This window comes from Strix aluco, chromosome 6 (assembly GCF_031877795.1).
Source record: "Strix aluco isolate bStrAlu1 chromosome 6, bStrAlu1.hap1, whole genome shotgun sequence".
In the NCBI taxonomy this organism is placed as follows: domain Eukaryota; kingdom Metazoa; phylum Chordata; class Aves; order Strigiformes; family Strigidae; genus Strix; species Strix aluco.
This window is the reverse complement of record NC_133936.1, coordinates 45,268,627-45,338,070: the sequence shown is the minus strand read 5'-3', so window position 1 is coordinate 45,338,070 and position 69,444 is coordinate 45,268,627. Positions and strand designations below refer to the sequence as shown.

At 51.8% G+C, this 69,444-nt stretch overlaps 2 long non-coding RNA genes across 2 annotated transcripts; both read right to left on the bottom strand.

The window, feature by feature from the left end:
- Window positions 1–16,811: 16,811 nt before the first annotated feature.
- LOC141925009 (uncharacterized) lies at window positions 16,812–32,178 on the bottom strand. The gene is made up of 6 exons (XR_012623726.1): window positions 32,073–32,178; window positions 29,727–29,852; window positions 27,086–27,211; window positions 24,298–24,423; window positions 18,423–18,548; window positions 16,812–16,936 (listed from the first exon to the last, which is right to left on the bottom strand). It is a non-coding gene; the product is annotated as an uncharacterized LOC141925009 (long non-coding RNA).
- A 19,408-nt stretch (window positions 32,179–51,586) lies between these two features.
- Window positions 51,587–62,098, bottom strand: LOC141925010 (uncharacterized). The gene is made up of 3 exons (XR_012623727.1): window positions 62,013–62,098; window positions 54,080–54,205; window positions 51,587–51,712 (listed from the first exon to the last, which is right to left on the bottom strand). It is a non-coding gene; the product is annotated as an uncharacterized LOC141925010 (long non-coding RNA).
- Window positions 62,099–69,444: the final 7,346 nt, after the last annotated feature.

The window sequence follows — 69,444 nt, the reverse complement described above, 5'->3', positions numbered from 1 at the left end:
GGTTGCAACCCCAGACTCCTCCAAGGAAGATACCCAGGATTTTTTTTCTCCTGTAAAGCAAGAGGTTTGCTCCAGAACCCACCCAAGACTCCTCTCAGGCATGTCCTGCAGTGCTTTGACCCCAGCTTTAAGGCAGGCCTAATCCTGGGTTGCAACCCCAGACTCCTCCAAGGAAGATACCCAGGATTTTTTTTCTCCTGTAAAGCAAGAGTTTTGCTCCAGAACCCACCCAAGACTCCTCTCAGGCATGTCCTGCAGTGCTTTGACCCCAGCTTTAAGGCACGCCTAATCCTGGGTTGCAACCCCAGACTCCTCCAAGGAAGATACCCAGGATTTTTTTTCTCCTGTAAAGCAAGAGGTTTGCTCCAGAACCCACCCAAGACTCCTCTCAGGCATGTCCTGCAGTGCTTTGACCCCAGCTTTAAGGCAGGCCTAATCCTGGGTTGCAACCCCAGACTCCTCCAAGGAAGATACCCAGGATTTTTTTTCTCCTGTAAAGCAAGAGGTTTGCTCCAGAACCCACCCAAGACTCCTCTCAGGCATGTCCTGCAGTGCTTTGACGCCAGCTTTAAGGCAGGCCTAATCCTGGGTTGCAACCCCAGACTCCTCCAAGGAAGATACCCAGGATTTTTTTTCTCCTGTAAAGCAAGAGGTTTGCTCCAGAACCCACCCAAGACTCCTCTCAGGCATGTCCTGCAGTGCTTTGACCCCAGCTTTAAGGCACGCCTAATCCTGGGTTGCAACCCCAGACTCCTCCAAGGAAGATACCCAGGATTTTTTTTCTCCTGTAAAGCAAGAGTTTTGCTCCAGAACCCACCCAAGACTCCTCTCAGGCATGTCCTGCAGTGCTTTGACCCCAGCTTTAAGGCACGCCTAATCCTGGGTTGCAACCCCAGACTCCTCCAAGGAAGATACCCAGGATTTTTTTTCTCCTGTAAAGCAAGAGGTTTGCTCCAGAACCCACCCAAGACTCCTCTCAGGCATGTCCTGCAGTGCTTTGACCCCAGCTTTAAGGCAGGCCTAATCCTGGGTTGCAACCGCAGACTCCTCCAAGGAAGATACCCAGGATTTTTTTTCTCCTGTAAAGCAAGAGGTTTGCTCCAGAACCCACCCAAGACTCTCTCAGGCATGTCCTGCAGTGCTTTGACCCCAGCTTTAAGGCAGGCCTAATCCTGGGTTGCAACCCCAGACTCCTCCAAGGAAGATACCCAGGATTTTTTTTCTCCTGTAAAGCAAGAGGTTTGCTCCAGAACCCACCCAAGACTCCTCTCAGGCATGTCCTGCAGTGCTTTGACCCCAGCTTTAAGGCAGGCCTAATCCTGGGTTGCAACCCCAGACTCCTCCAAGGAAGATGCCCAGGATTTTTTTTCTCCTGTAAAGCAAGAGTTTTGCTCCAGAACCCAGCCAAGACTCCTCTCAGGCATGTCCTGCAGTGCTTTGACCCCAGCTTTAAGGCAGGCCTAATCCTGGGTTGCAACCCCAGACTCCTCCAAGGAAGATACCCAGGATTTTTTTTCTCCTGTAAAGCAAGAGGTTTGCTCCAGAACCCACCCAAGACTCCTCTCAGGCATGTCCTGCAGTGCTTTGACCCCAGCTTTAAGGCAGGCCTAATCCTGGGTTGCAACCCCAGACTCCTCCAAGGAAGATACCCAGGATTTTTTTTCTCCTGTAAAGCAAGACTTTTGCTCCAGAACCCACCCAAGACTCCTCTCAGGCATGTCCTGCAGTGCTTTGACCCCAGCTTTAAGGCAGGCCTAATCCTGGGTTGCAACCCCAGACTCCTCCAAGGAAGATACCCAGGATTTTTTTTCTCCTGCAAAGCAAGAGTTTTGCTCCAGAACCCACCCAAGACTCCTCTCAGGCATGTCCTGCAGTGCTTTGACCCCAGCTTCAAGGCAGGCCTAATCCTGGGTTGCAACCCCAGACTCCTCCAAGGAAGATACCCAGGATTTTTTTTCTCCTGTAAAGCAAGAGGTTTGCTCCAGAACCCACCCAAGACTCCTCTCAGGCATGTCCTGCAGTGCTTTGACCCCAGCTTTAAGGCAGGCCTAATCCTGGGTTGCAACCCCAGACTCCTCCAAGGAAGATACCCAGGATTTTTTTTCTCCTGTAAAGCAAGAGGTTTGCTCCAGAACCCACCCAAGACTCCTCTCAGGCATGTCCTGCAGTGCTTTGACGCCAGCTTTAAGGCAGGCCTAATCCTGGGTTGCAACCCCAGACTCCTCCAAGGAAGATACCCAGGATTTTTTTTCTCCTGTAAAGCAAGAGTTTTGCTCCAGAACCCACCCAAGACTCCTCTCAGGCATGTCCTGCAGTGCTTTGACCCCAGCTTCAAGGCAGGCCTAATCCTGGGTTGCAACCCCAGACTCCTCCAAGGAAGATACCCAGGATTTTTTTTCTCCTGTAAAGCAAGAGGTTTGCTCCAGAACCCACCCAAGACTCCTCTCAGGCATGTCCTGCAGTGCTTTGACCCCAGCTTTAAGGCAGGCCTAATCCTGGGTTGCAACCCCAGACTCCTCCAAGGAAGATACCCAGGATTTTTTTTCTCCTGTAAAGCAAGAGGTTTGCTCCAGAACCCACCCAAGACTCCTCTCAGGCATGTCCTGCAGTGCTTTGACGCCAGCTTTAAGGCAGGCCTAATCCTGGGTTGCAACCCAGACTCCTCCAAGGAAGATACCCAGGATTTTTTTTCTCCTGTAAAGCAAGAGGTTTGCTCCAGAACCCACCCAAGACTCCTCTCAGGCATGTCCTGCAGTGCTTTGACCCAGCTTTAAGGCACGCCTAATCCTGGGTTGCAACCCCAGACTCCTCCAAGGAAGATACCCAGGATTTTTTTTCTCCTGTAAAGCAAGAGTTTTGCTCCAGAACCCACCCAAGACTCCTCTCAGGCATGTCCTGCAGTGCTTTGACCCCAGCTTTAAGGCACGCCTAATCCTGGGTTGCAACCCCAGACTCCTCCAAGGAAGATACCCAGGATTTTTTTTCTCCTGTAAAGCAAGAGGTTTGCTCCAGAACCCACCCAAGACTCCTCTCAGGCATGTCCTGCAGTGCTTTGACCCCAGCTTTAAGGCAGGCCTAATCCTGGGTTGCAACCCCAGACTCCTCCAAGGAAGATACCCAGGATTTTTTTTCTCCTGTAAAGCAAGAGGTTTGCTCCAGAACCCACCCAAGACTTCTCTCAGGCATGTCCTGCAGTGCTTTGACCCCAGCTTTAAGGCAGGCCTAATCCTGGGTTGCAACCCCAGACTCCTCCAAGGAAGATACCCAGGATTTTTTTTCTCCTGTAAAGCAAGAGGTTTGCTCCAGAACCCACCCAAGACTCCTCTCAGGCATGTCCTGCAGTGCTTTGACCCCAGCTTTAAGGCAGGCCTAATCCTGGGTTGCAACCCCAGACTCCTCCAAGGAAGATGCCCAGGATTTTTTTTCTCCTGTAAAGCAAGAGTTTTGCTCCAGAACCCACCCAAGACTCCTCTCAGGCATGTCCTGCAGTGCTTTGACCCCAGCTTTAAGGCAGGCCTAATCCTGGGTTGCAACCCCAGACTCCTCTAAGGAAGATACCCAGGATTTTTTTTCTCCTGTAAAGCAAGAGGTTTGCTCCAGAACCCACCCAAGACTCCTCTCAGGCATGTCCTGCAGTGCTTTGACCCCAGCTTTAAGGCAGGCCTAATCCTGGGTTGCAACCCCAGACTCCTCCAAGGAAGATACCCAGGATTTTTTTTCTCCTGTAAAGCAAGACTTTTGCTCCAGAACCCACCCAAGACTCCTCTCAGGCATGTCCTGCAGTGCTTTGACCCCAGCTTTAAGGCAGGCCTAATCCTGGGTTGCAACCCCAGACTCCTCCAAGGAAGATACCCAGGATTTTTTTTCTCCTGCAAAGCAAGAGTTTTGCTCCAGAACCCACCCAAGACTCCTCTCAGGCATGTCCTGCAGTGCTTTGACCCCAGCTTCAAGGCAGGCCTAATCCTGGGTTGCAACCCCAGACTCCTCCAAGGAAGATACCCAGGATTTTTTTTCTCCTGTAAAGCAAGAGGTTTGCTCCAGAACCCACCCAAGACTCCTCTCAGGCATGTCCTGCAGTGCTTTGACCCCAGCTTTAAGGCAGGCCTAATCCTGGGTTGCAACCCCAGACTCCTCCAAGGAAGATACCCAGGATTTTTTTTCTCCTGTAAAGCAAGAGGTTTGCTCCAGAACCCACCCAAGACTCCTCTCAGGCATGTCCTGCAGTGCTTTGACGCCAGCTTTAAGGCAGGCCTAATCCTGGGTTGCAACCCCAGACTCCTCCAAGGAAGATACCCAGGATTTTTTTTCTCCTGTAAAGCAAGAGGTTTGCTCCAGAACCCACCCAAGACTCCTCTCAGGCATGTCCTGCAGTGCTTTGACCCCAGCTTTAAGGCACGCCTAATCCTGGGTTGCAACCCCAGACTCCTCCAAGGAAGATACCCAGGATTTTTTTTCTCCTGTAAAGCAAGAGTTTTGCTCCAGAACCCACCCAAGACTCCTCTCAGGCATGTCCTGCAGTGCTTTGACCCAGCTTTAAGGCACGCCTAATCCTGGGTTGCAACCCCAGACTCCTCCAAGGAAGATACCCAGGATTTTTTTTCTCCTGTAAAGCAAGAGGTTTGCTCCAGAACCCACCCAAGACTCCTCTCAGGCATGTCCTGCAGTGCTTTGACCCCAGCTTTAAGGCAGGCCTAATCCTGGGTTGCAACCCCAGACTCCTCCAAGGAAGATACCCAGGATTTTTTTTCTCCTGTAAAGCAAGAGGTTTGCTCCAGAACCCACCCAAGACTCCTCTCAGGCATGTCCTGCAGTGCTTTGACGCCAGCTTTAAGGCAGGCCTAATCCTGGGTTGCAACCCCAGACTCCTCCAAGGAAGATACCCAGGATTTTTTTTCTCCTGTAAAGCAAGAGGTTTGCTCCAGAACCCACCCAAGACTCCTCTCAGGCATGTCCTGCAGTGCTTTGACCCCAGCTTTAAGGCACGCCTAATCCTGGGTTGCAACCCCAGACTCCTCCAAGGAAGATACCCAGGATTTTTTTTCTCCTGTAAAGCAAGAGTTTTGCTCCAGAACCCACCCAAGACTCCTCTCAGGCATGTCCTGCAGTGCTTTGACCCCAGCTTTAAGGCAGGCCTAATCCTGGGTTGCAACCCCAGACTCCTCCAAGGAAGATACCCAGGATTTTTTTTCTCCTGTAAAGCAAGAGGTTTGCTCCAGAACCCACCCAAGACTCCTCTCAGGCATGTCCTGCAGTGCTTTGACCCCAGCTTTAAGGCAGGCCTAATCCTGGGTTGCAACCCCAGACTCCTCCAAGGAAGATACCCAGGATTTTTTTTCTCCTGTAAAGCAAGAGTTTTGCTCCAGAACCCACCCAAGACTCCTCTCAGGCATGTCCTGCAGTGCTTTGACCCCAGCTTCAAGGCAGGCCTAATCCTGGGTTGCAACCCCAGACTCCTCCAAGGAAGATACCCAGGATTTTTTTTCTCCTGTAAAGCAAGAGTTTTGCTCCAGAACCCACCCAAGACTTCTCTCAGGCATGTCCTGCAGTGCTTTGACCCCAGCTTTAAGGCAGGCCTAATCCTGGGTTGCAACCCCAGACTCCTCTAAGGAAGATACCCAGGATTTTTTTTCTCCTGTAAAGCAAGAGGTTTGCTCCAGAACCCACCCAAGACTCCTCTCAGGCATGTCCTGCAGTGCTTTGACCCCAGCTTTAAGGCAGGCCTAATCCTGGGTTGCAACCCCAGACTCCTCCAAGGAAGATACCCAGGATTTTTTTTCTCCTGTAAAGCAAGACTTTTGCTCCAGAACCCACCCAAGACTCCTCTCAGGCATGTCCTGCAGTGCTTTGACCCCAGCTTTAAGGCAGGCCTAATCCTGGGTTGCAACCCCAGACTCCTCCAAGGAAGATACCCAGGATTTTTTTTCTCCTGCAAAGCAAGAGTTTTGCTCCAGAACCCACCCAAGACTCCTCTCAGGCATGTCCTGCAGTGCTTTGACCCCAGCTTCAAGGCAGGCCTAATCCTGGGTTGCAACCCCAGACTCCTCCAAGGAAGATACCCAGGATTTTTTTTCTCCTGTAAAGCAAGAGTTTTGCTCCAGAACCCACCCAAGACTCCTCTCAGGCATGTCCTGCAGTGCTTTGACCCCAGCTTTAAGGCACGCCTAATCCTGGGTTGCAACCCAGACTCCTCCAAGGAAGATACCCAGGATTTTTTTTCTCCTGTAAAGCAAGAGGTTTGCTCCAGAACCCACCCAAGACTCCTCTCAGGCATGTCCTGCAGTGCTTTGACCCCAGCTTTAAGGCACGCCTAATCCTGGGTTGCAACCCCAGACTCCTCCAAGGAAGATACCCAGGATTTTTTTTCTCCTGTAAAGCAAGAGTTTTGCTCCAGAACCCACCCAAGACTCCTCTCAGGCATGTCCTGCAGTGCTTTGACCCCAGCTTTAAGGCACGCCTAATCCTGGGTTGCAACCCCAGACTCCTCCAAGGAAGATACCCAGGATTTTTTTTCTCCTGTAAAGCAAGAGGTTTGCTCCAGAACCCACCCAAGACTCCTCTCAGGCATGTCCTGCAGTGCTTTGACCCCAGCTTTAAGGCAGGCCTAATCCTGGGTTGCAACCCCAGACTCCTCCAAGGAAGATACCCAGGATTTTTTTTCTCCTGTAAAGCAAGAGGTTTGCTCCAGAACCCACCCAAGACTCCTCTCAGGCATGTCCTGCAGTGCTTTGACCCCAGCTTTAAGGCAGGCCTAATCCTGGGTTGCAACCCCAGACTCCTCCAAGGAAGATACCCAAAGGATTTTTTCCCTCAAAGGACGCTCTCTTCTCTGGCATCTGCCCAAGATTCCTCACAGACATGTCCCACACTGTCTTGAGCCCTGCTTCAGGGACCTGAGATCCCAGGTAAAACTCTTAGACTCCTCCAAGGAAGACACATGGAATATTTTTTAGTATTGGGGAAAGCTCTTACCTCCAACATCCACACCACACTCCTCCCAGGCAGCTCCCAGTATCTTCGACTCTGCTTTAGGGACCTGAGGTCTCGGGTAGCAGCACTAGACTCCTCCAAGGAAGCTTCCTGGGTTGTCTTTTCTCCTGAAAAGGAAAAGTTTTGCTCCAGGACTCACCCAAGACTCCTCTCAGGCATGTCCTGGAGTACTTTGACCCCAGCTTTAAGGCAGGGCTAATCCTGGGTTGCAACCCCAGACTCCTCCAAGGAAGATACCCAGGATTTTTTTTCTCCTGTAAAGCAAGAGTTTTGCTCCAGAACCCACCCAAGACTCCTCTCAGGCATGACCTGCAGTGCTTTGACCCCAGCTTTAAGGCAGGCCTAATCCTGGGTTGCAACCCCAGACTCCTCCAAGGAAGATACCCAGGATTTTTTTTCTCCTGTAAAGCAAGAGGTTTGCTCCAGAACCCACCCAAGACTCCTCTCAGGCATGTCCTGCAGTGCTTTGACCCCAGCTTTAAGGCACGCCTAATCCTGGGTTGCAACCCCAGACTCCTCCAAGGAAGATACCCAGGATTTTTTTTCTCCTGTAAAGCAAGAGGTTTGCTCCAGAACCCACCCAAGACTCCTCTCAGGCATGTCCTGCAGTGCTTTGACCCCAGCTTTAAGGCAGGCCTAATCCTGGGTTGCAACCCCAGACTCCTCCAAGGAAGATGCCCAGGATTTTTTTTCTCCTGTAAAGCAAGAGTTTTGCTCCAGAACCCACCCAAGACTCCTCTCAGGCATGTCCTGCAGTGCTTTGACCCCAGCTTTAAGGCAGGCCTAATCCTGGGTTGCAACCCCAGACTCCTCCAAGGAAGATACCCAGGATTTTTTTTCTCCTGTAAAGCAAGAGGTTTGCTCCAGAACCCACCCAAGACTCCTCTCAGGCATGTCCTGCAGTGCTTTGACCCCAGCTTTAAGGCAGGCCTAATCCTGGGTTGCAACCCCAGACTCCTCCAAGGAAGATACCCAGGATTTTTTTTCTCCTGTAAAGCAAGAGGTTTGCTCCAGAACCCACCCAAGACTCCTCTCAGGCATGTCCTGCAGTGCTTTGACCCCAGCTTCAAGGCAGGCCTAATCCTGGGTTGCAACCCCAGACTCCTCCAAGGAAGATACCCAGGATTTTTTTTCTCCTGTAAAGCAAGAGGTTTGCTCCAGAACCCACCCAAGACTCCTCTCAGGCATGTCCTGCAGTGCTTTGACCCCAGCTTTAAGGCAGGCCTAATCCTGGGTTGCAACCCCAGACTCCTCCAAGGAAGATACCCAGGATTTTTTTTCTCCTGTAAAGCAAGAGGTTTGCTCCAGAACCCACCCAAGACTCCTCTCAGGCATGTCCTGCAGTGCTTTGACCCCAGCTTTAAGGCAGGCCTAATCCTGGGTTGCAACCCCAGACTCCTCCAAGGAAGATACCCAGGATTTTTTTTCTCCTGTAAAGCAAGAGTTTTGCTCCAGAACCCACCCAAGACTCCTCTCAGGCATGTCCCGCAGTGCTTTGACCCCAGCTTCAAGGCAGGCCTAATCCTGGGTTGCAACCCCAGACTCCTCCAAGGAAGATACCCAGGATTTTTTTTCCTGTAAAGCAAGAGTTTTGCTCCAGAACCCACCCAAGACTCCTCTCAGGCATGTCCTGCAGTGCTTTGACCCCAGCTTTAAGGCACGCCTAATCCTGGGTTGCAACCCCAGACTCCTCCAAGGAAGATACCCAGGATTTTTTTTCTCCTGTAAAGCAAGAGTTTTGCTCCAGAACCCACCCAAGACTCCTCTCAGGCATGTCCTGCAGTGCTTTGACCCCAGCTTTAAGGCAGGCCTAATCCTGGGTTGCAACCCCAGACTCCTCCAAGGAAGATACCCAGGATTTTTTTTCTCCTGTAAAGCAAGAGGTTTGCTCCAGAACCCACCCAAGACTCCTCTCAGGCATGTCCTGCAGTGCTTTGACCCCAGCTTCAAGGCAGGCCTAATCCTGGGTTGCAACCCCAGACTCCTCCAAGGAAGATACCCAGGATTTTTTTTCTCCTGTAAAGCAAGAGTTTTGCTCCAGAACCCACCCAAGACTTCTCACAGGCATGTCCTGCAGTGCTTTGACCCCAGCTTTAAGGCAGGCCTAATCCTGGGTTGCAACCCCAGACTCCTCCAAGGAAGATACCCAGGATTTTTTTTCTCCTGTAAAGCAAGAGTTTTGCTCCAGAACCCACCCAAGACTCCTCTCAGGCATGTCCTGCAGTGCTTTGACCCCAGCTTTAAGGCAGGCCTAATCCTGGGTTGCAACCCCAGACTCCTCCAAGGAAGATACCCAGGATTTTTTTTCTCCTGTAAAGCAAGAGTTTTGCTCCAGAACCCACCCAAGACTCCTCTCAGGCATGTCCTGCAGTGCTTTGACCCCAGCTTCAAGGCAGGCCTAATCCTGGGTTGCAACCCCAGACTCCTCCAAGGAAGATACCCAGGATTTTTTTTCTCCTGTAAAGCAAGAGTTTTGCTCCAGAACCCACCCAAGACTTCTCTCAGGCATGTCCTGCAGTGCTTTGACCCCAGCTTTAAGGCAGGCCTAATCCTGGGTTGCAACCCCAGACTCCTCCAAGGAAGATACCCAGGATTTTTTTTCTCCTGTAAAGCAAGAGGTTTGCTCCAGAACCCACCCAAGACTCCTCTCAGGCATGTCCTGCAGTGCTTTGACCCCAGCTTTAAGGCAGGCCTAATCCTGGGTTGCAACCCCAGACTCCTCCAAGGAAGATACCCAGGATTTTTTTTCTCCTGTAAAGCAAGAGTTTTGCTCCAGAACCCACCCAAGACTCCTCTCAGGCATGTCCTGCAGTGCTTTGACCCCAGCTTCAAGGCAGGCCTAATCCTGGGTTGCAACCCCAGACTCCTCCAAGGAAGATACCCAGGATTTTTTTTCTCCTGTAAAGCAAGAGTTTTGCTCCAGAACCCACCCAAGACTCCTCTCAGGCATGTCCTGCAGTGCTTTGACCCCAGCTTTAAGGCAGGCCTAATCCTGGGTTGCAACCCCAGACTCCTCCAAGGAAGATGCCCAGGATTTTTTTTCTCCTGTAAAGCAAGAGTTTTGCTCCAGAACCCACCCAAGACTCCTCTCAGGCATGTCCTGCAGTGCTTTGACCCCAGCTTTAAGGCAGGCCTAATCCTGGGTTGCAACCCCAGACTCCTCCAAGGAAGATACCCAGGATTTTTTTTCTCCTGTAAAGCAAGAGGTTTGCTCCAGAACCCACCCAAGACTCCTCTCAGGCATGTCCTGCAGTGCTTTGACCCCAGCTTTAAGGCAGGCCTAATCCTGGGTTGCAACCCCAGACTCCTCCAAGGAAGATACCCAGGATTTTTTTTCTCCTGTAAAGCAAGAGTTTTGCTCCAGAACCCACCCAAGACTCCTCTCAGGCATGTCCTGCAGTGCTTTGACCCCAGCTTTAAGGCACGCCTAATCCTGGGTTGCAACCCCAGACTCCTCCAAGGAAGATACCCAGGATTTTTTTTCTCCTGTAAAGCAAGAGGTTTGCTCCAGAACCCACCCAAGACTCCTCTCAGGCATGTCCTGCAGTGCTTTGACCCCAGCTTTAAGGCAGGCCTAATCCTGGGTTGCAACCCCAGACTCCTCCAAGGAAGATACCCAGGATTTTTTTTCTCCTGTAAAGCAAGAGTTTTGCTCCAGAACCCACCCAAGACTTCTCTCAGGCATGTCCTGCAGTGCTTTGACCCCAGCTTTAAGGCAGGCCTAATCCTGGGTTGCAACCCCAGACTCCTCCAAGGAAGATACCCAGGATTTTTTTTCTCCTGTAAAGCAAGAGTTTTGCTCCAGAACCCACCCAAGACTCCTCTCAGGCATGTCCTGCAGTGCTTTGACCCCAGCTTTAAGGCAGGCCTAATCCTGGGTTGCAACCCCAGACTCCTCCAAGGAAGATACCCAGGATTTTTTTTCTCCTGTAAAGCAAGAGTTTTGCTCCAGAACCCACCCAAGACTCCTCTCAGGCATGTCCTGCAGTGCTTTGACCCCAGCTTTAAGGCAGGCCTAATCCTGGGTTGCAACCCCAGACTCCTCCAAGGAAGATACCCAGGATTTTTTTTCTCCTGTAAAGCAAGAGGTTTGCTCCAGAACCCACCCAAGACTCCTCTCAGGCATGTCCTGCAGTGCTTTGACCCCAGCTTTAAGGCAGGCCTAATCCTGGGTTGCAACCCCAGACTCCTCCAAGGAAGATACCCAGGATTTTTTTTCTCCTGTAAAGCAAGACTTTTGCTCCAGAACCCACCCAAGACTCCTCTCAGGCATGACCTGCAGTGCTTTGACCCCAGCTTTAAGGCAGGCCTAATCCTGGGTTGCAACCCCAGACTCCTCCAAGGAAGATACCCAGGATTTTTTTTCTCCTGTAAAGCAAGAGTTTTGCTCCAGAACCCACCCAAGACTCCTCTCAGGCATGTCCTGCAGTGCTTTGACCCCAGCTTTAAGGCACGCCTAATCCTGGGTTGCAACCCCAGACTCCTCCAAGGAAGATACCCAGGATTTTTTTTCTCCTGTAAAGCAAGAGGTTTGCTCCAGAACCCACCCAAGACTCCTCTCAGGCATGTCCTGCAGTGCTTTGACCCCAGCTTTAAGGCAGGCCTAATCCTGGGTTGCAACCCCAGACTCCTCCAAGGAAGATACCCAGGATTTTTTTTCTCCTGTAAAGCAAGAGGTTTGCTCCAGAACCCACCCAAGACTCCTCTCAGGCATGTCCTGCAGTGCTTTGACCCCAGCTTTAAGGCAGGCCTAATCCTGGGTTGCAACCCCAGACTCCTCCAAGGAAGATACCCAGGATTTTTTTTCTCCTGTAAAGCAAGAGGTTTGCTCCAGAACCCACCCAAGACTCCTCTCAGGCATGTCCTGCAGTGCTTTGACCCCAGCTTTAAGGCACGCCTAATCCTGGGTTGCAACCCCAGACTCCTCCAAGGAAGATACCCAGGATTTTTTTTCTCCTGTAAAGCAAGAGTTTTGCTCCAGAACCCACCCAAGACTCCTCTCAGGCATGTCCTGCAGTGCTTTGACCCCAGCTTTAAGGCACGCCTAATCCTGGGTTGCAACCCCAGACTCCTCCAAGGAAGATACCCAGGATTTTTTTTCTCCTGTAAAGCAAGAGTTTTGCTCCAGAACCCACCCAAGACTCCTCTCAGGCATGTCCTGCAGTGCTTTGACCCCAGCTTTAAGGCAGGCCTAATCCTGGGTTGCAACCCCAGACTCCTCCAAGGAAGATACCCAGGATTTTTTTTCTCCTGTAAAGCAAGACTTTTGCTCCAGAACCCACCCAAGACTCCTCTCAGGCATGTCCTGCAGTGCTTTGACCCCAGCTTTAAGGCAGGCCTAATCCTGGGTTGCAACCCCAGACTCCTCCAAGGAAGATACCCAGGATTTTTTTTCTCCTGTAAAGCAAGAGTTTTGCTCCAGAACCCACCCAAGACTCCTCTCAGGCATGTCCTGCAGTGCTTTGACCCCAGCTTTAAGGCAGGCCTAATCCTGGGTTGCAACCCCAGACTCCTCCAAGGAAGATACCCAGGATTTTTTTTCTCCTGTAAAGCAAGAGTTTTGCTCCAGAACCCACCCAAGACTCCTCTCAGGCATGTCCTGCAGTGCTTTGACCCCAGCTTCAAGGCAGGCCTAATCCTGGGTTGCAACCCCAGACTCCTCCAAGGAAGATACCCAGGATTTTTTTTCTCCTGTAAAGCAAGAGTTTTGCTCCAGAACCCACCCAAGACTCCTCTCAGGCATGTCCTGCAGTGCTTTGACCCCAGCTTTAAGGCACGCCTAATCCTGGGTTGCAACCCCAGACTCCTCCAAGGAAGATACCCAGGATTTTTTTTCTCCTGTAAAGCAAGAGTTTTGCTCCAGAACCCACCCAAGACTCCTCTCAGGCATGTCCTGCAGTGCTTTGACCCCAGCTTTAAGGCAGGCCTAATCCTGGGTTGCAACCCCAGACTCCTCCAAGGAAGATACCCAGGATTTTTTTTCTCCTGTAAAGCAAGAGGTTTGCTCCAGAACCCACCCAAGACTCCTCTCAGGCATGTCCTGCAGTGCTTTGACCCCAGCTTCAAGGCAGGCCTAATCCTGGGTTGCAACCCCAGACTCCTCCAAGGAAGATACCCAGGATTTTTTTTCTCCTGTAAAGCAAGAGTTTTGCTCCAGAACCCACCCAAGACTTCTCACAGGCATGTCCTGCAGTGCTTTGACCCCAGCTTTAAGGCAGGCCTAATCCTGGGTTGCAACCCCAGACTCCTCCAAGGAAGATACCCAGGATTTTTTTTCTCCTGTAAAGCAAGAGGTTTGCTCCAGAACCCACCCAAGACTCCTCTCAGGCATGTCCTGCAGTGCTTTGACCCCAGCTTTAAGGCAGGCCTAATCCTGGGTTGCAACCCCAGACTCCTCAAAGGAAGATGCCCAGGATTTTTTTTCTCCTGTAAAGCAAGAGTTTTGCTCCAGAACCCACCCAAGACTCCTCTCAGGCATGTCCTGCAGTGCTTTGACCCCAGCTTTAAGGCACGCCTAATCCTGGGTTGCAACCCCAGACTCCTCCAAGGAAGATACCCAGGATTTTTTTTCTCCTGTAAAGCAAGAGGTTTGCTCCAGAACCCACCCAAGACTCCTCTCAGGCATGTCCTGCAGTGCTTTGACCCCAGCTTTAAGGCAGGCCTAATCCTGGGTTGCAACCCCAGACTCCTCCAAGGAAGATACCCAGGATTTTTTTTCTCCTGTAAAGCAAGAGGTTTGCTCCAGAACCCACCCAAGACTCCTCTCAGGCATGTCCTGCAGTGCTTTGACCCCAGCTTTAAGGCAGGCCTAATCCTGGGTTGCAACCCCAGACTCCTCCAAGGAAGATACCCAGGATTTTTTTTCTCCTGTAAAGCAAGAGGTTTGCTCCAGAACCCACCCAAGACTCCTCTCAGGCATGTCCTGCAGTGCTTTGACCCCAGCTTTAAGGCAGGCCTAATCCTGGGTTGCAACCCCAGACTCCTCCAAGGAAGATACCCAGGATTTTTTTTCTCCTGTAAAGCAAGAGGTTTGCTCCAGAACCCACCCAAGACTCCTCTCAGGCATGTCCTGCAGTGCTTTGACCCCAGCTTTAAGGCAGGCCTAATCCTGGGTTGCAACCCCAGACTCCTCCAAGGAAGATACCCAGGATTTTTTTTCTCCTGTAAAGCAAGAGTTTTGCTCCAGAACCCACCCAAGACTCCTCTCAGGCATGTCCTGCAGTGCTTTGACCCCAGCTTCAAGGCAGGCCTAATCCTGGGTTGCAACCCCAGACTCCTCCAAGGAAGATACCCAGGATTTTTTTTCTCCTGTAAAGCAAGAGTTTTGCTCCAGAACCCACCCAAGACTTCTCTCAGGCATGTCCTGCAGTGCTTTGACCCCAGCTTTAAGGCAGGCCTAATCCTGGGTTGCAACCCCAGACTCCTCCAAGGAAGATACCCAGGATTTTTTTTCTCCTGTAAAGCAAGAGGTTTGCTCCAGAACCCACCCAAGACTCCTCTCAGGCATGTCCTGCAGTGCTTTGACCCCAGCTTTAAGGCAGGCCTAATCCTGGGTTGCAACCCCAGACTCCTCCAAGGAAGATGCCCAGGATTTTTTTTCTCCTGTAAAGCAAGAGTTTTGCTCCAGAACCCACCCAAGACTCCTCTCAGGCATGTCCTGCAGTGCTTTGACCCCAGCTTTAAGGCAGGCCTAATCCTGGGTTGCAACCCCAGACTCCTCCAAGGAAGATACCCAGGATTTTTTTTCTCCTGTAAAGCAAGAGGTTTGCTCCAGAACCCACCCAAGACTCCTCTCAGGCATGTCCTGCAGTGCTTTGACCCCAGCTTTAAGGCAGGCCTAATCCTGGGTTGCAACCCCAGACTCCTCCAAGGAAGATACCCAGGATTTCTTTTCTCCTGTAAAGCAAGAGTTTTGCTCCAGAACCCACCCAAGACTCCTCTCAGGCATGACCTGCAGTGCTTTGACCCCAGCTTTAAGGCACGCCTAATCCTGGGTTGCAACCCCAGACTCCTCCAAGGAAGATACCCAGGATTTTTTTTCTCCTGTAAAGCAAGAGTTTTGCTCCAGAACCCACCCAAGACTCCTCTCAGGCATGTCCTGCAGTGCTTTGACCCCAGCTTTAAGGCACGCCTAATCCTGGGTTGCAACCCCAGACTCCTCCAAGGAAGATACCCAGGATTTTTTTTCTCCTGTAAAGCAAGAGGTTTGCTCCAGAACCCACCCAAGACTCCTCTCAGGCATGTCCTGCAGTGCTTTGACCCCAGCTTTAAGGCACGCCTAATCCTGGGTTGCAACCCCAGACTCCTCCAAGGAAGATACCCAGGATTTTTTTTCTCCTGTAAAGCAAGAGGTTTGCTCCAGAACCCACCCAAGACTCCTCTCAGGCATGTCCTGCAGTGCTTTGACCCCAGCTTTAAGGCAGGCCTAATCCTGGGTTGCAACCCCAGACTCCTCCAAGGAAGATACCCAGGATTTTTTTTCTCCTGTAAAGCAAGAGGTTTGCTCCAGAACCCACCCAAGACTCCTCTCAGGCATGTCCTGCAGTGCTTTGACCCCAGCTTTAAGGCAGGCCTAATCCTGGGTTGCAACCCCAGACTCCTCCAAGGAAGATACCCAGGATTTTTTTTCTCCTGTAAAGCAAGAGGTTTGCTCCAGAACCCACCCAAGACTCCTCTCAGGCATGTCCTGCAGTGCTTTGACCCCAGCTTTAAGGCAGGCCTAATCCTGGGTTGCAACCCCAGACTCCTCCAAGGAAGATGCCCAGGATTTTTTTTCTCCTGTAAAGCAAGAGGTTTGCTCCAGAACCCACCCAAGACTCCTCTCAGGCATGTCCTGCAGTGCTTTGACCCCAGCTTTAAGGCAGGCCTAATCCTGGGTTGCAACCCCAGACTCCTCCAAGGAAGATACCCAGGATTTTTTTTCTCCTGTAAAGCAAGAGGTTTGCTCCAGAACCCACCCAAGACTCCTCTCAGGCATGTCCTGCAGTGCTTTGACCCCAGCTTTAAGGCAGGCCTAATCCTGGGTTGCAACCCCAGACTCCTCCAAGGAAGATACCCAGGATTTTTTTTCTCCTGTAAAGCAAGAGGTTTGCTCCAGAACCCACCCAAGACACCTCTAAGGCATGTCCTGCAGTGCTTTGACCCCAGCTTTAAGGCAGGCCTAATCCTGGGTTGCAACCCCAGACTCCTCCAAGGAAGATACCCAGGATTTTTTTTCTCCTGTAAAGCAAGAGGTTTGCTCCAGAACCCACCCAAGACTCCTCTCAGGCATGTCCTGCAGTGCTTTGACGCCAGCTTTAAGGCAGGCCTAATCCTGGGTTGCAACCCCAGACTCCTCCAAGGAAGATACCCAGGATTTTTTTTCTCCTGTAAAGCAAGAGTTTTGCTCCAGAACCCACCCAAGACACCTCTCAGGCATCTCCTGCAGTGCTTTGACCCCAGCTTTAAGGCAGGCCTAATCCTGGGTTGCAATCCCAGACTCCTCCAAGGAAGATACCCAGGATTTTTTTTCTCCTGTAAAGCAAGATTTTTGCTCCAGAACCCACCCAAGACTCCTCTCAGGCATGTCCTGCAGTGCTTTGACCCCAGCTTTAAGGCAGGCCTAATCCTGGGTTGCAACCCCAGACTCCTCCAAGGAAGATACCCAAAAGGATTTTTTCCCTCAAAGGACCCTCTCTTCTCTGGCATCTGCCCAAGATTCCTCACAGACATGTCCCACACTGTCTTGAGCCCTGCTTCAGGGACCTGAGATCCCAGGTAAAACTCTTAGACTCCTCCAAGGAAGACACATGGAATATTTTTTAGTATTGGGGAAAGCTCTTACCTCCAAGATCCACACCACACTCCTCCCAGGCAGCTCCCAGTATCTTCCGACTCTGCTTTAGGGACCTGAGGTCTCAGGTAGCAGCACTAGACTCCCCCAAGGAAGCTTCCTGGGTTGTCTTTTCTCCTGAAAAGGAAAAGTTTTGCTCCAGGACTCACCCAAGACTCCTCTCAGGCATGTCCTGGAGTACTTTGACCCCAGCTTTAAGGCAGGCCTAATCCTGGGTTGCAACCCCAGACTCCTCCAAGGAAGATACCCAGGATTTTTTTTCTCCTGTAAAGCAAGAGTTTTGCTCCAGAACCCACCCAAGACTCCTCTCAGGCATGTCCTGCAGTGCTTTGACCCCAGCTTTAAGGCAGGCCTAATCCTGGGTTGCAACCCCAGACTCCTCCAAGGAAGATACCCAGGATTTTTTTTCTCCTGTAAAGCAAGAGGTTTGCTCCAGAACCCACCCAAGACTCCTCTCAGGCATGTCCTGCAGTGCTTTGACCCCAGCTTTAAGGCAGGCCTAATCCTGGGTTGCAACCCCAGACTCCTCCAAGGAAGATACCCAGGATTTTTTTTCTCCTGTAAAGCAAGAGTTTTGCTCCAGAACCCACCCAAGACTCCTCTCAGGCATGTCCTGCAGTGCTTTGACCCCAGCTTCAAGGCAGGCCTAATCCTGGGTTGCAACCCCAGACTCCTCCAAGGAAGATACCCAGGATTTTTTTTCTCCTGTAAAGCAAGAGGTTTGCTCCAGAACCCACCCAAGACTCCTCTCAGGCATGTCCTGCAGTGCTTTGACCCCAGCTTTAAGGCAGGCCTAATCCTGGGTTGCAACCCCAGACTCCTCCAAGGAAGATACCCAGGATTTTTTTTCTCCTGTAAAGCAAGAGGTTTGCTCCAGAACCCACCCAAGACTCCTCTCAGGCATGACCTGCAGTGCTTTGACGCCAGCTTTAAGGCAGGCCTAATCCTGGGTTGCAACCCCAGACTCCTCCAAGGAAGATACCCAGGATTTTTTTTCTCCTGTAAAGCAAGAGGTTTGCTCCAGAACCCACCCAAGACTCCTCTCAGGCATGTCCTGCAGTGCTTTGACGCCAGCTTTAAGGCAGGCCTAATCCTGGGTTGCAACCCCAGACTCCTCCAAGGAAGATACCCAGGATTTTTTTTCTCCTGTAAAGCAAGAGTTTTGCTCCAGAACCCACCCAAGACACCTCTCAGGCATCTCCTGCAGTGCTTTGACCCCAGCTTTAAGGCAGGCCTAATCCTGGGTTGCAACCCCAGACTCCTCCAAGGAAGATACCCAGGATTTTTTTTCTCCTGTAAAGCAAGATTTTTGCTCCAGAACCCACCCAAGACTCCTCTCAGGCATGTCCTGCAGTGCTTTGACCCCAGCTTTAAGGCAGGCCTAATCCTGGGTTGCAACCCCAGACTCCTCCAAGGAAGATACCCAAAAGGATTTTTTCCCTCAAAGGACCCTCTCTTCTCTGGCATCTGCCCAAGATTCCTCACAGACATGTCCCACACTGTCTTGAGCCCTGCTTCAGGGACCTGAGATCCCAGGTAAAACTCTTAGACTCCTCCAAGGAAGACACATGGAATATTTTTTAGTATTGGGGAAAGCTCTTACCTCCAAGATCCACACCACACTCCTCCCAGGCAGCTCCCAGTATCTTCCGACTCTGCTTTAGGGACCTGAGGTCTCAGGTAGCAGCACTAGACTCCCCCAAGGAAGCTTCCTGGGTTGTCTTTTCTCCTGAAAAGGAAAAGTTTTGCTCCAGGACTCACCCAAGACTCCTCTCAGGCATGTCCTGGAGTACTTTGACCCCAGCTTTAAGGCAGGCCTAATCCTGGGTTGCAACCCCAGACTCCTCCAAGGAAGATACCCAGGATTTTTTTTCTCCTGTAAAGCAAGAGGTTTGCTCCAGAACCCACCCAAGACTCCTCTCAGGCATGTCCTGCAGTGCTTTGACCCCAGCTTTAAGGCAGGCCTAATCCTGGGTTGCAACCCCAGACTCCTCCAAGGAAGATACCCAGGATTTTTTTTCTCCTGTAAAGCAAGAGGTTTGCTCCAGAACCCACCCAAGACTCCTCTCAGGCATGTCCTGCAGTGCTTTGACCCCAGCTTTAAGGCAGGCCTAATCCTGGGTTGCAACCCCAGACTCCTCCAAGGAAGATACCCAGGATTTTTTTTCTCCTGTAAAGCAAGACTTTTGCTCCAGAACCCACCCAAGACTCCTCTCAGGCATGTCCTGCAGTGCTTTGACCCCAGCTTCAAGGCAGGCCTAATCCTGGGTTGCAACCCCAGACTCCTCCAAGGAAGATACCCAGGATTTTTTTTCTCCTGTAAAGCAAGAGGTTTGCTCCAGAACCCACCCAAGACTCCTCTCAGGCATGTCCTGCAGTGCTTTGACCCCAGCTTTAAGGCACGCCTAATCCTGGGTTGCAACCCCAGACTCCTCCAAGGAAGATACCCAGGATTTTTTTTCTCCTGTAAAGCAAGAGGTTTGCTCCAGAACCCACCCAAGACTCCTCTCAGGCATGTCCTGCAGTGCTTTGACCCCAGCTTTAAGGCAGGCCTAATCCTGGGTTGCAACCCCAGACTCCTCCAAGGAAGATACCCAGGATTTTTTTTCTCCTGTAAAGCAAGAGGTTTGCTCCAGAACCCACCCAAGACTCCTCTCAGGCATGTCCTGCAGTGCTTTGACCCCAGCTTTAAGGCAGGCCTAATCCTGGGTTGCAACCCCAGACTCCTCCAAGGAAGATACCCAGGATTTTTTTTCTCCTGTAAAGCAAGAGGTTTGCTCCAGAACCCACCCAAGACTCCTCTCAGGCATGACCTGCAGTGCTTTGACGCCAGCTTTAAGGCAGGCCTAATCCTGGGTTGCAACCCCAGACTCCTCCAAGGAAGATACCCAGGATTTTTTTTCTCCTGTAAAGCAAGAGTTTTGCTCCAGAACCCACCCAAGACTCCTCTCAGGCATGTCCTGCAGTGCTTTGACCCCAGCTTTAAGGCACGCCTAATCCTGGGTTGCAACCCCAGACTCCTCCAAGGAAGATACCCAGGATTTTTTTTCTCCTGTAAAGCAAGAGGTTTGCTCCAGAACCCACCCAAGACTCCTCTCAGGCATGTCCTGCAGTGCTTTGACCCCAGCTTTAAGGCAGGCCTAATCCTGGGTTGCAACCCCAGACTCCTCCAAGGAAGATACCCAGGATTTTTTTTCTCCTGTAAAGCAAGAGGTTTGCTCCAGAACCCACCCAAGACTCCTCTCAGGCATGTCCTGCAGTGCTTTGACCCCAGCTTTAAGGCACGCCTAATCCTGGGTTGCAACCCCAGACTCCTCCAAGGAAGATACCCAGGATTTTTTTTCTCCTGTAAAGCAAGAGTTTTGCTCCAGAACCCACCCAAGACTCCTCTCAGGCATGTCCTGCAGTGCTTTGACCCCAGCTTTAAGGCACGCCTAATCCTGGGTTGCAACCCCAGACTCCTCCAAGGAAGATACCCAGGATTTTTTTTCTCCTGTAAAGCAAGAGTTTTGCTCCAGAACCCACCCAAGACTCCTCTCAGGCATGTCCTGCAGTGCTTTGTCCCCAGCTTTAAGGCACGCCTAATCCTGGGTTGCAACCCCAGACTCCTCCAAGGAAGATACCCAGGATTTTTTTTCTCCTGTAAAGCAAGAGTTTTGCTCCAGAACCCACCCAAGACTCCTCTCAGGCATGTCCTGCAGTGCTTTGACCCCAGCTTTAAGGCAGGCCTAATCCTGGGTTGCAACCCCAGACTCCTCCAAGGAAGATACCCAGGATTTTTTTTCTCCTGTAAAGCAAGAGTTTTGCTCCAGAACCCACCCAAGACTCCTCTCAGGCATGTCCTGCAGTGCTTTGACCCCAGCTTTAAGGCAGGCCTAATCCTGGGTTGCAACCCCAGACTCCTCCAAGGAAGATACCCAGGATTTTTTTTCTCCTGTAAAGCAAGAGTTTTGCTCCAGAACCCACCCAAGACTCCTCTCAGGCATGTCCTGCAGTGCTTTGACCCCAGCTTCAAGGCAGGCCTAATCCTGGGTTGCAACCCCAGACTCCTCCAAGGAAGATACCCAGGATTTTTTTTCTCCTGTAAAGCAAGAGTTTTGCTCCAGAACCCACCCAAGACTTCTCTCAGGCATGTCCTGCAGTGCTTTGACCCCAGCTTTAAGGCAGGCCTAATCCTGGGTTGCAACCCCAGACTCCTCCAAGGAAGATACCCAGGATTTTTTTTCTCCTGTAAAGCAAGAGGTTTGCTCCAGAACCCACCCAAGACTCCTCTCAGGCATGACCTGCAGTGCTTTGACGCCAGCTTTAAGGCAGGCCTAATCCTGGGTTGCAACCCCAGACTCCTCCAAGGAAGATACCCAGGATTTTTTTTCTCCTGTAAAGCAAGAGTTTTGCTCCAGAACCCACCCAAGACTCTTCTCAGGCATGTCCTGCAGTGCTTTGACCCCAGCTTTAAGGCAGGCCTAATCCTGGGTTGCAACCCCAGACTCCTCCAAGGAAGATACCCAGGATTTTTTTTCTCCTGTAAAGCAAGAGTTTTGCTCCAGAACCCACCCAAGACTCCTCTCAGGCATGTCCTGCAGTGCTTTGACCCCAGCTTCAAGGCAGGCCTAATCCTGGGTTGGAACCCCAGACTCCTCCAAGGAAGATACCCAGGATTCTTTTTCTCCTGTAAAGCAAGAGTTTTGCTCCAGAACCCACCCAAGACTCCTCTCAGGCATGTCCTGCAGTGCTTTGACCCCAGCTTTAAGGCAGGCCTAATCCTGGGTTGCAACCCCAGACTCCTCCAAGGAAGATACCCAGGATTTTTTTTCTCCTGTAAAGCAAGAGTTTTGCTCCAGAACCCACCCAAGACTCCTCTCAGGCATGTCCTGCAGTGCTTTGACCCCAGCTTTAAGGCAGGCCTAATCCTGGGTTGCAACCCCAGACTCCTCCAAGGAAGATACCCAGGATTTTTTTTCTCCTGTAAAGCAAGAGGTTTGCTCCAGAACCCACCCAAGACTCCTCTCAGGCATGTCCTGCAGTGCTTTGACGCCAGCTTTAAGGCAGGCCTAATCCTGGGTTGCAACCCCAGACTCCTCCAAGGAAGATACCCAGGATTTTTTTTCTCCTGTAAAGCAAGAGGTTTGCTCCAGAACCCACCCAAGACTCCTCTCAGGCATGTCCTGCAGTGCTTTGACGCCAGCTTTAAGGCACGCCTAATCCTGGGTTGCAACCCCAGACTCCTCCAAGGAAGATACCCAGGATTTTTTTTCTCCTGTAAAGCAAGAGGTTTGCTCCAGAACCCACCCAAGACTCCTCTCAGGCATGTCCTGCAGTGCTTTGACCCCAGCTTTAAGGCAGGCCTAATCCTGGGTTGCAACCCCAGACTCCTCCAAGGAAGATACCCAGGATTTTTTTTCTCCTGTAAAGCAAGAGTTTTGCTCCAGAACCCACCCAAGACTCCTCTCAGGCATGTCCTGCAGTGCTTTGACCCCAGCTTTAAGGCAGGCCTAATCCTGGGTTGCAACCCCAGACTCCTCCAAGGAAGATACCCAGGATTTTTTTTCTCCTGTAAAGCAAGAGTTTTGCTCCAGAACCCACCCAAGACTCCTCTCAGGCATGTCCTGCAGTGCTTTGTCCCCAGCTTTAAGGCACGCCTAATCCTGGGTTGCAACCCCAGACTCCTCCAAGGAAGATACCCAGGATTTTTTTTCTCCTGTAAAGCAAGAGTTTTGCTCCAGAACCCACCCAAGACTCCTCTCAGGCATGTCCTGCAGTGCTTTGACCCCAGCTTTAAGGCAGGCCTAATCCTGGGTTGCAACCCCAGACTCCTCCAAGGAAGATACCCAGGATTTTTTTTCTCCTGTAAAGCAAGAGTTTTGCTCCAGAACCCACCCAAGACTCCTCTCAGGCATGTCCTGCAGTGCTTTGACCCCAGCTTTAAGGCAGGCCTAATCCTGGGTTGCAACCCCAGACTCCTCCAAGGAAGATACCCAGGATTTTTTTTCTCCTGTAAAGCAAGAGTTTTGCTCCAGAACCCACCCAAGACTCCTCTCAGGCATGTCCTGCAGTGCTTTGACCCCAGCTTCAAGGCAGGCCTAATCCTGGGTTGCAACCCCAGACTCCTCCAAGGAAGATACCCAGGATTTTTTTTCTCCTGTAAAGCAAGAGTTTTGCTCCAGAACCCACCCAAGACTTCTCTCAGGCATGTCCTGCAGTGCTTTGACCCCAGCTTTAAGGCAGGCCTAATCCTGGGTTGCAACCCCAGACTCCTCCAAGGAAGATACCCAGGATTTTTTTTCTCCTGTAAAGCAAGAGGTTTGCTCCAGAACCCACCCAAGACTCCTCTCAGGCATGACCTGCAGTGCTTTGACGCCAGCTTTAAGGCAGGCCTAATCCTGGGTTGCAACCCCAGACTCCTCCAAGGAAGATACCCAGGATTTTTTTTCTCCTGTAAAGCAAGAGTTTTGCTCCAGAACCCACCCAAGACTCTTCTCAGGCATGTCCTGCAGTGCTTTGACCCCAGCTTTAAGGCAGGCCTAATCCTGGGTTGCAACCCCAGACTCCTCCAAGGAAGATACCCAGGATTTTTTTTCTCCTGTAAAGCAAGAGTTTTGCTCCAGAACCCACCCAAGACTCCTCTCAGGCATGTCCTGCAGTGCTTTGACCCCAGCTTCAAGGCAGGCCTAATCCTGGGTTGGAACCCCAGACTCCTCCAAGGAAGATACCCAGGATTCTTTTTCTCCTGTAAAGCAAGAGTTTTGCTCCAGAACCCACCCAAGACTCCTCTCAGGCATGTCCTGCAGTGCTTTGACCCCAGCTTTAAGGCAGGCCTAATCCTGGGTTGCAACCCCAGACTCCTCCAAGGAAGATACCCAGGATTTTTTTTCTCCTGTAAAGCAAGAGTTTTGCTCCAGAACCCACCCAAGACTCCTCTCAGGCATGTCCTGCAGTGCTTTGACCCCAGCTTTAAGGCAGGCCTAATCCTGGGTTGCAACCCCAGACTCCTCCAAGGAAGATACCCAGGATTTTTTTTCTCCTGTAAAGCAAGAGGTTTGCTCCAGAACCCACCCAAGACTCCTCTCAGGCATGTCCTGCAGTGCTTTGACGCCAGCTTTAAGGCAGGCCTAATCCTGGGTTGCAACCCCAGACTCCTCCAAGGAAGATACCCAGGATTTTTTTTCTCCTGTAAAGCAAGAGGTTTGCTCCAGAACCCACCCAAGACTCCTCTCAGGCATGTCCTGCAGTGCTTTGACCCCAGCTTTAAGGCAGGCCTAATCCTGGGTTGCAACCCCAGACTCCTCCAAGGAAGATACCCAAAAGGATTTTTTCCCTCAAAGGACGCTCTCTTCTCTGGCATCTGCCCAAGATTCCTCACAGACATGTCCCACACTGTCTTGAGCCCTGCTTCAGGGACCTGAGATCCCAGGTAAAACTCTTAGACTCCTCCAAGGAAGACACATGGAATATTTTTTAGTATTGGGGAAAGCTCTTACCTCCAAGATCCACACCACACTCCTCCCAGGCAGCTCCCAGTATCTTCCGACTCTGCTTTAGGGACCTGAGGTCTCAGGTAGCAGCACTAGACTCCCCCAAGGAAGCTTCCTGGGTTGTCTTTTCTCCTCAAAAGGAAAAGTTTTGCTCCAGGACTCACCCAAGACTCCTCTCAGGCATGTCCTGGAGTACTTTGACCCCAGCTTTAAGGCAGGCCTAATCCTGGGTTGCAACCCCAGACTCCTCCAAGGAAGATACCCAGGATTTTTTTTCTCCTGTAAAGCAAGAGTTTTGCTCCAGAACCCACCCAAGACTCCTCTCAGGCATGTCCTGCAGTGCTTTGACCCCAGCTTTAAGGCAGGCCTAATCCTGGGTTGCAACCCCAGACTCCTCCAAGGAAGATACCCAGGATTTTTTTTCTCCTGTAAAGCAAGAGGTTTGCTCCAGAACCCACCCAAGACTCCTCTCAGGCATGTCCTGCAGTGCTTTGACCCCAGCTTTAAGGCACGCCTAATCCTGGGTTGCAACCCCAGACTCCTCCAAGGAAGATACCCAGGATTTTTTTTCTCCTGTAAAGCAAGAGTTTTGCTCCAGAACCCACCCAAGACTCCTCTCAGGCATGTCCTGCAGTGCTTTGACCCCAGCTTTAAGGCACGCCTAATCCTGGGTTGCAACCCCAGACTCCTCCAAGGAAGATACCCAGGATTTTTTTTCTCCTGTAAAGCAAGAGTTTTGCTCCAGAACCCACCCAAGACTCCTCTCAGGCATGTCCTGCAGTGCTTTGACCCCAGCTTTAAGGCAGGCCTAATCCTGGGTTGCAACCCCAGACTCCTCCAAGGAAGATACCCAGGATTTTTTTTCTCCTGTAAAGCAAGAGTTTTGCTCCAGAACCCACCCAAGACTCCTCTCAGGCATGTCCTGCAGTGCTTTGACCCCAGCTTTAAGGCAGGCCTAATCCTGGGTTGCAACCCCAGACTCCTCCAAGGAAGATACCCAGGATTTTTTTTCTCCTGTAAAGCAAGAGTTTTGCTCCAGAACCCACCCAAGACTCCTCTCAGGCATGTCCTGCAGTGCTTTGACCCCAGCTTTAAGGCAGGCCTAATCCTGGGTTGCAACCCCAGACTCCTCCAAGGAAGATACCCAGGATTTTTTTTCTCCTGTAAAGCAAGAGTTTTGCTCCAGAACCCACCCAAGACTCCTCTCAGGCATGTCCTGCAGTGCTTTGACCCCAGCTTCAAGGCAGGCCTAATCCTGGGTTGCAACCCCAGACTCCTCCAAGGAAGATACCCAGGATTTTTTTTCTCCTGTAAAGCAAGAGTTTTGCTCCAGAACCCACCCAAGACTTCTCTCAGGCATGTCCTGCAGTGCTTTGACCCCAGCTTTAAGGCAGGCCTAATCCTGGGTTGCAACCCCAGACTCCTCCAAGGAAGATACCCAGGATTTTTTTTCTCCTGTAAAGCAAGAGGTTTGCTCCAGAACCCACCCAAGACTCCTCTCAGGCATGACCTGCAGTGCTTTGACGCCAGCTTTAAGGCAGGCCTAATCCTGGGTTGCAACCCCAGACTCCTCCAAGGAAGATACCCAGGATTTTTTTTCTCCTGTAAAGCAAGAGTTTTGCTCCAGAACCCACCCAAGACTCCTCTCAGGCATGTCCTGCAGTGCTTTGACCCCAGCTTTAAGGCAGGCCTAATCCTGGGTTGCAACCCCAGACTCCTCCAAGGAAGATACCCAGGATTTTTTTTCTCCTGTAAAGCAAGATTTTTGCTCCAGAACCCACCCAAGACTCCTCTCAGGCATGTCCTGCAGTGCTTTGACCCCAGCTTCAAGGCAGGCCTAATCCTGGGTTGGAACCCCAGACTCCTCCAAGGAAGATACCCAGGATTCTTTTTCTCCTGTAAAGCAAGAGTTTTGCTCCAGAACCCACCCAAGACTCCTCTCAGGCATGTCCTGCAGTGCTTTGACCCCAGCTTTAAGGCAGGCCTAATCCTGGGTTGCAACCCCAGACTCCTCCAAGGAAGATACCCAGGATTTTTTTTCTCCTGTAAAGCAAGAGTTTTGCTCCAGAACCCACCCAAGACTCCTCTCAGGCATGTCCTGCAGTGCTTTGACCCCAGCTTTAAGGCACGCCTAATCCTGGGTTGCAACCCCAGACTCCTCCAAGGAAGATACCCAGGATTTTTTTTCTCCTGTAAAGCAAGAGGTTTGCTCCAGAACCCACCCAAGACTCCTCTCAGGCATGTCCTGCAGTGCTTTGACGCCAGCTTTAAGGCAGGCCTAATCCTGGGTTGCAACCCCAGACTCCTCCAAGGAAGATACCCAGGATTTTTTTTCTCCTGTAAAGCAAGAGGTTTGCTCCAGAACCCACCCAAGACTCCTCTCAGGCATGTCCTGCAGTGCTTTGACCCCAGCTTTAAGGCACGCCTAATCCTGGGTTGCAACCCCAGACTCCTCCAAGGAAGATACCCAGGATTTTTTTTCTCCTGTAAAGCAAGAGGTTTGCTCCAGAACCCACCCAAGACTCCTCTCAGGCATGTCCTGCAGTGCTTTGACCCCAGCTTTAAGGCAGGCCTAATCCTGGGTTGCAACCCCAGACTCCTCCAAGGAAGATACCCAAAAGGATTTTTTCCCTCAAAGGACGCTCTCTTCTCTGGCATCTGCCCAAGATTCCTCACAGACATGTCCCACACTGTCTTGAGCCCTGCTTCAGGGACCTGAGATCCCAGGTAAAACTCTTAGACTCCTCCAAGGAAGACACATGGAATATTTTTTAGTATTGGGGAAAGCTCTTACCTCCAAGATCCACACCACACTCCTCCCAGGCAGCTCCCAGTATCTTCCGACTCTGCTTTAGGGACCTGAGGTCTCAGGTAGCAGCACTAGACTCCCCCAAGGAAGCTTCCTGGGTTGTCTTTTCTCCTCAAAAGGAAAAGTTTTGCTCCAGGACTCACCCAAGACTCCTCTCAGGCATGTCCTGGAGTACTTTGACCCCAGCTTTAAGGCAGGCCTAATCCTGGGTTGCAACCCCAGACTCCTCCAAGGAAGATACCCAGGATTTTTTTTCTCCTGTAAAGCAAGAGTTTTGCTCCAGAACCCACCCAAGACTCCTCTCAGGCATGTCCTGCAGTGCTTTGACCCCAGCTTTAAGGCAGGCCTAATCCTGGGTTGCAACCCCAGACTCCTCCAAGGAGGATACCCAGGATTTTTTTTCTCCTGTAAAGCAAGAGGTTTGCTCCAGAACCCACCCAAGACTCCTCTCAGGCATGTCCTGCAGTGCTTTGACCCCAGCTTTAAGGCAGGCCTAATCCTGGGTTGCAACCCCAGACTCCTCCAAGGAAGATACCCAGGATTTTTTTTCTCCTGTAAAGCAAGACTTTTGCTCCAGAACCCACCCAAGACTCCTCTCAGGCATGTCCTGCAGTGCTTTGACCCCAGCTTCAAGGCAGGCCTAATCCTGGGTTGCAACCCCAGACTCCTCCAAGGAAGATACCCAGGATTTTTTTTCTCCTGTAAAGCAAGAGGTTTGCTCCAGAACCCACCCAAGACTCCTCTCAGGCATGTCCTGCAGTGCTTTGACCCCAGCTTTAAGGCACGCCTAATCCTGGGTTGCAACCCCAGACTCCTCCAAGGAAGATACCCAGGATTTTTTTTCTCCTGTAAAGCAAGAGGTTTGCTCCAGAACCCACCCAAGACTCCTCTCAGGCATGTCCTGCAGTGCTTTGACCCCAGCTTTAAGGCAGGCCTAATCCTGGGTTGCAACCCCAGACTCCTCCAAGGAAGATACCCAGGATTTTTTTTCTCCTGTAAAGCAAGAGGTTTGCTCCAGAACCCACCCAAGACTCCTCTCAGGCATGTCCTGCAGTGCTTTGACCCCAGCTTTAAGGCAGGCCTAATCCTGGGTTGCAACCCCAGACTCCTCCAAGGAAGATACCCAGGATTTTTTTTCTCCTGTAAAGCAAGAGGTTTGCTCCAGAACCCACCCAAGACTCCTCTCAGGCATGACCTGCAGTGCTTTGACGCCAGCTTTAAGGCAGGCCTAATCCTGGGTTGCAACCCCAGACTCCTCCAAGGAAGATACCCAGGATTTTTTTTCTCCTGTAAAGCAAGAGTTTTGCTCCAGAACCCACCCAAGACTCCTCTCAGGCATGTCCTGCAGTGCTTTGACCCCAGCTTTAAGGCAGGCCTAATCCTGGGTTGCAACCCCAGACTCCTCCAAGGAAGATACCCAGGATTTTTTTTCTCCTGTAAAGCAAGAGTTTTGCTCCAGAACCCACCCAAGACTCCTCTCAGGCATGTCCTGCAGTGCTTTGACCCCAGCTTCAAGGCAGGCCTAATCCTGGGTTGGAACCCCAGACTCCTCCAAGGAAGATACCCAGGATTCTTTTTCTCCTGTAAAGCAAGAGTTTTGCTCCAGAACCCACCCAAGACTCCTCTCAGGCATGTCCTGCAGTGCTTTGACCCCAGCTTTAAGGCAGGCCTAATCCTGGGTTGCAACCCCAGACTCCTCCAAGGAAGATACCCAGGATTTTTTTTCTCCTGTAAAGCAAGAGTTTTGCTCCAGAACCCACCCAAGACTCCTCTCAGGCATGTCCTGCAGTGCTTTGACCCCAGCTTTAAGGCAGGCCTAATCCTGGGTTGCAACCCCAGACTCCTCCAAGGAAGATACCCAGGATTTTTTTTCTCCTGTAAAGCAAGAGGTTTGCTCCAGAACCCACCCAAGACTCCTCTCAGGCATGTCCTGCAGTGCTTTGACGCCAGCTTTAAGGCAGGCCTAATCCTGGGTTGCAACCCCAGACTCCTCCAAGGAAGATACCCAGGATTTTTTTTCTCCTGTAAAGCAAGAGTTTTGCTCCAGAACCCACCCAAGACTCCTCTCAGGCATGTCCTGCAGTGCTTTGACCCCAGCTTTAAGGCAGGCCTAATCCTGGGTTGCAACCCCAGACTCCTCCAAGGAAGATACCCAGGATTTTTTTTCTCCTGTAAAGCAAGAGGTTTGCTCCAGAACCCACCCAAGACTCCTCTCAGGCATGTCCTGCAGTGCTTTGACCCCAGCTTTAAGGCAGGCCTAATCCTGGGTTGCAACCCCAGACTCCTCCAAGGAAGATGCCCAGGATTTTTTTTCTCCTGTAAAGCAAGACTTTTGCTCCAGAACCCACCCAAGACTCCTCTCAGGCATGTCCTGCAGTGCTTTGACCCCAGCTTTAAGGCAGGCCTAATCCTGGGTTGCAACCCCAGACTCCTCCAAGGAAGATACCCAAAAGGATTTTTTCCCTCAAAGGACCCTCTCTTCTCTGGCATCTGCCCAAGATTCCTCACAGACATGTCCCACACTGTCTTGAGCCCTGCTTCAGGGACCTGAGATCCCAGGTAAAACTCTTAGACTCCTCCAAGGAAGACACATGGAATATTTTTTAGTATTGGGGAAAGCTCTTACCTCCAAGATCCACACCACACTCCTCCCAGGCAGCTCCCAGTATCTTCCGACTCTGCTTTAGGGACCTGAGGTCTCAGGTAGCAGCACTAGACTCCCCCAAGGAAGCTTCCTGGGTTGTCTTTTCTCCTGAAAAGGAAAAGTTTTGCTCCAGGACTCACCCAAGACTCCTCTCAGGCATGTCCTGGAGTACTTTGACCCCAGCTTTAAGGCAGGCCTAATCCTGGGTTGCAACCCCAGACTCCTCCAAGGAAGATACCCAGGATTTTTTTTCTCCTGTAAAGCAAGAGGTTTGCTCCAGAACCCACCCAAGACTCCTCTCAGGCATGTCCTGCAGTGCTTTGACCCCAGCTTTAAGGCAGGCCTAATCCTGGGTTGCAACCCCAGACTCCTCCAAGGAAGATACCCAGGATTTTTTTTCTCCTGTAAAGCAAGAGGTTTGCTCCAGAACCCACCCAAGACTCCTCTCAGGCATGTCCTGCAGTGCTTTGACGCCAGCTTTAAGGCAGGCCTAATCCTGGGTTGCAACCCCAGACTCCTCCAAGGAAGATACCCAGGATTTTTTTTCTCCTGTAAAGCAAGAGGTTTGCTCCAGAACCCACCCAAGACTCCTCTCAGGCATGTCCTGCAGTGCTTTGACCCCAGCTTTAAGGCAGGCCTAATCCTGGGTTGCAACCCCAGACTCCTCCAAGGAAGATGCCCAGGATTTTTTTTCTCCTGTAAAGCAAGAGTTTTGCTCCAGAACCCACCCAAGACTCCTCTCAGGCATGTCCTGCAGTGCTTTGACGCCAGCTTTAAGGCAGGCCTAATCCTGGGTTGCAACCCCAGACTCCTCCAAGGAAGATACCCAGGATTTTTTTTCTCCTGTAAAGCAAGAGGTTTGCTCCAGAACCCACCCAAGACTCCTCTCAGGCATGTCCTGCAGTGCTTTGACCCCAGCTTTAAGGCAGGCCTAATCCTGGGTTGCAACCCCAGACTCCTCCAAGGAAGATACCCAGGATTTTTTTTCTCCTGTAAAGCAAGACTTTTGCTCCAGAACCCACCCAAGACTCCTCTCAGGCATGACCTGCAGTGCTTTGACCCCAGCTTCAAGGCAGGCCTAATCCTGGGTTGCAACCCCAGACTCCTCCAAGGAAGATACCCAGGATTTTTTTTCTCCTGTAAAGCAAGAGGTTTGCTCCAGAACCCACCCAAGACTCCTCTCAGGCATGTCCTGCAGTGCTTTGACGCCAGCTTTAAGGCAGGCCTAATCCTGGGTTGCAACCCCAGACTCCTCCAAGGAAGATACCCAGGATTTTTTTTCTCCTGTAAAGCAAGAGGTTTGCTCCAGAACCCACCCAAGACTCCTCTCAGGCATGTCCTGCAGTGCTTTGACCCCAGCTTTAAGGCAGGCCTAATCCTGGGTTGCAACCCCAGACTCCTCCAAGGAAGATACCCAGGATTTTTTTTCTCCTGTAAAGCAAGAGGTTTGCTCCAGAACCCACCCAAGACTCCTCTCAGGCATGTCCTGCAGTGCTTTGACCCCAGCTTTAAGGCAGGCCTAATCCTGGGTTGCAACCCCAGACTCCTCCAAGGAAGATACCCAGGATTTTTTTTCTCCTGTAAAGCAAGAGGTTTGCTCCAGAACCCACCCAAGACTCCTCTCAGGCATGACCTGCAGTGCTTTGACGCCAGCTTTAAGGCAGGCCTAATCCTGGGTTGCAACCCCAGACTCCTCCAAGGAAGATACCCAGGATATTTTTCTCCTGTAAAGCAAGAGTTTTGCTCCAGAACCCACCCAAGACTCCTCTCAGGCATGTCCTGCAGTGCTTTGACCCCAGCTTTAAGGCAGGCCTAATCCTGGGTTGCAACCCCAGACTCCTCCAAGGAAGATACCCAGGATTTTTTTTCTCCTGTAAAGCAAGAGTTTTGCTCCAGAACCCACCCAAGACTCCTCTCAGGCATGTCCTGCAGTGCTTTGACCCCAGCTTTAAGGCACGCCTAATCCTGGGTTGCAACCCCAGACTCCTCCAAGGAAGATACCCAGGATTTTTTTTCTCCTGTAAAGCAAGAGGTTTGCTCCAGAACCCACCCAAGACTCCTCTCAGGCATGTCCTGCAGTGCTTTGACCCCAGCTTTAAGGCAGGCCTAATCCTGGGTTGCAACCCCAGACTCCTCCAAGGAAGATACCCAAAAGGATTTTTTCCCTCAAAGGACGCTCTCTTCTCTGGCATCTGCCCAAGATTCCTCACAGACATGTCCCACACTGTCTTGAGCCCTGCTTCAGGGACCTGAGATCCCAGGTAAAACTCTTAGACTCCTCCAAGGAAGACACATGGAATATTTTTTAGTATTGGGGAAAGCTCTTACCTCCAAGATCCACACCACACTCCTCCCAGGCAGCTCCCAGTATCTTCCGACTCTGCTTTAGGGACCTGAGGTCTCAGGTAGCAGCACTAGACTCCCCCAAGGAAGCTTCCTGGGTTGTCTTTTCTCCTGAAAAGGAAAAGTTTTGCTCCAGGACTCACCCAAGACTCCTCTCAGGCATGTCCTGGAGTACTTTGACCCCAGCTTTAAGGCAGGCCTAATCCTGGGTTGCAACCCCAGACTCCTCCAAGGAAGATACCCAGGATTTTTTTTCTCCTGTAAAGCAAGAGTTTTGCTCCAGAACCCACCCAAGACTCCTCTCAGGCATGTCCTGCAGTGCTTTGACCCCAGCTTTAAGGCAGGCCTAATCCTGGGTTGCAACCCCAGACTCCTCCAAGGAAGATACCCAGGATTTTTTTTCTCCTGTAAAGCAAGAGGTTTGCTCCAGAACCCACCCAAGACTCCTCTCAGGCATGTCCTGCAGTGCTTTGACCCCAGCTTTAAGGCACGCCTAATCCTGGGTTGCAACCCCAGACTCCTCCAAGGAAGATACCCAGGATTTTTTTTCTCCTGTAAAGCAAGAGTTTTGCTCCAGAACCCACCCAAGACTCCTCTCAGGCATGTCCTGCAGTGCTTTGACCCCAGCTTTAAGGCACGCCTAATCCTGGGTTGCAACCCCAGACTCCTCCAAGGAAGATACCCAGGATTTTTTTTCTCCTGTAAAGCAAGAGGTTTGCTCCAGAACCCACCCAAGACTCCTCTCAGGCATGTCCTGCAGTGCTTTGACCCCAGCTTTAAGGCACGCCTAATCCTGGGTTGCAACCCCAGACTCCTCCAAGGAAGATACCCAGGATTTTTTTTCTCCTGTAAAGCAAGAGTTTTGCTCCAGAACCCACCCAAGACTCCTCTCAGGCATGTCCTGCAGTGCTTTGACCCCAGCTTTAAGGCAGGCCTAATCCTGGGTTGCAACCCCAGACTCCTCCAAGGAAGATACCCAGGATTTTTTTTCTCCTGTAAAGCAAGAGGTTTGCTCCAGAACCCACCCAAGACTCCTCTCAGGCATGTCCTGCAGTGCTTTGACCCCAGCTTTAAGGCAGGCCTAATCCTGGGTTGCAACCCCAGACTCCTCCAAGGAAGATACCCAGGATTTTTTTTCTCCTGTAAAGCAAGAGTTTTGCTCCAGAACCCACCCAAGACTCCTCTCAGGCATGTCCTGCAGTGCTTTGACCCCAGCTTCAAGGCAGGCCTAATCCTGGGTTGCAACCCCAGACTCCTCCAAGGAAGATACCCAGGATTTTTTTTCTCCTGTAAAGCAAGAGTTTTGCTCCAGAACCCACCCAAGACTTCTCTCAGGCATGTCCTGCAGTGCTTTGACCCCAGCTTTAAGGCAGGCCTAATCCTGGGTTGCAACCCCAGACTCCTCCAAGGAAGATACCCAGGATTTTTTTTCTCCTGTAAAGCAAGAGGTTTGCTCCAGAACCCACCCAAGACTCCTCTCAGGCATGACCTGCAGTGCTTTGACGCCAGCTTTAAGGCAGGCCTAATCCTGGGTTGCAACCCCAGACTCCTCCAAGGAAGATACCCAGGATTTTTTTTCTCCTGTAAAGCAAGAGTTTTGCTCCAGAACCCACCCAAGACTCCTCTCAGGCATGTCCTGCAGTGCTTTGACCCCAGCTTTAAGGCAGGCCTAATCCTGGGTTGCAACCCCAGACTCCTCCAAGGAAGATACCCAGGATTTTTTTTCTCCTGTAAAGCAAGATTTTTGCTCCAGAACCCACCCAAGACTCCTCTCAGGCATGTCCTGCAGTGCTTTGACCCCAGCTTCAAGGCAGGCCTAATCCTGGGTTGGAACCCCAGACTCCTCCAAGGAAGATACCCAGGATTCTTTTTCTCCTGTAAAGCAAGAGTTTTGCTCCAGAACCCACCCAAGACTCCTCTCAGGCATGTCCTGCAGTGCTTTGACGCCAGCTTTAAGGCAGGCCTAATCCTGGGTTGCAACCCCAGACTCCTCCAAGGAAGATACCCAGGATTTTTTTTCTCCTGTAAAGCAAGAGGTTTGCTCCAGAACCCACCCAAGACTCCTCTCAGGCATGTCCTGCAGTGCTTTGACCCCAGCTTTAAGGCAGGCCTAATCCTGGGTTGCAACCCCAGACTCCTCCAAGGAAGATACCCAGGATTTTTTTTCTCCTGTAAAGCAAGAGGTTTGCTCCAGAACCCACCCAAGACTCCTCTCAGGCATGTCCTGCAGTGCTTTGACCCCAGCTTTAAGGCAGGCCTAATCCTGGGTTGCAACCCCAGACTCCTCCAAGGAAGATACCCAGGATTTTTTTTCTCCTGTAAAGCAAGAGGTTTGCTCCAGAACCCACCCAAGACTCCTCTCAGGCATGACCTGCAGTGCTTTGACGCCAGCTTTAAGGCAGGCCTAATCCTGGGTTGCAACCCCAGACTCCTCCAAGGAAGATACCCAGGATATTTTTCTCCTGTAAAGCAAGAGTTTTGCTCCAGAACCCACCCAAGACTCCTCTCAGGCATGTCCTGCAGTGCTTTGACCCCAGCTTTAAGGCAGGCCTAATCCTGGGTTGCAACCCCAGACTCCTCCAAGGAAGATACCCAGGATTTTTTTTCTCCTGTAAAGCAAGAGTTTTGCTCCAGAACCCACCCAAGACTCCTCTCAGGCATGTCCTGCAGTGCTTTGACCCCAGCTTTAAGGCACGCCTAATCCTGGGTTGCAACCCCAGACTCCTCCAAGGAAGATACCCAGGATTTTTTTTCTCCTGTAAAGCAAGAGGTTTGCTCCAGAACCCACCCAAGACTCCTCTCAGGCATGTCCTGCAGTGCTTTGACCCCAGCTTTAAGGCAGGCCTAATCCTGGGTTGCAACCCCAGACTCCTCCAAGGAAGATACCCAAAAGGATTTTTTCCCTCAAAGGACGCTCTCTTCTCTGGCATCTGCCCAAGATTCCTCACAGACATGTCCCACACTGTCTTGAGCCCTGCTTCAGGGACCTGAGATCCCAGGTAAAACTCTTAGACTCCTCCAAGGAAGACACATGGAATATTTTTTAGTATTGGGGAAAGCTCTTACCTCCAAGATCCACACCACACTCCTCCCAGGCAGCTCCCAGTATCTTCCGACTCTGCTTTAGGGACCTGAGGTCTCAGGTAGCAGCACTAGACTCCCCCAAGGAAGCTTCCTGGGTTGTCTTTTCTCCTGAAAAGGAAAAGTTTTGCTCCAGGACTCACCCAAGACTCCTCTCAGGCATGTCCTGGAGTACTTTGACCCCAGCTTTAAGGCAGGCCTAATCCTGGGTTGCAACCCCAGACTCCTCCAAGGAAGATACCCAGGATTTTTTTTCTCCTGTAAAGCAAGAGTTTTGCTCCAGAACCCACCCAAGACTCCTCTCAGGCATGTCCTGCAGTGCTTTGACCCCAGCTTTAAGGCAGGCCTAATCCTGGGTTGCAACCCCAGACTCCTCCAAGGAAGATACCCAGGATTTTTTTTCTCCTGTAAAGCAAGAGGTTTGCTCCAGAACCCACCCAAGACTCCTCTCAGGCATGTCCTGCAGTGCTTTGACCCCAGCTTTAAGGCACGCCTAATCCTGGGTTGCAACCCCAGACTCCTCCAAGGAAGATACCCAGGATTTTTTTTCTCCTGTAAAGCAAGAGTTTTGCTCCAGAACCCACCCAAGACTCCTCTCAGGCATGTCCTGCAGTGCTTTGACCCCAGCTTTAAGGCACGCCTAATCCTGGGTTGCAACCCCAGACTCCTCCAAGGAAGATACCCAGGATTTTTTTTCTCCTGTAAAGCAAGAGGTTTGCTCCAGAACCCACCCAAGACTCCTCTCAGGCATGTCCTGCAGTGCTTTGACCCCAGCTTTAAGGCACGCCTAATCCTGGGTTGCAACCCCAGACTCCTCCAAGGAAGATACCCAGGATTTTTTTTCTCCTGTAAAGCAAGAGTTTTGCTCCAGAACCCACCCAAGACTCCTCTCAGGCATGTCCTGCAGTGCTTTGACCCCAGCTTTAAGGCAGGCCTAATCCTGGGTTGCAACCCCAGACTCCTCCAAGGAAGATACCCAGGATTTTTTTTCTCCTGTAAAGCAAGAGGTTTGCTCCAGAACCCACCCAAGACTCCTCTCAGGCATGTCCTGCAGTGCTTTGACCCCAGCTTTAAGGCAGGCCTAATCCTGGGTTGCAACCCCAGACTCCTCCAAGGAAGATACCCAGGATTTTTTTTCTCCTGTAAAGCAAGAGTTTTGCTCCAGAACCCACCCAAGACTCCTCTCAGGCATGTCCTGCAGTGCTTTGACCCCAGCTTCAAGGCAGGCCTAATCCTGGGTTGCAACCCCAGACTCCTCCAAGGAAGATACCCAGGATTTTTTTTCTCCTGTAAAGCAAGAGTTTTGCTCCAGAACCCACCCAAGACTTCTCTCAGGCATGTCCTGCAGTGCTTTGACCCCAGCTTTAAGGCAGGCCTAATCCTGGGTTGCAACCCCAGACTCCTCCAAGGAAGATACCCAGGATTTTTTTTCTCCTGTAAAGCAAGAGGTTTGCTCCAGAACCCACCCAAGACTCCTCTCAGGCATGACCTGCAGTGCTTTGACGCCAGCTTTAAGGCAGGCCTAATCCTGGGTTGCAACCCCAGACTCCTCCAAGGAAGATACCCAGGATTTTTTTTCTCCTGTAAAGCAAGAGTTTTGCTCCAGAACCCACCCAAGACTCCTCTCAGGCATGTCCTGCAGTGCTTTGACCCCAGCTTTAAGGCAGGCCTAATCCTGGGTTGCAACCCCAGACTCCTCCAAGGAAGATACCCAGGATTTTTTTTCTCCTGTAAAGCAAGATTTTTGCTCCAGAACCCACCCAAGACTCCTCTCAGGCATGTCCTGCAGTGCTTTGACCCCAGCTTCAAGGCAGGCCTAATCCTGGGTTGGAACCCCAGACTCCTCCAAGGAAGATACCCAGGATTCTTTTTCTCCTGTAAAGCAAGAGTTTTGCTCCAGAACCCACCCAAGACTCCTCTCAGGCATGTCCTGCAGTGCTTTGACCCCAGCTTTAAGGCAGGCCTAATCCTGGGTTGCAACCCCAGACTCCTCCAAGGAAGATACCCAGGATTTTTTTTCTCCTGTAAAGCAAGAGTTTTGCTCCAGAACCCACCCAAGACTCCTCTCAGGCATGTCCTGCAGTGCTTTGACCCCAGCTTTAAGGCACGCCTAATCCTGGGTTGCAACCCCAGACTCCTCCAAGGAAGATACCCAGGATTTTTTTTCTCCTGTAAAGCAAGAGGTTTGCTCCAGAACCCACCCAAGACTCCTCTCAGGCATGTCCTGCAGTGCTTTGACGCCAGCTTTAAGGCAGGCCTAATCCTGGGTTGCAACCCCAGACTCCTCCAAGGAAGATACCCAGGATTTTTTTTCTCCTGTAAAGCAAGAGGTTTGCTCCAGAACCCACCCAAGACTCCTCTCAGGCATGTCCTGCAGTGCTTTGACCCCAGCTTTAAGGCACGCCTAATCCTGGGTTGCAACCCCAGACTCCTCCAAGGAAGATACCCAGGATTTTTTTTCTCCTGTAAAGCAAGAGGTTTGCTCCAGAACCCACCCAAGACTCCTCTCAGGCATGTCCTGCAGTGCTTTGACCCCAGCTTTAAGGCAGGCCTAATCCTGGGTTGCAACCCCAGACTCCTCCAAGGAAGATACCCAAAAGGATTTTTTCCCTCAAAGGACGCTCTCTTCTCTGGCATCTGCCCAAGATTCCTCACAGACATGTCCCACACTGTCTTGAGCCCTGCTTCAGGGACCTGAGATCCCAGGTAAAACTCTTAGACTCCTCCAAGGAAGACACATGGAATATTTTTTAGTATTGGGGAAAGCTCTTACCTCCAAGATCCACACCACACTCCTCCCAGGCAGCTCCCAGTATCTTCCGACTCTGCTTTAGGGACCTGAGGTCTCAGGTAGCAGCACTAGACTCCCCCAAGGAAGCTTCCTGGGTTGTCTTTTCTCCTCAAAAGGAAAAGTTTTGCTCCAGGACTCACCCAAGACTCCTCTCAGGCATGTCCTGGAGTACTTTGACCCCAGCTTTAAGGCAGGCCTAATCCTGGGTTGCAACCCCAGACTCCTCCAAGGAAGATACCCAGGATTTTTTTTCTCCTGTAAAGCAAGAGTTTTGCTCCAGAACCCACCCAAGACTCCTCTCAGGCATGTCCTGCAGTGCTTTGACCCCAGCTTTAAGGCAGGCCTAATCCTGGGTTGCAACCCCAGACTCCTCCAAGGAAGATACCCAGGATTTTTTTTCTCCTGTAAAGCAAGAGGTTTGCTCCAGAACCCACCCAAGACTCCTCTCAGGCATGTCCTGCAGTGCTTTGACCCCAGCTTTAAGGCAGGCCTAATCCTGGGTTGCAACCCCAGACTCCTCCAAGGAAGATACCCAGGATTTTTTTTCTCCTGTAAAGCAAGACTTTTGCTCCAGAACCCACCCAAGACTCCTCTCAGGCATGTCCTGCAGTGCTTTGACCCCAGCTTCAAGGCAGGCCTAATCCTGGGTTGCAACCCCAGACTCCTCCAAGGAAGATACCCAGGATTTTTTTTCTCCTGTAAAGCAAGAGGTTTGCTCCAGAACCCACCCAAGACTCCTCTCAGGCATGTCCTGCAGTGCTTTGACCCCAGCTTTAAGGCACGCCTAATCCTGGGTTGCAACCCCAGACTCCTCCAAGGAAGATACCCAGGATTTTTTTTCTCCTGTAAAGCAAGAGGTTTGCTCCAGAACCCACCCAAGACTCCTCTCAGGCATGTCCTGCAGTGCTTTGACCCCAGCTTTAAGGCAGGCCTAATCCTGGGTTGCAACCCCAGACTCCTCCAAGGAAGATACCCAGGATTTTTTTTCTCCTGTAAAGCAAGAGGTTTGCTCCAGAACCCACCCAAGACTCCTCTCAGGCATGTCCTGCAGTGCTTTGACCCCAGCTTTAAGGCAGGCCTAATCCTGGGTTGCAACCCCAGACTCCTCCAAGGAAGATACCCAGGATTTTTTTTCTCCTGTAAAGCAAGAGGTTTGCTCCAGAACCCACCCAAGACTCCTCTCAGGCATGACCTGCAGTGCTTTGACGCCAGCTTTAAGGCAGGCCTAATCCTGGGTTGCAACCCCAGACTCCTCCAAGGAAGATACCCAGGATTTTTTTTCTCCTGTAAAGCAAGAGTTTTGCTCCAGAACCCACCCAAGACTCCTCTCAGGCATGTCCTGCAGTGCTTTGACCCCAGCTTTAAGGCAGGCCTAATCCTGGGTTGCAACCCCAGACTCCTCCAAGGAAGATACCCAGGATTTTTTTTCTCCTGTAAAGCAAGAGTTTTGCTCCAGAACCCACCCAAGACTCCTCTCAGGCATGTCCTGCAGTGCTTTGACCCCAGCTTCAAGGCAGGCCTAATCCTGGGTTGGAACCCCAGACTCCTCCAAGGAAGATACCCAGGATTCTTTTTCTCCTGTAAAGCAAGAGTTTTGCTCCAGAACCCACCCAAGACTCCTCTCAGGCATGTCCTGCAGTGCTTTGACCCCAGCTTTAAGGCAGGCCTAATCCTGGGTTGCAACCCCAGACTCCTCCAAGGAAGATACCCAGGATTTTTTTTCTCCTGTAAAGCAAGAGTTTTGCTCCAGAACCCACCCAAGACTCCTCTCAGGCATGTCCTGCAGTGCTTTGACCCCAGCTTTAAGGCAGGCCTAATCCTGGGTTGCAACCCCAGACTCCTCCAAGGAAGATACCCAGGATTTTTTTTCTCCTGTAAAGCAAGAGGTTTGCTCCAGAACCCACCCAAGACTCCTCTCAGGCATGTCCTGCAGTGCTTTGACGCCAGCTTTAAGGCAGGCCTAATCCTGGGTTGCAACCCCAGACTCCTCCAAGGAAGATACCCAGGATTTTTTTTCTCCTGTAAAGCAAGAGTTTTGCTCCAGAACCCACCCAAGACTCCTCTCAGGCATGTCCTGCAGTGCTTTGACCCCAGCTTTAAGGCAGGCCTAATCCTGGGTTGCAACCCCAGACTCCTCCAAGGAAGATACCCAGGATTTTTTTTCTCCTGTAAAGCAAGAGGTTTGCTCCAGAACCCACCCAAGACTCCTCTCAGGCATGTCCTGCAGTGCTTTGACCCCAGCTTTAAGGCAGGCCTAATCCTGGGTTGCAACCCCAGACTCCTCCAAGGAAGATACCCAGGATTTTTTTTCTCCTGTAAAGCAAGAGGTTTGCTCCAGAACCCACCCAAGACTCCTCTCAGGCATGTCCTGCAGTGCTTTGACCCCAGCTTTAAGGCAGGCCTAATCCTGGGTTGCAACCCCAGACTCCTCCAAGGAAGATGCCCAGGATTTTTTTTCTCCTGTAAAGCAAGAGTTTTGCTCCAGAACCCACCCAAGACTCCTCTCAGGCATGTCCTGCAGTGCTTTGACCCCAGCTTTAAGGCAGGCCTAATCCTGGGTTGCAACCCCAGACTCCTCCAAGGAAGATACCCAAAAGGATTTTTTCCCTCAAAGGACCCTCTCTTCTCTGGCATCTGCCCAAGATTCCTCACAGACATGTCCCACACTGTCTTGAGCCCTGCTTCAGGGACCTGAGATCCCAGGTAAAACTCTTAGACTCCTCCAAGGAAGACACATGGAATATTTTTTAGTATTGGGGAAAGCTCTTACCTCCAACATCCACACCACACTCCTCCCAGGCAGCTCCCAGTATCTTCCGACTCTGCTTTAGGGACCTGAGGTCTCAGGTAGCAGCACTAGACTCCCCCAAGGAAGCTTCCTGGGTTGTCTTTTCTCCTGAAAAGGAAAAGTTTTGCTCCAGGACTCACCCAAGACTCCTCTCAGGCATGTCCTGGAGTACTTTGACCCCAGCTTTAAGGCAGGCCTAATCCTGGGTTGCAACCCCAGACTCCTCCAAGGAAGATACCCAGGATTTTTTTTCTCCTGTAAAGCAAGAGGTTTGCTCCAGAACCCACCCAAGACTCCTCTCAGGCATGTCCTGCAGTGCTTTGACCCCAGCTTTAAGGCACGCCTAATCCTGGGTTGCAACCCCAGACTCCTCCAAGGAAGATACCCAGGATTTTTTTTCTCCTGTAAAGCAAGAGGTTTGCTCCAGAACCCACCCAAGACTCCTCTCAGGCATGTCCTGCAGTGCTTTGACCCCAGCTTTAAGGCAGGCCTAATCCTGGGTTGCAACCCCAGACTCCTCCAAGGAAGATGCCCAGGATTTTTTTTCTCCTGTAAAGCAAGAGTTTTGCTCCAGAACCCACCCAAGACTCCTCTCAGGCATGTCCTGCAGTGCTTTGACGCCAGCTTTAAGGCAGGCCTAATCCTGGGTTGCAACCCCAGACTCCTCCAAGGAAGATACCCAGGATTTTTTTTCTCCTGTAAAGCAAGAGGTTTGCTCCAGAACCCACCCAAGACTCCTCTCAGGCATGTCCTGCAGTGCTTTGACCCCAGCTTTAAGGCAGGCCTAATCCTGGGTTGCAACCCCAGACTCCTCCAAGGAAGATACCCAGGATTTTTTTTCTCCTGTAAAGCAAGACTTTTGCTCCAGAACCCACCCAAGACTCCTCTCAGGCATGACCTGCAGTGCTTTGACCCCAGCTTTAAGGCACGCCTAATCCTGGGTTGCAACCCCAGACTCCTCCAAGGAAGATACCCAGGATTTTTTTTCTCCTGTAAAGCAAGAGGTTTGCTCCAGAACCCACCCAAGACTCCTCTCAGGCATGTCCTGCAGTGCTTTGACGCCAGCTTTAAGGCAGGCCTAATCCTGGGTTGCAACCCCAGACTCCTCCAAGGAAGATACCCAGGATTTTTTTTCTCCTGTAAAGCAAGAGGTTTGCTCCAGAACCCACCCAAGACTCCTCTCAGGCATGTCCTGCAGTGCTTTGACCCCAGCTTTAAGGCAGGCCTAATCCTGGGTTGCAACCCCAGACTCCTCCAAGGAAGATACCCAGGATTTTTTTTCTCCTGTAAAGCAAGAGGTTTGCTCCAGAACCCACCCAAGACTCCTCTCAGGCATGTCCTGCAGTGCTTTGACCCCAGCTTTAAGGCAGGCCTAATCCTGGGTTGCAACCCCAGACTCCTCCAAGGAAGATACCCAGGATTTTTTTTCTCCTGTAAAGCAAGAGGTTTGCTCCAGAACCCACCCAAGACTCCTCTCAGGCATGACCTGCAGTGCTTTGACGCCAGCTTTAAGGCAGGCCTAATCCTGGGTTGCAACCCCAGACTCCTCCAAGGAAGATACCCAGGATTTTTTTTCTCCTGTAAAGCAAGAGGTTTGCTCCAGAACCCACCCAAGACTCCTCTCAGGCATGTCCTGCAGTGCTTTGACCCCAGCTTTAAGGCAGGCCTAATCCTGGGTTGCAACCCCAGACTCCTCCAAGGAAGATACCCAGGATATTTTTCTCCTGTAAAGCAAGAGTTTTGCTCCAGAACCCACCCAAGACTCCTCTCAGGCATGTCCTGCAGTGCTTTGACCCCAGCTTTAAGGCAGGCCTAATCCTGGGTTGCAACCCCAGACTCCTCCAAGGAAGATACCCAGGATTTTTTTTCTCCTGTAAAGCAAGAGTTTTGCTCCAGAACCCACCCAAGACTCCTCTCAGGCATGTCCTGCAGTGCTTTGACCCCAGCTTTAAGGCAGGCCTAATCCTGGGTTGCAACCCCAGACTCCTCCAAGGAAGATACCCAGGATTTTTTTTCTCCTGTAAAGCAAGAGTTTTGCTCCAGAACCCACCCAAGACTCCTCTCAGGCATGTCCTGCAGTGCTTTGACCCCAGCTTTAAGGCAGGCCTAATCCTGGGTTGCAACCCCAGACTCCTCCAAGGAAGATACCCAGGATTTTTTTTCTCCTGTAAAGCAAGAGTTTTGCTCCAGAACCCACCCAAGACTCCTCTCAGGCATGTCCTGCAGTGCTTTGACCCCAGCTTTAAGGCAGGCCTAATCCTGGGTTGCAACCCCAGACTCCTCCAAGGAAGATACCCAAAAGGATTTTTTCCCTCAAAGGACGCTCTCTTCTCTGGCATCTGCCCAAGATTCCTCACAGACATGTCCCACACTGTCTTGAGCCCTGCTTCAGGGACCTGAGATCCCAGGTAAAACTCTTAGACTCCTCCAAGGAAGACACATGGAATATTTTTTAGTATTGGGGAAAGCTCTTACCTCCAAGATCCACACCACACTCCTCCCAGGCAGCTCCCACTATCTTCCGACTCTGCTTTAGGGACCTGAGATCTCAGGTAGCAGCACTAGACTCCCCCAAAGAAGCTTCCTGGGTTGTCTTTTCTCCTCAAAAGGAAAAGTTTTGCTCCAGGACTCACCCAAGACTCCTCTCAGGCATGTCCTGCAGTGCTTTGACCCCAGCTTTAAGGCAGGCCTAATCCTGGGTTGCAACCCCAGACTCCTCCAAGGAAGATACCCAGGATTTTTTTTCTCCTGTAAAGCAAGAGTTTTGCTCCAGAACCCACCCAAGACTCCTCTCAGGCATGTCCTGCAGTGCTTTGACCCCAGCTTTAAGGCAGGCCTAATCCTGGGTTGCAACCCCAGACTCCTCCAAGGAAGATACCCAGGATTTTTTTTCTCCTGTAAAGCAAGAGGTTTGCTCCAGAACCCACCCAAGACTCCTCTCAGGCATGTCCTGCAGTGCTTTGACCCCAGCTTTAAGGCAGGCCTAATCCTGGGTTGCAACCCCAGACTCCTCCAAGGAAGATACCCAGGATTTTTTTTCTCCTGTAAAGCAAGAGGTTTGCTCCAGAACCCACCCAAGACTCCTCTCAGGCATGTCCTGCAGTGCTTTGACCCCAGCTTTAAGGCAGGCCTAATCCTGGGTTGCAACCCCAGACTCCTCCAAGGAAGATGCCCAGGATTTTTTTTCTCCTGTAAAGCAAGAGTTTTGCTCCAGAACCCACCCAAGACTCCTCTCAGGCATGTCCTGCAGTGCTTTGACCCCAGCTTTAAGGCAGGCCTAATCCTGGGTTGCAACCCCAGACTCCTCCAAGGAAGATACCCAGGATTTTTTTTCTCCTGTAAAGCAAGAGGTTTGCTCCAGAACCCACCCAAGACTCCTCTCAGGCATGTCCTGCAGTGCTTTGACCCCAGCTTTAAGGCAGGCCTAATCCTGGGTTGCAACCCCAGACTCCTCCAAGGAAGATACCCAGGATTTTTTTTCTCCTGTAAAGCAAGAGGTTTGCTCCAGAACCCACCCAAGACACCTCTAAGGCATGTCCTGCAGTGCTTTGACCCCAGCTTTAAGGCAGGCCTAATCCTGGGTTGCAACCCCAGACTCCTCCAAGGAAGATACCCAGGATTTTTTTTCTCCTGTAAAGCAAGAGGTTTGCTCCAGAACCCACCCAAGACTCCTCTCAGGCATGTCCTGCAGTGCTTTGACGCCAGCTTTAAGGCAGGCCTAATCCTGGGTTGCAACCCCAGACTCCTCCAAGGAAGATACCCAGGATTTTTTTTCTCCTGTAAAGCAAGAGTTTTGCTCCAGAACCCACCCAAGACACCTCTCAGGCATCTCCTGCAGTGCTTTGACCCCAGCTTTAAGGCAGGCCTAATCCTGGGTTGCAACCCCAGACTCCTCCAAGGAAGATACCCAGGATTTTTTTTCTCCTGTAAAGCAAGATTTTTGCTCCAGAACCCACCCAAGACTCCTCTCAGGCATGTCCTGCAGTGCTTTGACCCCAGCTTTAAGGCAGGCCTAATCCTGGGTTGCAACCCCAGACTCCTCCAAGGAAGATACCCAGGATTTTTTTTCTCCTGTAAAGCAAGAGTTTTGCTCCAGAACCCACCCAAGACTCCTCTCAGGCATGTCCTGCAGTGCTTTGACCCCAGCTTCAAGGCAGGCCTAATCCTGGGTTGCAACCCCAGACTCCTCCAAGGAAGATACCCAGGATTTTTTTTCTCCTGTAAAGCAAGAGTTTTGCTCCAGAACCCACCCAAGACTCCTCTCAGGCATGTCCTGCAGTGCTTTGACCCCAGCTTTAAGGCAGGCCTAATCCTGGGTTGCAACCCCAGACTCCTCCAAGGAAGATACCCAGGATTTTTTTTCTCCTGTAAAGCAAGAGTTTTGCTCCAGAACCCACCCAAGACTCCTCTCAGGCATGTCCTGCAGTGCTTTGACCCCAGCTTCAAGGCAGGCCTAATCCTGGGTTGCAACCCCAGACTCCTCCAAGGAAGATACCCAGGATTTTTTTTCTCCTGTAAAGCAAGAGTTTTGCTCCAGAACCCACCCAAGACTCCTCTCAGGCATGTCCTGCAGTGCTTTGACGCCAGCTTTAAGGCAGGCCTAATCCTGGGTTGCAACCCCAGACTCCTCCAAGGAAGATAGCCAGGATTTTTTTTCTCCTGTAAAGCAAGAGGTTTGCTCCAGAACCCACCCAAGACTCCTCTCAGGCATGTCCTGCAGTGCTTTGACCCCAGCTTTAAGGCAGGCCTAATCCTGGGTTGCAACCCCAGACTCCTCCAAGGAAGATACCCAGGATTTTTTTTCTCCTGTAAAGCAAGAGGTTTGCTCCAGAACCCACCCAAGACTCCTCTCAGGCATGTCCTGTAGTGCTTTGACCCCAGCTTTAAGGCAGGCCTAATCCTGGGTTGCAACCCCAGACTCCTCCAAGGAAGATACCCAGGATTTTTTTTCTCCTGTAAAGCAAGAGTTTTGCTCCAGAACCCACCCAAGACTCCTCTCAGGCATGTCCTGCAGTGCTTTGACGCCAGCTTTAAGGCAGGCCTAATCCTGGGTTGCAACCCCAGACTCCTCCAAGGAAGATACCCAGGATTTTTTTTCTCCTGTAAAGCAAGAGGTTTGCTCCAGAACCCACCCAAGACTCCTCTCGGGCATGTCCTGCAGTGCTTTGACGCCAGCTTTAAGGCAGGCCTAATCCTGGGTTGCAACCCCAGACTCCTCCAAGGAAGATACCCAGGATTTTTTTTCTCCTGTAAAGCAAGAGGTTTGCTCCAGAACCCACCCAAGACTCCTCTCAGGCATGTCCTGCAGTGCTTTGACCCCAGCTTTAAGGCACGCCTAATCCTGGGTTGCAACCCCAGACTCCTCCAAGGAAGATACCCAGGATTTTTTTTCTCCTGTAAAGCAAGAGGTTTGCTCCAGAACCCACCCAAGACTCCTCTCAGGCATGTCCTGCAGTGCTTTGACCCCAGCTTTAAGGCAGGCCTAATCCTGGGTTGCAACCCCAGACTCCTCCAAGGAAGATACCCAAAAGGATTTTTTCCCTCAAAGGACGCTCTCTTCTCTGGCATCTGCCCAAGATTCCTCACAGACATGTCCCACACTGTCTTGAGCCCTGCTTCAGGGACCTGAGATCCCAGGTAAAACTCTTAGACTCCTCCAAGGAAGACACATGGAATATTTTTTAGTATTGGGGAAAGCTCTTACCTCCAAGATCCACACCACACTCCTCCCAGGCAGCTCCCAGTATCTTCCGACTCTGCTTTAGGGACCTGAGGTCTCAGGTAGCAGCACTAGACTCCCCCAAGGAAGCTTCCTGGGTTGTCTTTTCTCCTCAAAAGGAAAAGTTTTGCTCCAGGACTCACCCAAGACTCCTCTCAGGCATGTCCTGGAGTACTTTGACCCCAGCTTTAAGGCAGGCCTAATCCTGGGTTGCAACCCCAGACTCCTCCAAGGAAGATACCCAGGATTTTTTTTCTCCTGTAAAGCAAGAGTTTTGCTCCAGAACCCACCCAAGACTCCTCTCAGGCATGTCCTGCAGTGCTTTGACCCCAGCTTTAAGGCAGGCCTAATCCTGGGTTGCAACCCCAGACTCCTCCAAGGAAGATACCCAGGATTTTTTTTCTCCTGTAAAGCAAGAGGTTTGCTCCAGAACCCACCCAAGACTCCTCTCAGGCATGTCCTGCAGTGCTTTGACCCCAGCTTTAAGGCAGGCCTAATCCTGGGTTGCAACCCCAGACTCCTCCAAGGAAGATACCCAGGATTTTTTTTCTCCTGTAAAGCAAGACTTTTGCTCCAGAACCCACCCAAGACTCCTCTCAGGCATGTCCTGCAGTGCTTTGACCCCAGCTTCAAGGCAGGCCTAATCCTGGGTTGCAACCCCAGACTCCTCCAAGGAAGATACCCAGGATTTTTTTTCTCCTGTAAAGCAAGAGGTTTGCTCCAGAACCCACCCAAGACTCCTCTCAGGCATGTCCTGCAGTGCTTTGACCCCAGCTTTAAGGCACGCCTAATCCTGGGTTGCAACCCCAGACTCCTCCAAGGAAGATACCCAGGATTTTTTTTCTCCTGTAAAGCAAGAGGTTTGCTCCAGAACCCACCCAAGACTCCTCTCAGGCATGTCCTGCAGTGCTTTGACCCCAGCTTTAAGGCAGGCCTAATCCTGGGTTGCAACCCCAGACTCCTCCAAGGAAGATACCCAGGATTTTTTTTCTCCTGTAAAGCAAGAGGTTTGCTCCAGAACCCACCCAAGACTCCTCTCAGGCATGTCCTGCAGTGCTTTGACCCCAGCTTTAAGGCAGGCCTAATCCTGGGTTGCAACCCCAGACTCCTCCAAGGAAGATACCCAGGATTTTTTTTCTCCTGTAAAGCAAGAGGTTTGCTCCAGAACCCACCCAAGACTCCTCTCAGGCATGACCTGCAGTGCTTTGACGCCAGCTTTAAGGCAGGCCTAATCCTGGGTTGCAACCCCAGACTCCTCCAAGGAAGATACCCAGGATTTTTTTTCTCCTGTAAAGCAAGAGTTTTGCTCCAGAACCCACCCAAGACTCCTCTCAGGCATGTCCTGCAGTGCTTTGACCCCAGCTTTAAGGCAGGCCTAATCCTGGGTTGCAACCCCAGACTCCTCCAAGGAAGATACCCAGGATTTTTTTTCTCCTGTAAAGCAAGAGTTTTGCTCCAGAACCCACCCAAGACTCCTCTCAGGCATGTCCTGCAGTGCTTTGACCCCAGCTTCAAGGCAGGCCTAATCCTGGGTTGGAACCCCAGACTCCTCCAAGGAAGATACCCAGGATTCTTTTTCTCCTGTAAAGCAAGAGTTTTGCTCCAGAACCCACCCAAGACTCCTCTCAGGCATGTCCTGCAGTGCTTTGACCCCAGCTTTAAGGCAGGCCTAATCCTGGGTTGCAACCCCAGACTCCTCCAAGGAAGATACCCAGGATTTTTTTTCTCCTGTAAAGCAAGAGTTTTGCTCCAGAACCCACCCAAGACTCCTCTCAGGCATGTCCTGCAGTGCTTTGACCCCAGCTTTAAGGCAGGCCTAATCCTGGGTTGCAACCCCAGACTCCTCCAAGGAAGATACCCAGGATTTTTTTTCTCCTGTAAAGCAAGAGGTTTGCTCCAGAACCCACCCAAGACTCCTCTCAGGCATGTCCTGCAGTGCTTTGACGCCAGCTTTAAGGCAGGCCTAATCCTGGGTTGCAACCCCAGACTCCTCCAAGGAAGATACCCAGGATTTTTTTTCTCCTGTAAAGCAAGAGTTTTGCTCCAGAACCCACCCAAGACTCCTCTCAGGCATGTCCTGCAGTGCTTTGACCCCAGCTTTAAGGCAGGCCTAATCCTGGGTTGCAACCCCAGACTCCTCCAAGGAAGATACCCAGGATTTTTTTTCTCCTGTAAAGCAAGAGGTTTGCTCCAGAACCCACCCAAGACTCCTCTCAGGCATGTCCTGCAGTGCTTTGACCCCAGCTTTAAGGCAGGCCTAATCCTGGGTTGCAACCCCAGACTCCTCCAAGGAAGATACCCAGGATTTTTTTTCTCCTGTAAAGCAAGAGGTTTGCTCCAGAACCCACCCAAGACTCCTCTCAGGCATGTCCTGCAGTGCTTTGACCCCAGCTTTAAGGCAGGCCTAATCCTGGGTTGCAACCCCAGACTCCTCCAAGGAAGATGCCCAGGATTTTTTTTCTCCTGTAAAGCAAGAGTTTTGCTCCAGAACCCACCCAAGACTCCTCTCAGGCATGTCCTGCAGTGCTTTGACCCCAGCTTTAAGGCAGGCCTAATCCTGGGTTGCAACCCCAGACTCCTCCAAGGAAGATACCCAAAAGGATTTTTTCCCTCAAAGGACCCTCTCTTCTCTGGCATCTGCCCAAGATTCCTCACAGACATGTCCCACACTGTCTTGAGCCCTGCTTCAGGGACCTGAGATCCCAGGTAAAACTCTTAGACTCCTCCAAGGAAGACACATGGAATATTTTTTAGTATTGGGGAAAGCTCTTACCTCCAACATCCACACCACACTCCTCCCAGGCAGCTCCCAGTATCTTCCGACTCTGCTTTAGGGACCTGAGGTCTCAGGTAGCAGCACTAGACTCCCCCAAGGAAGCTTCCTGGGTTGTCTTTTCTCCTGAAAAGGAAAAGTTTTGCTCCAGGACTCACCCAAGACTCCTCTCAGGCATGTCCTGGAGTACTTTGACCCCAGCTTTAAGGCAGGCCTAATCCTGGGTTGCAACCCCAGACTCCTCCAAGGAAGATACCCAGGATTTTTTTTCTCCTGTAAAGCAAGAGGTTTGCTCCAGAACCCACCCAAGACTCCTCTCAGGCATGTCCTGCAGTGCTTTGACCCCAGCTTTAAGGCAGGCCTAATCCTGGGTTGCAACCCCAGACTCCTCCAAGGAAGATACCCAGGATTTTTTTTCTCCTGTAAAGCAAGAGGTTTGCTCCAGAACCCACCCAAGACTCCTCTCAGGCATGTCCTGCAGTGCTTTGACCCCAGCTTTAAGGCAGGCCTAATCCTGGGTTGCAACCCCAGACTCCTCCAAGGAAGATGCCCAGGATTTTTTTTCTCCTGTAAAGCAAGAGTTTTGCTCCAGAACCCACCCAAGACTCCTCTCAGGCATGTCCTGCAGTGCTTTGACGCCAGCTTTAAGGCAGGCCTAATCCTGGGTTGCAACCCCAGACTCCTCCAAGGAAGATACCCAGGATTTTTTTTCTCCTGTAAAGCAAGAGGTTTGCTCCAGAACCCACCCAAGACTCCTCTCAGGCATGTCCTGCAGTGCTTTGACCCCAGCTTTAAGGCAGGCCTAATCCTGGGTTGCAACCCCAGACTCCTCCAAGGAAGATACCCAGGATTTTTTTTCTCCTGTAAAGCAAGACTTTTGCTCCAGAACCCACCCAAGACTCCTCTCAGGCATGACCTGCAGTGCTTTGACCCCAGCTTCAAGGCAGGCCTAATCCTGGGTTGCAACCCCAGACTCCTCCAAGGAAGATACCCAGGATTTTTTTTCTCCTGTAAAGCAAGAGTTTTGCTCCAGAACCCACCCAAGACTCCTCTCAGGCATGTCCTGCAGTGCTTTGACCCCAGCTTCAAGGCAGGCCTAATCCTGGGTTGGAACCCCAGACTCCTCCAAGGAAGATACCCAGGATTCTTTTTCTCCTGTAAAGCAAGAGTTTTGCTCCAGAACCCACCCAAGACTCCTCTCAGGCATGTCCTGCAGTGCTTTGACCCCAGCTTTAAGGCAGGCCTAATCCTGGGTTGCAACCCCAGACTCCTCCAAGGAAGATACCCAGGATTTTTTTTCTCCTGTAAAGCAAGAGTTTTGCTCCAGAACCCACCCAAGACTCCTCTCAGGCATGTCCTGCAGTGCTTTGACCCCAGCTTTAAGGCAGGCCTAATCCTGGGTTGCAACCCCAGACTCCTCCAAGGAAGATACCCAGGATTTTTTTTCTCCTGTAAAGCAAGAGGTTTGCTCCAGAACCCACCCAAGACTCCTCTCAGGCATGTCCTGCAGTGCTTTGACGCCAGCTTTAAGGCAGGCCTAATCCTGGGTTGCAACCCCAGACTCCTCCAAGGAAGATACCCAGGATTTTTTTTCTCCTGTAAAGCAAGAGTTTTGCTCCAGAACCCACCCAAGACTCCTCTCAGGCATGTCCTGCAGTGCTTTGACCCCAGCTTTAAGGCAGGCCTAATCCTGGGTTGCAACCCCAGACTCCTCCAAGGAAGATACCCAGGATTTTTTTTCTCCTGTAAAGCAAGAGGTTTGCTCCAGAACCCACCCAAGACTCCTCTCAGGCATGTCCTGCAGTGCTTTGACCCCAGCTTTAAGGCAGGCCTAATCCTGGGTTGCAACCCCAGACTCCTCCAAGGAAGATACCCAGGATTTTTTTTCTCCTGTAAAGCAAGAGGTTTGCTCCAGAACCCACCCAAGACTCCTCTCAGGCATGTCCTGCAGTGCTTTGACCCCAGCTTTAAGGCAGGCCTAATCCTGGGTTGCAACCCCAGACTCCTCCAAGGAAGATGCCCAGGATTTTTTTTCTCCTGTAAAGCAAGAGTTTTGCTCCAGAACCCACCCAAGACTCCTCTCAGGCATGTCCTGCAGTGCTTTGACCCCAGCTTTAAGGCAGGCCTAATCCTGGGTTGCAACCCCAGACTCCTCCAAGGAAGATACCCAAAAGGATTTTTTCCCTCAAAGGACCCTCTCTTCTCTGGCATCTGCCCAAGATTCCTCACAGACATGTCCCACACTGTCTTGAGCCCTGCTTCAGGGACCTGAGATCCCAGGTAAAACTCTTAGACTCCTCCAAGGAAGACACATGGAATATTTTTTAGTATTGGGGAAAGCTCTTACCTCCAACATCCACACCACACTCCTCCCAGGCAGCTCCCAGTATCTTCCGACTCTGCTTTAGGGACCTGAGGTCTCAGGTAGCAGCACTAGACTCCCCCAAGGAAGCTTCCTGGGTTGTCTTTTCTCCTGAAAAGGAAAAGTTTTGCTCCAGGACTCACCCAAGACTCCTCTCAGGCATGTCCTGGAGTACTTTGACCCCAGCTTTAAGGCAGGCCTAATCCTGGGTTGCAACCCCAGACTCCTCCAAGGAAGATACCCAGGATTTTTTTTCTCCTGTAAAGCAAGAGGTTTGCTCCAGAACCCACCCAAGACTCCTCTCAGGCATGTCCTGCAGTGCTTTGACCCCAGCTTTAAGGCAGGCCTAATCCTGGGTTGCAACCCCAGACTCCTCCAAGGAAGATACCCAGGATTTTTTTTCTCCTGTAAAGCAAGAGGTTTGCTCCAGAACCCACCCAAGACTCCTCTCAGGCATGTCCTGCAGTGCTTTGACCCCAGCTTTAAGGCAGGCCTAATCCTGGGTTGCAACCCCAGACTCCTCCAAGGAAGATGCCCAGGATTTTTTTTCTCCTGTAAAGCAAGAGTTTTGCTCCAGAACCCACCCAAGACTCCTCTCAGGCATGTCCTGCAGTGCTTTGACGCCAGCTTTAAGGCAGGCCTAATCCTGGGTTGCAACCCCAGACTCCTCCAAGGAAGATACCCAGGATTTTTTTTCTCCTGTAAAGCAAGAGGTTTGCTCCAGAACCCACCCAAGACTCCTCTCAGGCATGTCCTGCAGTGCTTTGACCCCAGCTTTAAGGCAGGCCTAATCCTGGGTTGCAACCCCAGACTCCTCCAAGGAAGATACCCAGGATTTTTTTTCTCCTGTAAAGCAAGACTTTTGCTCCAGAACCCACCCAAGACTCCTCTCAGGCATGACCTGCAGTGCTTTGACCCCAGCTTCAAGGCAGGCCTAATCCTGGGTTGCAACCCCAGACTCCTCCAAGGAAGATACCCAGGATTTTTTTTCTCCTGTAAAGCAAGAGGTTTGCTCCAGAACCCACCCAAGACTCCTCTCAGGCATGTCCTGCAGTGCTTTGACGCCAGCTTTAAGGCAGGCCTAATCCTGGGTTGCAACCCCAGACTCCTCCAAGGAAGATACCCAGGATTTTTTTTCTCCTGTAAAGCAAGAGGTTTGCTCCAGAACCCACCCAAGACTCCTCTCAGGCATGTCCTGCAGTGCTTTGACCCCAGCTTTAAGGCAGGCCTAATCCTGGGTTGCAACCCCAGACTCCTCCAAGGAAGATACCCAGGATTTTTTTTCTCCTGTAAAGCAAGAGGTTTGCTCCAGAACCCACCCAAGACTCCTCTCAGGCATGTCCTGCAGTGCTTTGACCCCAGCTTTAAGGCAGGCCTAATCCTGGGTTGCAACCCCAGACTCCTCCAAGGAAGATACCCAGGATTTTTTTTCTCCTGTAAAGCAAGAGGTTTGCTCCAGAACCCACCCAAGACTCCTCTCAGGCATGACCTGCAGTGCTTTGACGCCAGCTTTAAGGCAGGCCTAATCCTGGGTTGCAACCCCAGACTCCTCCAAGGAAGATACCCAGGATTTTTTTTCTCCTGTAAAGCAAGAGGTTTGCTCCAGAACCCACCCAAGACTCCTCTCAGGCATGTCCTGCAGTGCTTTGACCCCAGCTTTAAGGCAGGCCTAATCCTGGGTTGCAACCCCAGACTCCTCCAAGGAAGATACCCAGGATATTTTTCTCCTGTAAAGCAAGAGTTTTGCTCCAGAACCCACCCAAGACTCCTCTCAGGCATGTCCTGCAGTGCTTTGACCCCAGCTTTAAGGCAGGCCTAATCCTGGGTTGCAACCCCAGACTCCTCCAAGGAAGATACCCAGGATTTTTTTTCTCCTGTAAAGCAAGAGTTTTGCTCCAGAACCCACCCAAGACTCCTCTCAGGCATGTCCTGCAGTGCTTTGACCCCAGCTTTAAGGCAGGCCTAATCCTGGGTTGCAACCCCAGACTCCTCCAAGGAAGATACCCAGGATTTTTTTTCTCCTGTAAAGCAAGAGTTTTGCTCCAGAACCCACCCAAGACTCCTCTCAGGCATGTCCTGCAGTGCTTTGACCCCAGCTTTAAGGCAGGCCTAATCCTGGGTTGCAACCCCAGACTCCTCCAAGGAAGATACCCAGGATTTTTTTTCTCCTGTAAAGCAAGAGTTTTGCTCCAGAACCCACCCAAGACTCCTCTCAGGCATGTCCTGCAGTGCTTTGACCCCAGCTTTAAGGCAGGCCTAATCCTGGGTTGCAACCCCAGACTCCTCCAAGGAAGATACCCAAAAGGATTTTTTCCCTCAAAGGACGCTCTCTTCTCTGGCATCTGCCCAAGATTCCTCACAGACATGTCCCACACTGTCTTGAGCCCTGCTTCAGGGACCTGAGATCCCAGGTAAAACTCTTAGACTCCTCCAAGGAAGACACATGGAATATTTTTTAGTATTGGGGAAAGCTCTTACCTCCAAGATCCACACCACACTCCTCCCAGGCAGCTCCCACTATCTTCCGACTCTGCTTTAGGGACCTGAGATCTCAGGTAGCAGCACTAGACTCCCCCAAAGAAGCTTCCTGGGTTGTCTTTTCTCCTCAAAAGGAAAAGTTTTGCTCCAGGACTCACCCAAGACTCCTCTCAGGCATGTCCTGCAGTGCTTTGACCCCAGCTTTAAGGCAGGCCTAATCCTGGGTTGCAACCCCAGACTCCTCCAAGGAAGATACCCAGGATTTTTTTTCTCCTGTAAAGCAAGAGTTTTGCTCCAGAACCCACCCAAGACTCCTCTCAGGCATGTCCTGCAGTGCTTTGACCCCAGCTTTAAGGCAGGCCTAATCCTGGGTTGCAACCCCAGACTCCTCCAAGGAAGATACCCAGGATTTTTTTTCTCCTGTAAAGCAAGAGGTTTGCTCCAGAACCCACCCAAGACTCCTCTCAGGCATGTCCTGCAGTGCTTTGACCCCAGCTTTAAGGCAGGCCTAATCCTGGGTTGCAACCCCAGACTCCTCCAAGGAAGATACCCAGGATTTTTTTTCTCCTGTAAAGCAAGAGGTTTGCTCCAGAACCCACCCAAGACTCCTCTCAGGCATGTCCTGCAGTGCTTTGACCCCAGCTTTAAGGCAGGCCTAATCCTGGGTTGCAACCCCAGACTCCTCCAAGGAAGATGCCCAGGATTTTTTTTCTCCTGTAAAGCAAGAGTTTTGCTCCAGAACCCACCCAAGACTCCTCTCAGGCATGTCCTGCAGTGCTTTGACCCCAGCTTTAAGGCAGGCCTAATCCTGGGTTGCAACCCCAGACTCCTCCAAGGAAGATACCCAGGATTTTTTTTCTCCTGTAAAGCAAGAGGTTTGCTCCAGAACCCACCCAAGACTCCTCTCAGGCATGTCCTGCAGTGCTTTGACCCCAGCTTTAAGGCAGGCCTAATCCTGGGTTGCAACCCCAGACTCCTCCAAGGAAGATACCCAGGATTTTTTTTCTCCTGTAAAGCAAGAGGTTTGCTCCAGAACCCACCCAAGACACCTCTAAGGCATGTCCTGCAGTGCTTTGACCCCAGCTTTAAGGCAGGCCTAATCCTGGGTTGCAACCCCAGACTCCTCCAAGGAAGATACCCAGGATTTTTTTTCTCCTGTAAAGCAAGAGGTTTGCTCCAGAACCCACCCAAGACTCCTCTCAGGCATGTCCTGCAGTGCTTTGACGCCAGCTTTAAGGCAGGCCTAATCCTGGGTTGCAACCCCAGACTCCTCCAAGGAAGATACCCAGGATTTTTTTTCTCCTGTAAAGCAAGAGTTTTGCTCCAGAACCCACCCAAGACACCTCTCAGGCATCTCCTGCAGTGCTTTGACCCCAGCTTTAAGGCAGGCCTAATCCTGGGTTGCAACCCCAGACTCCTCCAAGGAAGATACCCAGGATTTTTTTTCTCCTGTAAAGCAAGATTTTTGCTCCAGAACCCACCCAAGACTCCTCTCAGGCATGTCCTGCAGTGCTTTGACCCCAGCTTTAAGGCAGGCCTAATCCTGGGTTGCAACCCCAGACTCCTCCAAGGAAGATACCCAGGATTTTTTTTCTCCTGTAAAGCAAGAGTTTTGCTCCAGAACCCACCCAAGACTCCTCTCAGGCATGTCCTGCAGTGCTTTGACCCCAGCTTCAAGGCAGGCCTAATCCTGGGTTGCAACCCCAGACTCCTCCAAGGAAGATACCCAGGATTTTTTTTCTCCTGTAAAGCAAGAGTTTTGCTCCAGAACCCACCCAAGACTCCTCTCAGGCATGTCCTGCAGTGCTTTGACCCCAGCTTTAAGGCAGGCCTAATCCTGGGTTGCAACCCCAGACTCCTCCAAGGAAGATACCCAGGATTTTTTTTCTCCTGTAAAGCAAGAGTTTTGCTCCAGAACCCACCCAAGACTCCTCTCAGGCATGTCCTGCAGTGCTTTGACCCCAGCTTCAAGGCAGGCCTAATCCTGGGTTGCAACCCCAGACTCCTCCAAGGAAGATACCCAGGATTTTTTTTCTCCTGTAAAGCAAGAGTTTTGCTCCAGAACCCACCCAAGACTCCTCTCAGGCATGTCCTGCAGTGCTTTGACGCCAGCTTTAAGGCAGGCCTAATCCTGGGTTGCAACCCCAGACTCCTCCAAGGAAGATAGCCAGGATTTTTTTTCTCCTGTAAAGCAAGAGGTTTGCTCCAGAACCCACCCAAGACTCCTCTCAGGCATGTCCTGCAGTGCTTTGACCCCAGCTTTAAGGCAGGCCTAATCCTGGGTTGCAACCCCAGACTCCTCCAAGGAAGATACCCAGGATTTTTTTTCTCCTGTAAAGCAAGAGGTTTGCTCCAGAACCCACCCAAGACTCCTCTCAGGCATGTCCTGTAGTGCTTTGACCCCAGCTTTAAGGCAGGCCTAATCCTGGGTTGCAACCCCAGACTCCTCCAAGGAAGATACCCAGGATTTTTTTTCTCCTGTAAAGCAAGAGTTTTGCTCCAGAACCCACCCAAGACTCCTCTCAGGCATGTCCTGCAGTGCTTTGACGCCAGCTTTAAGGCAGGCCTAATCCTGGGTTGCAACCCCAGACTCCTCCAAGGAAGATACCCAGGATTTTTTTTCTCCTGTAAAGCAAGAGGTTTGCTCCAGAACCCACCCAAGACTCCTCTCGGGCATGTCCTGCAGTGCTTTGACGCCAGCTTTAAGGCAGGCCTAATCCTGGGTTGCAACCCCAGACTCCTCCAAGGAAGATACCCAGGATTTTTTTTCTCCTGTAAAGCAAGAGTTTTGCTCCAGAACCCACCCAAGACTCCTCTCAGGCATGTCCTGCAGTGCTTTGACCCCAGCTTTAAGGCAGGCCTAATCCTGGGTTGCAACCCCAGACTCCTCCAAGGAAGATACCCAGGATTTTTTTTCTCCTGTAAAGCAAGAGTTTTGCTCCAGAACCCACCCAAGACTCCTCTCAGGCATGTCCTGCAGTGCTTTGACCCCAGCTTTAAGGCAGGCCTAATCCTGGGTTGCAACCCCAGACTCCTCCAAGGAAGATACCCAGGATTTTTTTTCTCCTGTAAAGCAAGAGTTTTGCTCCAGAACCCACCCAAGACTCCTCTCAGGCATGTCCTGCAGTGCTTTGACCCCAGCTTTAAGGCAGGCCTAATCCTGGGTTGCAACCCCAGACTCCTCCAAGGAAGATACCCAGGATTTTTTTTCTCCTGTAAAGCAAGAGGTTTGCTCCAGAACCCACCCAAGACTCCTCTCAGGCATGTCCTGCAGTGCTTTGACCCCAGCTTTAAGGCAGGCCTAATCCTGGGTTGCAACCCCAGACTCCTCCAAGGAAGATACCCAGGATTTTTTTTCTCCTGTAAAGCAAGAGGTTTGCTCCAGAACCCACCCAAGACTCCTCTCAGGCATGTCCTGCAGTGCTTTGACCCCAGCTTTAAGGCAGGCCTAATCCTGGGTTGCAACCCCAGACTCCTCCAAGGAAGATACCCAGGATTTTTTTTCTCCTGTAAAGCAAGAGGTTTGCTCCAGAACCCACCCAAGACTCCTCTCAGGCATGTCCTGCAGTGCTTTGACCCCAGCTTTAAGGCAGGCCTAATCCTGGGTTGCAACCCCAGACTCCTCCAAGGAAGATACCCAGGATTTTTTTTCTCCTGTAAAGCAAGAGTTTTGCTCCAGAACCCACCCAAGACTCCTCTCAGGCATGTCCTGCAGTGCTTTGACCCCAGCTTTAAGGCAGGCCTAATCCTGGGTTGCAACCCCAGACTCCTCCAAGGAAGATACCCAGGATTTTTTTTCTCCTGTAAAGCAAGAGTTTTGCTCCAGAACCCACCCAAGACTCCTCTCAGGCATGTCCTGCAGTGCTTTGACCCCAGCTTCAAGGCAGGCCTAATCCTGGGTTGCAACCCCAGACTCCTCCAAGGAAGATACCCAGGATTTTTTTTCTCCTGTAAAGCAAGAGTTTTGCTCCAGAACCCACCCAAGACTCCTCTCAGGCATGTCCTGCAGTGCTTTGACCCCAGCTTTAAGGCAGGCCTAATCCTGGGTTGCAACCCCAGACTCCTCCAAGGAAGATACCCAGGATTTTTTTTCTCCTGTAAAGCAAGAGTTTTGCTCCAGAACCCACCCAAGACTCCTCTCAGGCATGTCCTGCAGTGCTTTGACCCCAGCTTCAAGGCAGGCCTAATCCTGGGTTGCAACCCCAGACTCCTCCAAGGAAGATACCCAGGATTTTTTTTCTCCTGTAAAGCAAGAGTTTTGCTCCAGAACCCACCCAAGACTCCTCTCAGGCATGTCCTGCAGTGCTTTGACGCCAGCTTTAAGGCAGGCCTAATCCTGGGTTGCAACCCCAGACTCCTCCAAGGAAGATACCCAGGATTTTTTTTCTCCTGTAAAGCAAGAGGTTTGCTCCAGAACCCACCCAAGACTCCTCTCAGGCATGTCCTGCAGTGCTTTGACCCCAGCTTTAAGGCAGGCCTAATCCTGGGTTGCAACCCCAGACTCCTCCAAGGAAGATACCCAGGATTTTTTTTCTCCTGTAAAGCAAGAGTTTTGCTCCAGAACCCACCCAAGACTCCTCTCAGGCATGTCCTGCAGTGCTTTGACCCCAGCTTTAAGGCAGGCCTAATCCTGGGTTGCAACCCCAGACTCCTCCAAGGAAGATACCCAGGATTTTTTTTCTCCTGTAAAGCAAGAGTTTTGCTCCAGAACCCACCCAAGACTCCTCTCAGGCATGTCCTGCAGTGCTTTGACCCCAGCTTTAAGGCAGGCCTAATCCTGGGTTGCAACCCCAGACTCCTCCAAGGAAGATACCCAGGATTTTTTTTCTCCTGTAAAGCAAGAGTTTTGCTCCAGAACCCACCCAAGACTCCTCTCAGGCATGTCCTGCAGTGCTTTGACCTCAGCTTCAAGGCAGGCCTAATCCTGGGTTGCAACCCCAGACTCCTCCAAGGAAGATACCCAGGATTTTTTTTCTCCTGTAAAGCAAGAGTTTTGCTCCAGAACCCACCCAAGACTCCTCTCAGGCATGTCCTGCAGTGCTTTGACCCCAGCTTTAAGGCAGGCCTAATCCTGGGTTGCAACCCCAGACTCCTCCAAGGAAGATACCCAGGATTTTTTTTCTCCTGTAAAGCAAGAGGTTTGCTCCAGAACCCACCCAAGACTCCTCTCAGGCATGTCCTGCAGTGCTTTGACCCCAGCTTTAAGGCAGGCCTAATCCTGGGTTGCAACCCCAGACTCCTCCAAGGAAGATACCCAGGATTTTTTTTCTCCTGTAAAGCAAGACTTTTGCTCCAGAACCCACCCAAGACTCCTCTCGGGCATGTCCTGCAGTGCTTTGACCCCAGCTTTAAGGCAGGCCTAATCCTGGGTTGCAACCCCAGACTCCTCCAAGGAAGATACCCAGGATTTTTTTTCTCCTGTAAAGCAAGAGTTTTGCTCCAGAACCCACCCAAGACTCCTCTCAGGCATGTCCTGCAGTGCTTTGACCCCAGCTTTAAGGCAGGCCTAATCCTGGGTTGCAACCCCAGACTCCTCCAAGGAAGATACCCAGGATTTTTTTTCTCCTGTAAAGCAAGAGTTTTGCTCCAGAACCCACCCAAGACTCCTCTCAGGCATGTCCTGCAGTGCTTTGACCCCAGCTTTAAGGCAGGCCTAATCCTGGGTTGCAACCCCAGACTCCTCCAAGGAAGATACCCAGGATTTTTTTTCTCCTGTAAAGCAAGAGTTTTGCTCCAGAACCCACCCAAGACTCCTCTCAGGCATGTCCTGCAGTGCTTTGACCCCAGCTTTAAGGCAGGCCTAATCCTGGGTTGCAACCCCAGACTCCTCCAAGGAAGATACCCAGGATTTTTTTTCTCCTGTAAAGCAAGAGGTTTGCTCCAGAACCCACCCAAGACTCCTCTCAGGCATGTCCTGCAGTGCTTTGACCCCAGCTTTAAGGCAGGCCTAATCCTGGGTTGCAACCCCAGACTCCTCCAAGGAAGATACCCAGGATTTTTTTTCTCCTGTAAAGCAAGAGGTTTGCTCCAGAACCCACCCAAGACTCCTCTCAGGCATGTCCTGCAGTGCTTTGACCCCAGCTTTAAGGCAGGCCTAATCCTGGGTTGCAACCCCAGACTCCTCCAAGGAAGATACCCAGGATTTTTTTTCTCCTGTAAAGCAAGAGGTTTGCTCCAGAACCCACCCAAGACTCCTCTCAGGCATGTCCTGCAGTGCTTTGACCCCAGCTTCAAGGCAGGCCTAATCCTGGGTTGCAACCCCAGACTCCTCCAAGGAAGATACCCAGGATTTTTTTTCTCCTGTAAAGCAAGAGTTTTGCTCCAGAACCCACCCAAGACTCCTCTCAGGCATGTCCTGCAGTGCTTTGACGCCAGCTTTAAGGCAGGCCTAATCCTGGGTTGCAACCCCAGACTCCTCCAAGGAAGATACCCAGGATTTTTTTTCTCCTGTAAAGCAAGAGTTTTGCTCCAGAACCCACCCAAGACTCCTCTCAGGCATGTCCTGCAGTGCTTTGACCCCAGCTTTAAGGCAGGCCTAATCCTGGGTTGCAACCCCAGACTCCTCCAAGGAAGATACCCAGGATTTTTTTTCTCCTGTAAAGCAAGACTTTTGCTCCAGAACCCACCCAAGACTCCTCTCAGGCATGTCCTGCAGTGCTTTGACCCCAGCTTTAAGGCAGGCCTAATCCTGGGTTGCAACCCCAGACTCCTCCAAGGAAGATACCCAGGATTTTTTTTCTCCTGTAAAGCAAGAGGTTTGCTCCAGAACCCACCCAAGACTCCTCTCAGGCATGTCCTGCAGTGCTTTGACCCCAGCTTTAAGGCAGGCCTAATCCTGGGTTGCAACCCCAGACTCCTCCAAGGAAGATACCCAGGATTTTTTTTCTCCTGTAAAGCAAGAGTTTTGCTCCAGAACCCACCCAAGACTCCTCTCAGGCATGTCCTGCAGTGCTTTGACGCCAGCTTTAAGGCAGGCCTAATCCTGGGTTGCAACCCCAGACTCCTCCAAGGAAGATACCCAGGATTTTTTTTCTCCTGTAAAGCAAGAGGTTTGCTCCAGAACCCACCCAAGACTCCTCTCAGGCATGTCCTGCAGTGCTTTGACCCCAGCTTTAAGGCAGGCCTAATCCTGGGTTGCAACCCCAGACTCCTCCAAGGAAGATACCCAGGATTTTTTTTCTCCTGTAAAGCAAGAGGTTTGCTCCAGAACCCACCCAAGACTCCTCTCAGGCATGTCCTGCAGTGCTTTGACCCCAGCTTCAAGGCAGGCCTAATCCTGGGTTGCAACCCCAGACTCCTCCAAGGAAGATACCCAGGATTTTTTTTCTCCTGTAAAGCAAGAGTTTTGCTCCAGAACCCACCCAAGACTCCTCTCAGGCATGTCCTGCAGTGCTTTGACGCCAGCTTTAAGGCAGGCCTAATCCTGGGTTGCAACCCCAGACTCCTCCAAGGAAGATACCCAGGATTTTTTTTCTCCTGTAAAGCAAGAGGTTTGCTCCAGAACCCACCCAAGACTCCTCTCAGGCATGTCCTGCAGTGCTTTGACCCCAGCTTTAAGGCAGGCCTAATCCTGGGTTGCAACCCCAGACTCCTCCAAGGAAGATACCCAGGATTTTTTTTCTCCTGTAAAGCAAGAGTTTTGCTCCAGAACCCACCCAAGACTCCTCTCAGGCATGTCCTGCAGTGCTTTGACCCCAGCTTTAAGGCAGGCCTAATCCTGGGTTGCAACCCCAGACTCCTCCAAGGAAGATACCCAAAAGGATTTTTTCCCTCAAAGGACCCTCTCTTCTCTGGCATCTGCCCAAGATGCCTCACAGACATGTCCCACACTGTCTTGAGCCCTGCTTCAGGGACCTGAGATCCCAGGTAAAACTCTTAGACTCCTCCAAGGAAGACACATGGAATATTTTTTAGTATTGGGGAAAGCTCTTACCTCCAAGATCCACACCACACTCCTCTCAGGCAGCTCCCAGTATCTTCCGACTCTGCTTTAGGGACCTGAGATCTCAGGTAGCAGCACTAGACTCCCACAAGGAAGCTTCCTGGGTTGTCTTTTCTCCTGTAAAGCAAGAGTTTTGCTCCAGAACCCACCCAAGACTCCTCTCAGGCATGTCCTGCAGTGCTTTGACCCCAGCTTTAAGGCAGGCCTAATCCTGGGTTGCAACCCCAGACTCCTCCAAGGAAGATACCCAGGATTTTTTTTCTCCTGTAAAGCAAGAGTTTTGCTCCAGAACCCACCCAAGACTCCTCTCAGGCATGTCCTGCAGTGCTTTGACCCCAGCTTTAAGGCAGGCCTAATCCTGGGTTGCAACCCCAGACTCCTCCAAGGAAGATACCCAGGATTTTTTTTCTCCTGTAAAGCAAGAGGTTTGCTCCAGAACCCACCCAAGACTCCTCTCAGGCATGTCCTGCAGTGCTTTGACCCCAGCTTTAAGGCAGGCCTAATCCTGGGTTGCAACCCCAGACTCCTCCAAGGAAGATACCCAGGATTTTTTTTCTCCTGTAAAGCAAGAGTTTTGCTCCAGAACCCACCCAAGACTCCTCTCAGGCATGTCCTGCAGTGCTTTGACCCCAGCTTTAAGGCAGGCCTAATCCTGGGTTGCAACCCCAGACTCCTCCAAGGAAGATACCCAGGATTTTTTTTCTCCTGTAAAGCAAGAGTTTTGCTCCAGAACCCACCCAAGACTCCTCTCAGGCATGTCCTGCAGTGCTTTGACCCCAGCTTTAAGGCAGGCCTAATCCTGGGTTGCAACCCCAGACTCCTCCAAGGAAGATACCCAGGATTTTTTTTCTCCTGTAAAGCAAGAGGTTTGCTCCAGAACCCACCCAAGACTCCTCTCAGGCATGTCCTGCAGTGCTTTGACCCCAGCTTTAAGGCAGGCCTAATCCTGGGTTGCAACCCCAGACTCCTCCAAGGAAGATACCCAAAAGGATTTTTTCCCTCAAAGGACCCTCTCTTCTCTGGCATCTGCCCAAGATTCCTCACAGACATGTCCCACACTGTCTTGAGCCCTGCTTCAGGGACCTGAGATCCCAGGTAAAACTCTTAGACTCCTCCAAGGAAGACACATGGAATATTTTTTAGTATTGGGGAAAGCTCTTACCTCCAAGATCCACTCCACACTCCTCCCAGGCAGCTCCCAGTATCTTCCGACTCTGCTTCAGGGACCTGAGATCTCAGGCAGCAGCACTAGACTCCCCCAAGGAAGCTTCCCGGGTTGTCTTTTCTCCTGTAAAGCAACATTTTTGGTTCAGGACACACCCAAGACTCCTCTCAGGCATGTCATGGCGTCTTTCTCCTCTTCCTTATGGAGGCCTCATCCTTGCTAGCAGCCCCAGAGTCCTCCAAGAAAGTTACTGAAGAGGTTTTTTTCTCCTTTCAAGGATGCTCTATTCTCTGGAATCTGCCCAAGATCCTGGCTCACATACAGTGGACTCGAGGTGCCTCAGGAACATATTTCAATAGGTGCTTTTTTTAACCCAAAATCCAAGATAACCCAAGTACTGAACAGATACTGGTGCTAAAACAGAGACATCTACCTTGTCTGTATTATTGACTAGCAGCCAGCTACTTCACTCTATAAATATGACCATCGGGATGGAACTAACTGCAGCTGGACTGCACGCCAGGTGACTGTCCCCTTCAGCAGGGACACCTCTCAAGGCAGAGGGGTCTCCCCTTACCTGAGGCCGAGAGATCCTCACCAAGTGACTGATAGCACATTGAAGTAATACTAATGAAACACTCCTCATCCATGGAGCTACTCAGTATTATTCTAAACGTTTTACAGCTAATTCCATTAGATGTAAACCACTGTCTACGTCTGAGACTGAGATTAGATCCAGGCACACCTAGGCTCCACCAGCAGTTTAGAAATCACAGGGACCCACTCGAACCTCGTGACTCAGTGGGAGGCTTTCCCTTACCCTTTGCATCTCCAGTCTCTGTGGACATCATTCTAGCTCAATTCTAACTCAATTTGCCTGTGTAGGTTCCTTCCATGTGGTAAGTAATTCACCCTCCTAAGTGGGAATGCACTAGGTCATGCCCAAATTTATGGCTCTCGCTCTCAGTTGCATTCAGGCTGCACTGTAGGTACAATCTACTGTGGCAGCAATTGTAAGAGAAGGTCAAGAGGGCACCTTACCACTGGAATTCAAAAAGAGGTCTGGGATAATGCCTCTGAATTTGAAAGGGAATTCCACTCTTGGTGGCATCGAGTCAATCCCATTTATGACCCCACTGTCCTGGTTTTGACCAGGATGGAGTTAGTTTTCATTGGAGTATTTCACACCATGTGATGTCATGCCCAGGGATTTAGGTGGGCGGGCTCTCTCTCTCTCTTGCTCTCGCAGCTTTTCACTTGGGGTTTGCACGCACGCCGTCTGCTCATCGGGCCCTGTTGTTGCTGGGGGGGGGCGGTCGCCGCGCTCAGTAAGCCACTGCTGCATTTTGCCCGTTTTTTTTTGTGACTCACTATTGTTACTGTTGTTCTCTTGTTATATTTAGTAAATTCTTTCTTTTTACTCAACCTACGAATTCTCTTCTTTTTTTGTCCCTCCCCTATTTTACCAGAGGGGGGAGAGGGAGGTGAACGGCCGGCCACGTGGCATCTGGCTGCCGGCTGAGTTCAAACCTCCACACCCACCAACAGTAGTGCCACAGCTTTGGTTTTGACAATACGCAACGCTGCGGTACGCACCACATACCAGAGCACTGAGCTGGGATTAAATCACCACGGAACTGTACTCTGTCCATCGGAACACAGAGTGTGGGCCCAACCAAATGGGGACAGATGGCAAACTACTGGTGTCAGTGCACGTGTTCTAGGGGAAAACAAAGATTTATTTGTGAAAGTAATACCACCAAGGCCCAAGACATTTGTCTCGACACTGAACAAAATGTGTGTCATTTGGAAATACATCCTGATGAAACCCCCGAGACTGTACTGGCATATGTTGGAAATGGATGTATTTGTGTGAGAACGCTTTATAATTCTACATTTATAGACAACACCACTGCAGGGCAAATAATCACTCAGATGTTTCTATTTGTTCTATTACCAAAATCATGGGATGCAACAAACTACTCAGCTCCTGTCACAACCTACCAGTGGCTACAATCAAGCTACACATCGTATCAAGATATACTACTTACCCCCACTGGGATGAATCTTACATTGGTAAGAAAACTCTTGCAACATGATGACCCAAGTCAACTGCTAACACAAATCCAGAACAACAAAGAACCCTGGTTACTGTCCACCACGACGCAGAGAAGAACCACCACATCCTAGAAAGAGTGAAAAAGGATGAAGAACATCACTGGGGGATACCTTATTTGGATGGTCACCAACAGCAACAGGAACGTGGAATCTAACACTTCATCTGATTGTGATTTTGATAACTTATTTCTTATAACCATTTTGCATGTAAAGGTCTGGTACATAACAAAGAAAATACTCCCTGCTCATCGCAAGGAATCCCCCAATAATGTTATTAAGAGTAATATTTCATACTAAAAGCTATTTCCTTAGCACAGGCCAGCAAGCATGCCAACATAATATATCTATAAATAACACTAGTTTTGGCACTTAAACTAGACAGCTTATCAAATAATTGGACTCTTACCACTGCTCTGCAATATGCCACCTATTTATGACAGGGAGGCAAGAGGTAACGGTGCCTGTGAGTTGATAAAGTGGATTGACCGTAGTCACAGGCTGGAGTGTGACGGATGCACTCCACCCCTTAACCAAACCAGCAATACCTTGGTACAGGCTCCAAAGGAGGTAAAGGCCTGAGCTGTAGCAGGGCCAAGAACTCCTCTAGAAACCCACCAAGGAACAGAGCGACCCAGTGAGCACCGATGCGTATGAGCTCGCATCACCAATCACGCGATTGACACACGAATAGCAGGTGGTTTTTCCAAGACTCGTTTCTTAAGGAACAAAGACAATTGTGGCTGCAAGGACTGCCGTGCACACCTTTCCCATTGCGTGCAACTGGACTGTGAGCCAACCACTTTCACCTATAAATCTGAGAGCCAAAAAGAGCCTTCTCTGAGCTCTCCCCGTTGGCAGCGTGGCTGCACGGCGGTGAGCACCCCTTGAGCTGGGACACCTCTCCAGGTTGCTCTTCCCAGCAGAGACACCTTTTACCAACAACAGATCTTTGGATGAGCCCAATTCAAGTTCTAAGTTACAACTGGCCCAGTGACTCTCCCCTTGAGCAGGGGCGTGCCTCAGGGTTTGAGATTCCTCACCTGAGACTAAAAGATCCTTCCTTAGCCAAGGCAGAGAGACCCCTTATTCACAGCTGAGCCTCGGTATGGGACTCACAGCATGCTGAGTTAACGCTCATGAAATCCATGTTGCTAATTCCAGTAGCCATAAACCGTTGTCCTAGCCTGAGACTAAGATTGGGCCTAGCTGCACCTAAGCTCCACCAGGAGCTTAGAAAGTTTCTAAGGGGGCCCACTCAGAACCTCATGACCCAGCGGGAGGCCTTCCCTTCCCCCTTTGTGTCCCCAGTCTCCATGGAAACCATTCCAGCTCCATTCTAACCCCGAGGTTAATGGTTGGACTGGATGATCTCCAGGGTCTTTTCCAACCTCGATGATTCTGATTCTGCAACTCGATTTGCCTCTGTAGGTTTCTTCCATGTGGGAAGTACAAATCCATATTACAGCCTCTTGGGGCCTTCGACGGCGACTCCTGACACGCTCTAACCCTCTCGTTACGCCACAGGAGGGGGCTGTGATGCCGGCACAGGCCTCTGTGACCGCGGCAGCACCTCTGGCACACGGACCCGCCACCCTCATCCCCGCTGCCAGGCCTCCCGCCCTCAGAGCCTCACACCGGCCGGCCAGAGGCACCCGGCAAGGCCAGGCGGGCCGGGGGGGGTTCGCCCGCCGCCCCGACCGCGGCCTTGCGGCCCTGCGCTCCCTCCCCGGGGAAAGGCTCCGGCTCCGCAGCCCCGGGCCCGCCCGGCCGCGCCTTCCCCCGGCAGCTCCGGGGGCGCTGCCGCAGCCCTTTGGCGAGCGCGGGGCCCGGGACGGGGCTTTCTGCCGGCAGGTCCCACCGCCAAGCCCCTGCCGAGAGGGTGCCGGCCCCCGGCTGAACTTACCCCCGGAGCCGCCTGGGTGCCGGCGCCGTTCCTCACCAACCGCCGCGCTCCGCTCCGCTCCGGCTGCTCGCGGCGCTGCCGTTACCGGCGCTGCCCCCGCGGCTGCGGAGGGCTCGGTCCGGGGGCTGCGCGGCCCCGCGCGCCCAGACCGGCCGGGCCGGGCCGGCTCCGGAGCGGCTCCCGCGGCCAACGGCCGCTCGGCGCCGTTACCGCGCGGTCAAACCTCCCGCCGTTGCCCTGGCAACGCCCCTCGCGGCTCTCGCGAGACCCGCCGGAGCGCGCGGGGCTGCCGCGCCGCTCCGCGCCGGGCCGGGCCGGGCCGGACCGGCTCCGGAGCGGCTCCCGCGGCCAACGGCCGCTCGGCGCCGTTACCGCGCGGTCAAACCTCTCGCCGTTGCCCTGGCAACGCCCCTCGCGGCTTTCGCGAGACCCGCCGGAGCGCGCGGGGCTGCCGCGCCGCGCCGGGCCGGGCCGGGCCGGGCCGGGCCGGGCCGGGGCAGCCCTCGCGACCCCCGGCGGCAGCCCCGGCCCCTCCCCCGGAGGGACGCGCTCTCCTCCGGGACGCGCCCGAGGCTCCCCCCGGGCGGCTCCGGGCTCTGCTGGCCTCGGCTGTGGGGTCCAGAGCTCCTGGGCCGCAGCTCCCGGCCCGGCCAGGTGGGGCCGGTAGCTGATGCTGCAAGCGGCCGGGGTCATTGCTGTGAGGGGCCGGACAAGAACGAGCCCAGGGACCAGTGATGGGTCCGTCCCGGGGAGGGCAGAGAAACCAGCAGACACCTGTGGGAGCCAAAGATGAGAAAGCTGAGAAACTTTACAGAGCCACGGGCCAGGATGAGGCCATCTATGGAAAAAACCTGAGTTCATGGAACGGACACGGAGACACCTCTTCAACCACCACTAGGGACCGCCACAGACCACCGAAACCCCCAGGGAAGCCCCTCAGAGACCCTGCCCCAAATTTTGGTACGCTTGTGCAATGTATTAACATATGCATTAGATCCTCTGAAAATAGGTGTGTACTTCTCAGAAATTACATGGATATTCATTTATTGTACACAGTAAGTGTGCTTTTGTCTCTCGACATGCGTGTTAGGTGCAGTGATCCCCCGGGGGTCCCGCGCTGCCATACAGAACGCCTCCTTCTCAAACTCCAAACTAAGCCTTAGGGGGTTCTTGAGGGGCCGTGGGGCGGCTCGGCCGGGGCACCGGGACTGCGCTGCCCTCGCAGGGGGGCCCGCAGAGTCACGCACGAAGCCCTGGGGCGCTGCCCTGGAGGAGGGGGTCGCACCCCCCGCCGGGTGCTGAGGGATGGCAGCGTGTCCCCCTCGGCCATCCCTTCCCCAAGCAGAGGAATCCCAGCGCCCTCCTGCTGTCCTGGGCCGGGGGCCAGGCCCAAGGGGCTCCCCGGCCGGCGGTGGGGGTGAGAACACAGGCACGGGGGGTCCCCCGCAATGCCCGGCCACGGGGGCTTCCTCCTCTGGACCTCTCTGCTGGGGTGCAGATGCCACCGCTGCCACAAACCCCTGCTAGCAAGTGTGCCCGGGGTGACAAATGCCCCTGTGTGTGCACGGATGGGGGGGTGTGTGTGTGTGTGGAGGTTCCTGTCCATCCCCACCAGTCGCAGCAGGACCAGGGTCCAGTAACGTCCGTCCGCAGAGAAGAGCCATGACCGTGCCGAGGGAGAGCCCCGGGGCTGTGCAGGGGGACAGCCCCACACACTGACACAGCTGCTGGCAGAGGAAGGGTGGGAAGCAAAGGCTCTTCCCTCGTTTTTCGCTTCTCCCCGGACAGTGTTTTTCTGATTCCCCAGTTTGCTCAGGAGCTTCTTTCTTTTCTCATGTGTAGGGCTTTCTGTCCCTCCCCCGCCGCAGTTCCCTATCCCATTTCCCTCCTCAGGTTGACGTGCAGAGGAGGTTTAAGCATCCTCTCAGACAGACCCACGCCCCGTCCTGCGTCCGAGCGGGCAATGCCCGGTCAGCCTCTGCCGATGGCAAGAGGTGCCCGCTCAGGGCTGGAGTCTCCCGCTCCTCTTGCTGGGAAGAGCAAGCTGAGAGCACCTGCCCTGTGCAGGCCCCGGCCTTCTCCTGCGAGGAGGAAGCTGCCCGCCTGGCCAGGCTCTCTCTGGGCGCCGGCAGCTCCTCCATGGCTCTAGACTCTGCAGAAGCACCTTACACACGGGTGGGAGCAACGGGGCCGCTAGAGGGGCAGGCAGAGCCGTGCAGCCCTGCACACGGGAGGCA